The sequence below is a fragment of the Acomys russatus genome, chromosome 26, assembly GCF_903995435.1.
Source record: "Acomys russatus chromosome 26, mAcoRus1.1, whole genome shotgun sequence".
Taxonomy (NCBI): Eukaryota; Metazoa; Chordata; class Mammalia; order Rodentia; family Muridae; genus Acomys; species Acomys russatus.
The window spans coordinates 37,980,765-38,052,853 of NC_067162.1; positions in this window are offsets into that span (position 1 = coordinate 37,980,765).

The window sequence follows — 72,089 nt, forward strand, 5'->3', positions numbered from 1 at the left end:
CAGAAGTGACATCTTCATTCAATAAACTGCTAGGTGTGTTTAAGCTGCATGTATGCAGCTTTTAAATTTGAAGAGTGTTTATCATATGCAGATTGACCTCTGCTCTGTGTAGTATATTTAAACCACTAAAACAAAAAAAAAAAAAGAGAAATATATATTCATATTTTGAACTGACCCCTTTAACAGACAAGATAACCAAGGGTTCAACTAAAACCAAAGAGAGAAATATATATTGATACTTTGAACTGACCCCTTTAATAGGCAAGATAACCAAGTGTTCAAAGTATTATCAATTAATATTGAGTAGATAGTGCCCAAAACCATCAGTATTCTCAAACATCAGAAATACATAACTTCATTTTTTTCGTTTGACATTTTTTCCAGAAGCTATATAAGATGGGTGTCTTCTGCAGTCCATTCGTGTAGAAGAGGGCTTCTGACATAATTCCTGGGATTGCCCAACACTCTCTCCATGAGAGACCCAGTGGGGTTGCCATCGTCCTCCCTGTAGGCTGCGCTTGGGGACATCCTTCTGTCAGAGTGGGAAAGTAGGGGAAGTGGTAGCTTATGAGCTCACTGTTGGAAAAAGCTGGCAGACAGGCCTGTTAACCAAGTTGCTGATGCTGTCTTCTTCCCACACGAGGACCTTAGACCCTGCGGAAGCTTCTCCCTTCAGTGGGAATTGGCAAAGGAGGCCACTGTGGCTACAACCGCTAACCGAGCTGCCGCTTCTCACACACCATTTGTCATGGTCTTCTAGCCCATATATTCAAATGCATTTAGGTTCTGCAGAGAGGTACGCACAGCCTAAGTCTGGGTGGCCAGCAGCTTCTGGCCATCATGGTGGAAATATATGAATAGCCGTGTCTTTACTGAGGGGCAACTTTACTGTCTGCCATGCATCAGACTTTTGACACATTTCTAAACAACAAAAATAATTTTTTTAAACTAGCCTCAGGCCAGAAAGATAGCTCAGTGGGTAGAAGCACTTACTCACAGGCTTGCTGACCTGAGTTCAAACTCCAAATACCATGAGGTGGAGATCTCCAACGAATTGTCCTCAAGCCTCCGTATGCATGCCATGGTGTGCATGTGTCTCTACTCTCACACGCAAAACAAAACAAACTAAATTAAATGAAAGTAGACTCGAGGATGCATGCTTTCTCACTCTGTAAGTAGTCTTTGCTTTGAAAGAAAACACTGACCGGGTGCATCTGTGGTATAAAGTATGCCTTGTCTTTTACTAAAAATGATAGTGTCTGGATTTGAGAAATAAATTATCTTCCAAAATTGAGGTTTGGGTTAAGCCAACATAATCAGATCTTCCATTATTCGTATTTCCCTAGTTTATCATTAACACAGACTCTCTTTCTGGATCATTCTATCCCCATGCATATGTGGTGTGAGTTATCCTTGTAGTGTCAGTGTTTTGTTTGACCCTGCCTGGTTTAACTCTTGTCCTAGATTTTTTTAAAAAATCTTTAATGGAGAGTGATTTTTGAAAGTCTCATTCACACAAGTGACCCTAGACTTCATCGAGTTGTTTCTTCCAGCCTCTTAAAGGGCCCGCAAGTCTGAGCCCCGAGTGCAGGAAAACTGCACACTTCCAGAAACATGGATAAGGCTAAACACAGCTAGCTGTGACCTCTCTCCCTGTCCAAGCACGTTATAGACACGGGAAAATTAGATACCTCCTTTCAAGGACAGCATGCCGGGTTTGTGCTGATAAAATTGAGAGCTCTGAGACAGGAAATGCTAAGGACAGTGACCCTATCTGGTCATGGGTAATAGGGCGATAGGAGCCTCATGCTCTGTCCCTGGTGGTCACTTGGGGTCTTTATGGCTGTCTGTGTTGAGCTGACACAGAAGCAGGGAGGATCTTGGGAAACAACATGTCAGGCAACTATAAGTTAAAGATGTAAATAAGTGTAAGAAGATATAATAGTCTGAACACTAGTAATACAAAGGTTTGTCGTTTATTGGGTACATAAATCTCTTTAATTCACTCAGGTATTATAATGCTTTCTGTTTTAGTATAAAATAAATCTTTGATACCAATGAGCCTTAAAAGGTACATTTGATTTTGGCATATCAAGGAATCAGATGTAACTTGGTATACCATGTCTAAATTATAGCAACCACAAGAAAACTGGAAGACACAAATTCACTAAAGAACAGCATCTGTTGCGAAGTTGGTTTGGGTTTTGAGAAGACATTGCCCAAAGCCATCAATTCTTACTGAGCTGGAGAATGCGCTAGATTTTTCATGGGAGTCATTTGGTGTGTTAATTTTCTTTAGCTTTAATTTCACTTTTTTTCTGCTTACATTTTATGTATGTGACATAATTAGTTTTATTACATGAGTGACGTCCAGCAAATAGTAAGGGTGGTGTCTGTGGCAGTAGCAACAACTCCTTCAAAACTCAAAGGTGCTGTTTTTAAAATAACTATTTTTTTATTCTTCTCCATGTATCCTTATCTGCCTACATGTACATGAAATGCCCAAGAAAGCAAGAAGAAGGCATCTGGTCACCGAGAACTGGAGTTACAGACAGTCATGAGCCACCATGTGTGGGAACCAAACTTGGGTCCTCTGCAAGAATAGCCAGTGTTTTCTTTAATCATTGAGCCATCTCTCCAGCCCCAAATGTTGTCAGTTTTACATTAGGCTCATTACATATCTTTAATGAAAAATTATGTGTTGACACATTTCAATAGCTTTTCATCATCAAATTTAAGTGATAGGGAAATATACCTTAGTAGTACTTTTAAAAAAAACTATCATCATTGTGTATGACATTTTCATTTCAGCAAATTCTATTTTGAGGAAACTATTTAATTTCATAACAATAAAGCAAATAGAAACTTGAGTGGTGCACAGCGTCTTGATAAAAAGCCATGTTCTCCACTCCTGGGTAAAGATGACAGGATAAAAGCTACTTAACCTTTGTAGTAATAGTGTTTGGCCTATTAAATCTTCTTGCACTTATTTTACTTCCTCAACTTGTAATTGCCTGGCCTGTTGTTCCCCAAGATCCCCCCATGCTTCTGTGTCTTAGCTTAACATAAACAGCCATGGGGACCCCAAGGGACCAGCAGGAACAGAGCATGGGGCTTCGCTCTTCCTATTACCCACAATTAGATGTAATCACTGTTCTCAGTTGCCCCTTGTGTGACCTTGTAAATGAGAGACTCAACATTAAAAAACAACAGACTCTAAAGAGACAGAAATGGCACAGTAGATGACGATGACGACGACAACGATGACGATGATGATGATGATGATTTTATTATTATTACTAATTAAAAATTATGGGAGAAAAGATCAGGGACTCACCAAAAAGATGCTAAGCTGAACACAGCTCCTATCGAGCCCCCGGCAGTGGGAGGGGGAGCAGAAATTCATCCTGAAGATATACCAGGCAGTCTGATCAGTCCTGCCCTCAGGACAAACCTACAGCTCTCACAGCCTCAAATCCAATTTCACATCATAGGGATTCACTCTACTGCTGACCCTGTGTTGCCCTATCTGACTCACCCATGAGCTAGAGCAAGTACCCGCCCCACACAGTCTGAGAGCTCTGTGGAGGTCCTGAGAACCTGCCCAGACAACGTACTGCAAAGCTATGTGTGGCCACCAGAGGTCCAGGTTCACAAGAAAGAAAGTTGCAAAGTGAAGTTGGTTTGGGATGACTATAGATAGTGGTCCAACAGTGGCTCAACAGCACGATTCACAGGTCAACAGATGAATAAAGAAAAGATGATGTATAAACATGCTACAACTTGTGTAGGCATAAAGCAAAATGAAATTATGATGGTTGGATAAAAATTTACTCAACTGAAAATTGTTATGCCAAGCTAAATGAGCCGGACTCAGAAAGGCAAACATGAGTGTGTGTGTGTGTGTGTGTGTGTGTGTGTGTGTGTGTGTGTGTGTGTGTGTGTGTGTGTAGGTGATTGTGAGATAAGAGGAGAATATGAGGAGGGAGGCAAGATGAGGGAATGATGGAATACATGTTTCATGAGAGCAGAAGAGGCAACTATTTTGGAGACTAAGCAGGGAACCATCAGGAGGGGACAAAGTAGAGAGGGAAGGCAATGGAAGAGGAACACAGTAGAGGGGGAAGGCAATGGAAGAGGGACATAGTAGAGGGGGAAGTCAATGGAAGAGGGACACAGTAGAGAGGAAATGCAATGGAAGAGGGGACAAAGTAGAGGGGGAAGGCAATGAAAGAGGGACACAGTAGAGGGGGAAGGCAATGGAAGAGGGGACAAAAAATGTATAGTAACATGTATGTCTGCCAAAACTGAAACTGTTGACTTTGTGCAGAATTAAAAACCTAACAAGCCATGGCTTTTAGAACTTTCAATAATTCTTGTAAGAATCACAAAGAGAATTCTTACGATAATTGTGCTCACAAAATCATGAGCCTACCCAAACTCCCTGGCAGATGAATGTAAAAATGACACATAAGATTTAGCCCTGAACTTTCTGCGCTCCTGTCATTGTGTTTTTGAACATTCTAAGTTCCTAGATATAGCTGGATACACTTTATATTCTGTGCTGAAATTATATCAAAAAAGCCTATGATTTGGTGAACTCCATAAATTTGATGAATCAGTCAAAACTATCATGAATAGGAACAACTTGTTGAGAGTTTGCTTACAGATATACTTAACAAACCCAGTGCTCTGTGTGAAGGCAGAAGGCCAGTGGCCAGGAAATATATGTGATTAAATATTTACACACTTCTACGTAAAAAAAAAATAGACTTGAGGAAATGCCTCATTGAACAGGATTTGCTCTGGTATTCTTAAACCTGGTGCTTAGCATTTATAGTCTCATCCTCAGGTATAAAAAGTATGGTTTAGGGCCAGCAAGTTGGCTCAGCAGGCTAAGAACTTGCCACTAAGCCTAATGACCCGAGTGCATCTCTTGGTTCCACATGGTTGAATGAGAGGGCTGAGTTGTCCTTCAACCTCAGCATGCTCAGAAATGGTGCATTTACACACACACACACACACACACACACACACACACCCCACAATCATCGCCATAAGAGTGATAGTAGTGACATTCTCAGAGATGCTGTGTGAAACATGAGACAGGTCTCTGTACAATATTATTGAAGTCACACATCTGTGAACTGAAAATATACAATCTAAAGACCTGCATACCTTGTCACAGGCCAAGAGACATAGCTCATTTCTTGAGATGCTTCATTGAAGTTGTCATAAAGACGGGGAGGGAAACAACACAAAAGTCCTCAAAGATCAAGAAACGACCTAGCTCAGAAGTCTTTGAGTGGTGCACAGAATGGCCAGACCTGTGCTGCCAGAAGCAGGCTTCAAGGATGGCCACCGGAAGGATCCTCTTTCATATTAAGGACAAGAAGAAAACTGTCCATTCCATACAGCTGCACTGGGGCACTGTGGGAGAACAGATGTTTTAGGTTGATTTCTGCAATAAACACCAGCCCCCAAAACAAGTTGGGAGAGGATAAATTGTATTTCGTGTTAAAGACTTTCATTTAAGGAAACCAGAGATCAAGGCAGGAACCTGGGGCAGGACCTAAAGTGGAGACCATGGAAAACCAAAGCTAACTGGCTTGCTCCCAGGCACATGGTCAGCTACCTTTCTAATACTGCCCAGTTTAAACTGCCTAAGGATGGTACCGCCCATAGAGGGCTGGGCCCTCCTACATCAATCAGCCATCAAGAAAATGTCCCACAGATGTGCCTACAGGCCAATCTGATGAAGGCATTTTTTTTCCCAATTGAGATCCCTTTTCCCAGATGTGTCACATTGACAGTCAATATTAGCCATCGTAGTAGACAATTATGCAGAGGCAAAGATCAGAACCAGAACAGTTATAGGAACTGAAAGATATGATTCAATTAGCTAAGTATAACTTGAGGTCATTTATTCAGTTGTATGTTCAACAAGTCTTTTCTGAAAGTGTACAATGTACTAGGAAATTATTTATGCAGAAGTGAGAGAATAATACCCAAGACAATGTTCCTATCCTCCAGATGTGTGTGTATACATACATATACATACACACACATATATATGCATATATTTATACATATAACTATAAAGGTTTAGCACTGTAGTATTGTATGGGCTGGGAGACAGGTGGTCCTGGAATTAAGGCATTTATTAATGCAATGATCTTGTGACAAGTCATTTTGTAGAGTCTTCTGTCACTGGCCTAAAAACACAAGTCTGGGTATTGACATGAGTTTATTTTTATAAATGTGGCTGAAGTTCATAGTCTGTTGACTTTAAATAATGGAAATTATTTAAATTAATTTGGGGTGCCTGGTTTATTTCCTCAGTTGCTAACAGCTGTGTGCTCAGGGTTGTAGCCCCCATGCCCGACATCAACCCACTCATAAAAGCTTTGGCTCAATTTGTCTAGCCTACAAGAAGTAAAGGGTTAAGATGGAGCAGAGACTGAGGGAATGCCAAACCAATGACTGGCCCATCAGAGAGAACAAACTCCTGACACTAATAATGATACTCTGCTATGCTTGCAGACAGGAGCCTAGCATAACTGCCTTCTAAGAGGTTTTATCCAGCAGCTGATGGAAACAGATGCAGAGCCATAGCCAGAAAATAGGCTGAGCTCAATCTGTCTTGCCCAAACTTGTAGTTTTGTGGAAACTCCTACTCGTTTGTCTTGCTTACTCGTGGAGTTTTGTGGAAGAGTGGGAGGAAGGATTGGAGGAGCCAGAGAGGTCAAGGACACCACAAGAAGACATACCAAGTAAACTAAGTTGGTCCCATGGGAGCTTATAGAGACTGAAATACAAACCAAAGAGCATGTATGGATTAGACCTATGTGGTTTGGTACCCTTTGAGGGCTTTCCCTTCTCTGAAAAGAGAGCGGGCAGGAACGGGAGGAGGGGGATTGAAGATGGGACTTGGAGGAGGCTGAGATCAGGCTGCAAAATGGAGAAAGAAAGGAAAAAAGAAAGAAAGAAAAAGAGGAAGAAAAGTAAGCCCTCTGTTTTCTGCTCTGTGAACATAGCATCTTCCAAACTTCTTAATGGCCCATGCCACAGACTTATAACTCATATTCAGTTGCTGACAGTTGCATAAACAAAGGTCACCAAAGTTGTTAGGGTCAGAGTCTGTGTCCTGACAGCCCTAACAACTAGGATCAGCCACCCTCCTCAAAAGACCTGTAAAAGAAACAGATGGCAGTGAAAAGCAGAAGGAAGAGACTTACTCAATGGGGGCGTATCAGGAAGAGTGGCAAATAAATGCAATGACCCAAGTCCATCCTTGATGTCTTAACATGAGGTTTAGGTTTAAATAGAAGGGAAGAGCTAAGTAGGCCTGATCAAGCTGTGGCCCTGCCCATCATCACTGTCATCATGCTGGTCTGTCTTACAAGGGGGCGTGACACATTGTCAAGTTGCTTCTGAGATATAGACTTCTTCTCTAGCCAACATCTGCCTCTCAGCTGTTTCATTCTGCTGGAGATTGCTGACAAAATTTCCAGTTCCTTGGGGTTCGCTGTTTCAGTAGTCTGATAGCCAAACATGGATGGGCAGAAGTGACTGCTGTAATATTTTCAGAATGTTTACAGTTTAGAGGTAGGCCCTGGCAAGTGAGAGTCAGAATTTGAGCTGAGGGTAGCATACATACTGAGTATGGGTGAGTGTATGACTGAAAGTGAAAATTGCCCACTTTGTCTGTTCCCCTACTGATATAGTCCAAAGATATAGGCCAGGATGATCACTGTAATCTCTTTGTTTCCTTCGGCTCAGTCTTTGCATGCCCTTTGGGTTGGTCACTTTTCCTGAGAAAAACTACTTCAAAGAGGAAAGATTTGTTTTGGTTTTTAGTATCAGAGATAGACCTTCAAGTTCTTTGGTGCCCTGTACTTGGCCAACAAATGCATCATGGCAGAGGGACGCTGGTGGCAGAGAGGCTTCTTTGGGAAGGACAGGAAGCAGAAAGCACTTCCTCCTACCAGGCCCACCTCCCACAGCACCCTGCATGCACTGTGCCATCCTTTGGGTTAGTGCCGTGGTGCTATAATAATCTCTGAAAATGCCCATACAGATAAGGGATGTGTCCTTTACTAATTTCTTGGGTACCTCTAGGTTAATAGTGCAAGAAAGAAGGTAGAATGTAAGGAATTGCAGGTGTGTCCTGTTCCAGGCCCTGCCCTCCCTCACAGTCATCACAGAATAATCCTCATGAACCTTTACAAGTATGCACATGATACAAATGTAGACATAAAACTACACTGCATGCAATATACTACTTACACATATAGTCTAGCTGTATACAGAACATTGCCATAACAATATATGCAAAGACAGCAGGCTGTATACAAATTTCATTGTATCCAATGCAAGACCTCGCACATGCTGAGCCAACTCTACAGCTGAGCTACACCCTTAGGTCCCTGAAAATGTATTATTAATTAAACTGCAGATGCACACAATCCTTTTTAATTTTATGCTAAATACCAAAATGAATAAGTTATCTTTGGCTGGCTTGTAGGTTCATGTCATTCATTCAGTAAATATTTATTGAGTGTTTATAGTCCAGATATTAAATGCTAAGAGAAGAAGACAAGATGTGATGAGTTTTAATTTTTACTTCGCACGATTCCTAAATAAATTTACTGGTTTGTTTGTTTCTTTCTGTTTTGTTTTGTTTTGCTTTGTTGGATATGTCTCCTGTAGCCTAGGCTACTCTCCAAATTGCTATAGAGCTGAGGACAATTCAACTTCTGATACTTCTACCTCTTCCTCCCAAATTCTGGGATTACAGGCAATGTGCTACCAGGCTCAGCTTCAAATTGCTTTTTAAATATATTAAAAAAAAATTAAGAGCAATATAATCTCAGTTATTTCAGAAGACTATTACATTTGTTATTTCTAGTATTGAGTTGACAGAAAGAAAAGAAGATATCAAAAGATCAAAAAATAGAAATGACCTCAAGGCACAGGGATCCATTCAAAATACAGTGAGGTCATCCCGAGCCTGTGTCCATCATTACTCAGCCTGCCGTTTCTCTCTAGACCATATGCCGACCTTGTGAGATTCTCCCTGGTTGAATATTGTGATAATCTGAGCACAACCTCATGGTGCTGTGGTCTGAGGACCATGGACAGAGAGTTTATAGCCATAGGCTACTTAAAGATGCTCTCCAGAAAAATTTGCCTTCCTGGCATTTTCCTTATTTGTACCAGAGTTGGGGGTGGGGCGCAGGGGGGTATTTTTGCCTCCATTTCCCATTTGATAGCTCATGTTTTCTAACTAAAGAGAAAATACAAGTTGCATGGTCCTTCCTGCTTTTCGCCCTCCAGCGTCCCTTCCATGTCCTCGATTTCTCCCCCATAAAAATCACAGTCCTAGCTGCCTTGCTCTTTTCCCTAAGTAAAACACATTAGCAATTATTAAGTGGCTTCAGATATCTAAACCCACCATTCTGATATGAAAGAGTTTTATAAATCATATGAGGGGTAACCCCTCAAAGGCATTTTCCTTTGGGGCCATTGCTTCCTCACCTCACATAAAGAAGGATAATGCCTGGTCCAATTTCACATAGCTATTACAAAGAACATCTAAAATGTTATTTTAAGCTACTGGAAAACTATCTTCCAAGAGATGTCAGCTTAGTGCTTATCGATAGTAATTTGAAATACGTGGAATGTCAGGGTGAACTATGGACTCCCGTCCTTCCAGATAAAATATACTACAGGAGTTCACAGTATTTATTCAAATGCCTCTCCTGAGAGGTTAACGGGGCTGTGGCTGCTGCTAGAACATTCAGCCGGCTGGATGCTGAAAGCCCAAGGAGCCTATGGCTAGGCCAGAAGATTAAGGACCCTCAGCTCTTGGTGTCGCTGCCAACACCCAGCTTTCTCATCAATTCCTCCAGCAGCCTCTGGACACGTGGCTTCCCTGTTGCCGTTTTGTAAGCAGGATGAAGTGAGCTATTTTGCCATAAACACTCATACCTGACTGCAAAAAGATAAATGTGTTAACTCTCCAGCATCAGAGAGGAGAAAATCTGGGTAACCGCTAAGAATATACAGGAATTAGGTCACCGGGCACCCTCAGAAATGCAGTCACAGGAAAACTAGCAGCAGCTTCTGCCTGGAACTGTGTGTGTTGATGACATGGCACAGACATCAAAAGGCTAAGGCCAGCTGACAGCAGCACGAGGGTGGCTCGTCGATATGCATTATTTATTGTGAAAGGATAGTTATCGATTCTGTTAATGTTTTATTTGTGTTTCTTTCCCTGTGTGTTTAAGGGTCTTTTCAGAATTAATCACTCCATCCCCCTGGCTCACACTATCCTGGTGGTGCCTCACTCTGTCTTCCGCTGTCACCTGTGCACAGCTGTTCTCAACCTATTCTCTTCCCCAACTGCAATCCAAACCCACAAGAGGGTTCCCCTTAGAAGCAGCCCATCATGGGTAGACCCGGGGCGATGTGCTATGCCAGCTTCTGTAGCATACTGTTAGTGCAGTAACCTTCAATCCAGTCTGATGCTTTTTTTCTAAAAACAAGTGCTTGCAAATGACAGGTCTTTAAATATTTGCAAAATGAAAACAAAACTCTCTATGTCCTGACTCACGCAGGACCAGTAAGGTATTGTATGAAACACCGCTGCCTTTAAGTCTCTAATAGTCATTTAGGTGTGCTAGTATAAGCCTGTCACCTTGGCTACTCTGGGAGCTTAAGCAGGGGGATATTGAGTTTGAGGCCAGTCTGGCTGGGGATAGATAGATAGATAGATAGATAGATAGATAGATAGATAGATAGATATAGATATATCAAGACCCCCATCTCAAAAGAGAAAGGAAGGAAGGAAGGAAGGAAGGAAGGAAGGAAAGAAAAAGGAAAAATATTAAAGAGAAGAAAGGAAGAAAGGACTCAGTATGGGTATGGGTCAGTTAGTAAAGTTCTCGCCTTGCAAGCAGGAAGACTTGGGTTTGTTCTACAGAAAATACCTTAGACCACTCAGGAAGTTGGTGGCCCATATTTGTAAACTCACAGCAGGGAGTCACGTAGATCACTGGGGCTCTAGGAAAACTAGTTGACTTGATAGTGTCCAGACCAGTGGGAGTCCTTGTCTCAAAAATAAAAAAGCAGACAGCTTCTGAGTAATGACAGCAAAGGCCTGTCTTCTGACCTACACACATATATACACATGTGCGTGCATGCTTGTATATTCATGCTTACCCGTGCGCGTGCGCGCGCGCGCACACACACACACACACACACACACACACACACACACACACACACACACACACACACACACGGATGAAGAAAGGAAAACCTGTTTGTTTGTCCCCAGCTTCTGTCTGCATCTCCCCTGTCTTCCCCTCTGAGTTATAGCACACTGCATTCAGCTACTACTGAACCTTTCCATGGGTTACATTCATCTTCAAGGCCCCAGTATTTCCGTGTTGTCCCATAACCAGCCCCACAGGCTCCCTCCCATTCAGACTGGCTCTATCAGTCAGTGCTTACCATCCCGCCAGTGCTGTAAACAACAGTAGAAGACTGAAGTTCGGAAGTGTTAGCTCTGGCTCCATCATAGCAGGGATGGATTGTAGGACAGCTTAGTTCATGGCAGTCAGGAGTGACACACACTGTTCACACCACTGTGGACCAGAAGACAGAAATCAAGCCAGGAACCAGGGGCCTGATGTAACCTCTAAAGGCCCACCCTAGTGACCCTACTTCTTAAAGCTTCCAGGCCTCCCAAAATAGCACTACCAACTGGGAGATAGCACCAAAACATGGAGTGTTGGTGGCATCTCAGATTCATGCTATAACAATGGTCATCTCTGTTGACCTGGAAACATGAGGCCAGCCAGAAGCACCTTCACTAAGTGCAGAATCTTTTTCTCTCATGACTTTCAGGACAATCGTCGATGGCAACCTGACACAGTCAGGGTTATAACACATAGGCATGGCTGTGCCACATAGCCTGCAAATGCTTGCAAGCATCCAATGTCCTGTCTTCTTCTCCATTCTGGAACCCTACCTTGTCCTCTGGGCTCCAGTCTTTTACATGCTCTCTTTAGTCTCTTTCCACCTCCGGCTTGGTCTCACTCTGGGGCCTTCATATACTTGTTACCTTTCTGTGTCAACCATTCTTGTATCTTAAGAGCCTAGTCCATAAGGACATGGTAGTAAACGCCTTTAATCCCTGCACTCGGGAGACAGAGCTAGGCAGAGTCTGTGAGTTCAAGACCAGCTTGGTGTTACTTATGAGGTGAGTCCTAAACCAGCCAGGGCTACACCATAAGACACTATTTCTCAATAAATAAATAAATAAAATCAAAGGGCCCATCCCAACTGTCACTTTTCAGCTATGTCTTCCTGATGCCTCTATCAGGTAAATGACCTGCTAAGTACCTAGCTGGTACTGTGTATTTGTCCTGTCCCTGTGTTAAGCTTGAAAATTCACATTGCTTTAGGTGACATCATCCCACTTGGGCTCTGTGTGGTTAAGGGACAAAATACTTGTGCCTGGCTAATTTCATTTATAAAATGAGAAGTTTGTCATGATTAATTAATTACATGCATAGCTGTGTAAGAAGTCAGCCAGCAGGAAAAGAAATAAAACAATAGATTCATTTTGACCTTAAAACAGTAAAAGGTGACATTATTGGCCCGAGAGGTTGGCACCCCCAAACCATGTGGCTTTTTACTTGAGAGCACATGCAAGGTCTGAGAGTCAGTTTTTCTAAGTGCAGGGCAGGGAAAGGGGAGAGCCTGGCTTCACCAGACCTGGAGACTAGTTTGGTTTTTTGTTGTTGTTGTTTGTTTGTTTTGATTTGTTTTGTTTTGTTTTGTCTTGTTTTGTTTGAGAAACTGCAGAGGGGAAGAAAAGACCAGGTTGCCTGTTTTGGCAACCTCCTGCCTCCAGGCATGTAATATATAGTTTAGCTGGTAGGAGGTTTCTTAAAGCCCTGGGCCTGTTTTATGGCCCTGGATTGGGGTACAGTGCACAGTCTTTAACACTTGACCATGGAGTATTCAGATATTTGATCAAGCTTGAGTCCCACTGCATCTATAAATGTGCTAAGAAGAAGCTATTGACATTTTAACTGATAGTTGGGTAAGCGGGTTGCCCTCCCTAATCTGAGTGGAGCTCTTTCAACTGCTCAGGGTCTTGTCAGCATTTCGGCCTGGCTCACAGGTCAGCTTTAATAGCCACACAAAAAGTGGCTCCCATAACTAACATGTGCTAACCAAACCCATTTGTACTCAGTCAGCTCCTATAGTCCTTGTCGCAAGCATTGGATTGAAAGCCAAAGTCCCATGCCAGCCCACCCTAGGCACGGGCACTCTAGCTGCTCGTGGCCTTGCTCAACCCATCAATCTCCTGCTTCTCACAAATACAGTTCTTGTTAATTGATTCATCTTAATTTGCACTTTGTGGAGTGTGTTATTTAAATACATACAATGACTTGAGATTGAGTGAGAGTAACTGGTCTGCTTGGCATTTCCCAGTTCTTTATGTATGGAGCACTCAAAATCCTCCCTTCTAGCTATTTTAAATATGTGGTTAGTTGTTAGCAACCACACTTACTTTACTATGCTAAAGGACCACTGATGGGTGGTTCATCCCACCCACTAACTATGCTCTAGCTGTGCCCTCACATCCACCTTCCTCAGTCTTCGCTAACTACTGTTCTCTCAATGTTAGATCAGCATTCTTTCATGCTTACCTAAGAATGAAAACACATGCTACTCATCTTTCTGTGCCCAGACTATTTTACAAGGGCCTTCAGATTCTTCCATGTGACTCTAAGCGGCAGGATTCCATTCTTCTTCGGACTAAATATTATTCCACCATGCATGTGTGATATGTTTTCCTTATCCATTCATCCACTGATGGGCACACAGGTGGTGATCGCAGACACAGTCTGATCTTTGCTAAAAAGAAGCGAAGCTCTCTGCCCAGGTTTTGGTAAATGTTTCTCTGGATAGCTCTCTTCCTAGAGTTATTGAAAACATACAAAAGCAGTGAAAGGGGAAGCAACATGAAAGATTTGTCTCCAAGAATAGAAATTGCTCTAAGAAGGCACAAGAGAGGACTGGCTTGCTCCCTATGTTTGGAAGGAGGAATTGTCCCTAGATTTCCCATGCTCTTTAATTCTCAAACTAGGCTCCTCCTAAATCCTGTTCAGCCATCAGGAGCCTGCAGGGCACACCTATCCTTGGGCCTGCACCAGCAAAGTAGCAGTAGGGTGGCCATTCAAGCTCTTGAATACACGTTTTGAAGGGGAACAACCTCAGAGAATTACCTCAGGCCGAGCAGTGGGCAGCTGGTGTCTTCAGCCCAAGAGAAGCCAACGGAAGCTACAATGAAGGAAAGGGCATCAAGGCCTATAACCGCCCTGAAAAAGAGCACAAACAAGTTGTCTTCAGGCGATGCCGAGTTCAAAAGGTAACTGAGTTGTCAGTGCACTCTGTAGCCCACCTGCTCTGAGAGTGCAGAACGTGGATGACCTCTGAAGATGGAATGGTTCTGATACCCTGCAGTTCTGCAATCTTCCTAGGTGGCCTACAGTAGCAATACTAACAGGGGTTCTTAAGCCACTTCTGCCCAGAAGCCATCCCAAGACCCAACAGAAGAAGAAAAAAATTTACCTGTGAGCATCTTCCTGTCAGTGACACTCACAATACCTGGCACAGAGAACAACCAGGAAGTCTCCCACCAGAAACCAGGCATACTCCATTAGCTAAGAGACCTGGAGTCTACCATCCACAGTGGCCTCGACTTTATATGGGGCAGGTGGGCTTTGAATCCTTGTCATTGCTTAACTGTGCCTTTGTACGTCATTTAATCTCTCTGGGTCTCAACTCTGTTTCACCTCTAACTGTGTGCACTGAAGAATTGACTTTGGTGGGTTATTTCCTTGGCTGGTTTAGAAAGCATCATGCCGAGGGCTACATGTGCACCATGGTGGTCTGCTCAAGAAATGCTAGCTAGAATTATTGAACACCAATCAGTCCCTCTCTAGTTCTGCCTTAGTCAGCACTGGATCCAGCTGTTATTTTAGTGCCAGTAAAGCAAACCAGGGCCTGGAAAAATGGTTCAGCAGTTAAGAGCACACACTGTTCTTCCCCCAAACTGGAGTTCGGTTCTCGGTACCCTAGCAAGGCAGGTGCTGAAAGCAATGCCTTTTTGTGGCCTCCATGGGGACCAGCACTCTCATGCATATACACATGAGTGAGTGCACACACACACGCACACACACACCTAAAAATAATCTCTAAAACTGTTCTTACAAAACAGTATAAACTCTCTCCAGAGATCTTGACCCTCTCTTGTGATAGTAACTTAATTTGGAAGTGCTGTGGGGTCTCTGAGAGGAAAAACTGACATTACTGCGAGTAATAACCAGGCCTCTAGGAAGGATCTGTGATCTCAAGTCTATCCTCTATAATCCATAATGCACAGCAGAGCTTAGGGACACAAGGAGACAACATCAACAGAAGCCAGATATGTTGGAAAGCAGCAGGCTTGGGGCTGTGTGGGAGAAAAGTAGCTTCAACTCCACCCAGCAGAAGTGAGGGCAAGGGTTTGTCTTCTAAGGCAGAAGTTATCAATCTGTGGGCTGTGATCGTCCCCAAAGGGGTAACATATCAGACATCCTGCATATCTGATGTTTGCATTACAATTCATAGCAGTAGCAGTGTTCCAAATTTGAAGTATCACTGAAGGAACTTTGGGGAGGTCACCACAACTTGAGGAACTGTATTAAAGGGTTGCATTGTTGGGGACCACTGCTCTAGTACTAAGAAAAGGACAGACAGGGGTGGGGGAAAGATGATTTGGGAAGTGTTCAGCCTTGGTGTAGAAAACTAGTGGGAACTAAAGTCACTGTAGGACCTGTGCTGGCCTGAGGTATGAGTCACTTTTCCTTCTTTCTTTCAGTATCCCAAAGCTGTGGATCTGAAGGGCTCAGGATAAATATATCTAGAATTTGAGCTAAGATGAAGAGGCTTGCCTTGGTCCCTATTGATAAAGTGAAAAGCAGTTCTCCCAAGAGACCAGCTGTGGAAGAGTGGCCAGGGAAGTAGGGAAGGTAGTGGCCTTTAGGACCTAGCGAGAGAAAGAGGATAATCTATGGTTGTAGTTGCCTATACTGTGTGCCAGGTGTTCAACTGGCCTCTGTGCCTGCGTTCATCTGATGTGAACCCTGCCCCATCACCTTGAGGACCACCTCTATAGACAAGAAAACAGACTAGCCAAAGAGCTAAAGTGTAAAAAATGTGACACAGAGGGCAATGGATGAGCTGTACTCCCCCATGGCCCTCAGTTTGATAATATAAAACTATCTGACTTTGGGATGCTACCAGACTTTAAATCACAAAGGAAACCGGCAGAATGTACACCCAGGCATTACACACTCCTGCCTCCATGACTTTCCTGCCACGAAGGGCTACACTTTCTGATTGAAATAAAACCTTTTGTCGGGTATTTTTTTTTCCAACAACAAAACAAGTAACTAACACAGCAACTTTGGGGTCATCACTAGGATTCCATCCCAATGTGTGTAGTCAAGTCTAGAGCCCCAGTGGCTGTTATATTTGAAACACAAATGAATCTCAAATTACCCTCTGTATAGTTAAGCTACTTAGCCCCTGAGTATGAGTATTACTAATGCATGAAAGTCTAAGGATGAATATTAGAAGTGCATCTAGCAAGGAATGGGAGCTTCCTAGCTTAAGTCTGATTCCCATTTCACTGTGTCTCGGGCTCCTCCCTTGGGGAAAGCATTTGATTCCCATTGTGAATGTTTGTGTAGTGTTATTCAAAACTCAAGTCAGCCTGGCCTTTGACAATATGAAGAATAATACGGATGGGCATTTTTTTTACACAGTGTCGGGTCTGAAATAGTAAATCTTCTGTGGGAAGAATGATAATAAAAACAAAAGGCCCTACTTCAGACATAAATGAATAAAAGAATAGATCATGCCCTGCTCTTGATTAAAATCCAGTGCTTGTAGCAGAGATGGAGCTGGCGTGTGGAATCTATGGGGGAAAGTATGGTTTAGTAAATAAATGGCTTTGGGGGACCCAGAGAGACATTGCAGAAAAAAAAAAAAAAAAAAAAAAGGTAAATTGCACCAATACCTCAAGTAATACACCAGGATAAATTCCAAGCACATCAAAGATTTAGGCACCCTGTGAAAGCATTTTAAGATTACAGAATAGACATGCCCCCCTCCTCTGTACTCTCACCTGCTCCACCTTGTCTCCACAGGGTCATATAAACACACAGGAATCACTGCGGCATTGTCATGAGGCAGACGGGTTTTTCTCATGGGGTTGGTGTGTTCAAGTTGTGCTTACTTGTAAAAATTTCAAACCAGCATATGCTAGCTTAACACTGAACATCTATTATGACTCCACTCTGGTCTTTAGCAATGAGAAAAAAAAAAAAGTTAATAGGATTCTAATGGCTAGTACTGTCAAGTTGAAAGGATCTAGAATCTCCTGAGAGACAAGCCTCTGAAACACGTCTGTAAGACATTATCCAGATTTGGTTAATACAGGTGGAAAGGCCCCTCTGATCTGTGGTTGGCACCATCCCATGGCCTGGAGTCCTGGACTGAACAAGGAGGAAAATTACGAGCTGAGCAGCAACATGCGTCTCACTCCACTTCTTGACTTGTGATGCAATGTGACCCGCTGCCTCAAGCTCCTGCCACCAGGAGTTCTAACCGTGATGGGTGATACTTTGGAACTGTGACCCTGATAAACATGCCCTTCTCTAAGACGGCACTAACAAAGTCACCATCTTCAGGTGTTTCTATTTTCCTTTACGCTTGTTTAAGGCTAAAGCCACATTTCACCGTGCATTTTGTCTTTGTCGTTTGTGTTTGTTTGTTTGTTTGTTTGTTTGTTTGTTTTATTCGGTCTCTATTTCCTTCCGGCCCCTGCATCTCTGCAGGCAAGTATGAGCATCAAATGCCATAGCACGTGGAGTTTTAAGGGAAACTCTCCGGAGATGTTTCTCTCTTTCCACAGTGTTTACCCAGGGTATCAAACGCAGGTTGGCAGCCTTGATGGCAGGTACCCTTTACCTACTGAGTCATCTCTCCAGCTCCGCCCCATTTTCTTTATCCTTCCCTCTTCTGCTGGGCATCTCAATGTACCATATACCTGTTGTCTTAGTCAGTGTTCTATTGGTATTAGGAGGTACCAGGACCAAGAGAACTTTAATAAAGGAAAGCATTGAGTTGGGGGCTGGCTTCCAGTCTCAGAGGTTTAGTCCAGTATCATCATGGTGGGGCACATGGCAGCGTGCAGGCAGACATGGTCCTTGAGAAGGAGCTGACAGGCAGAGAGAGAGAGAGAGAGAGAGAGAGAGAGAGAGAGAGAGGAGGGGGGCGGGGGCATGAGCTTTTGAGACCTCAAATCCCACCCAAGTGACGCACTTCCTCCGACAAGGCCACACCTACTCCAAGAAGGTTACACTTCCTGATCCCTGTAATTCTTTCAAACAGTTCCACTCCCTGGTGACTAAGCATTCACATATGTGAGCACACGGGGGCATTCTTAGTTAAAAATAAATCACACATGTATAGATTTTTAATAGATAACTAATATTTATAGATAAATATGTAAAACAGTTACACATATGAAAAATGAAGCAGACTATATACAGCAGGTGCCATGTTTGTTTCCTTACTTTCACAGTGAGTGCTGCTGTTAGTAAAACATGTATAGGTAAATACTTACAAAGCTACCTTTTGTATAGTGCAACATATACCACAATATAATTAAGAAAGAAAAAGTAAATTTTGAGTGATGAAAATGGAGGTTCAGGGAACTCACTCACTATCCAGTTTGCATTATAGTCTTGAGGCTGTGGGCCTTGAAATGGTCTGAGAAGGCAGGGATAAGCATCACTTATCAAAGGGCAACATCCGTGTCCTAACTAGGTGAAAATCAGTTGACTGCAGTGAGGAGGATATTGTCACATGCAGGAGACAGTTAGGAATCAACTCTTCATGCCTGCTGACCTGATGTTTTGCAGGAAGCCAGGCCTCATGGTGCACAGGTCCTGCACCTATTTACAAAGTGCAGTCCCTGTAAGATCGTCCCATTGAAGATGGCTAGTTGGCAGAGAGAAAGTAAGGCTTGTGACTCCCACAGATGATATTTTTCTACTTTTTACATAATTATAGAAGGAAGGAGAGGTGCCTGAAATCTCAGATGAGGATCTGGTGACTTCCCCCAACCTCCTTCTAAAAGGAATTTTAATAGGCCTGATCTTGCAATCCTTTTTCTTAAAGGATCCGTACACTTCTATGTGTCTGTGTGTGTGTGTGTGTGCGCTTGAGTGTATTTATGTGAACCATGCACATGCAGAGCCCATGAAGGCCAGCAGAGGGTGCTAGACCCTATGGATCTGTAGTTGCAGACCTCTCGGCACAGCAGATGTGGGTGCTAGGAATCAAATCCAGGTCCTTGGCAGGAGTAGCAAGAGCTCTTCACTGGGGAGCCATCTCTCCACCATCAACATCTTTTAATCTTGTGAGCAGCTCCTGTGGGTAACCACAGCCGTTATGATCTCAAGAGGGCCATGAAGTTTACTGCACGTATTGTCCTTGGCTGGTAATACATGCAGTAAGCTTCAAACCCCTACCCAGATCTAGCCAATGGACAGGACATTCTCTACAGTTGAGTGGAGAGTGGGATCTGCCTTTCACACAAACTCTGGTGCCCCATATTTGACCATGTCCCCTGCATGGGGAGACCTCGTGGCACTCAGAGGAAGGATAGCAGGCTACCAAGAAGAGACTTGATACCCTATGAGCATATACAGGGGGAGGAGGTCCCCCTCAGTCACAGTCATAGGGAAGGGGAGTAAGGGGAAAATGGGAGGGAGAGAGGAATGGGAAAATACAAAGGATGGGATAACCATTGAGATGTAATATGAATAAATCAATAAAAAATTTTTAAAAAGAGGGCCATGGCCTGGTGGCACCAAGTCCATTTTGGCTTTATTTTTAATAACTTTGTATTCACATAAATATGGTGGTCCCTCCAGGCCTGACAGAGTTCTAACATCCTACATCAACCATGTTGGAACACCAGAAATATTATCATCAGTGCATTTCAAAAATAAAAATGTTTCATTTGAATATGAACAGAGATCCAACACATCCGTTAGCTAAATCAGTGCCACTGTCCTCGATTTTACTTGGTGAGTCTTGTCATGAACTTGGTAGAAGTAATAGATGATTATATCTGTGTCTAGAAAACGAATAATACCAGGCCGGGGCTAATTTCATGATATTATTCCTTATAAGTCTCAGAGCTGTTCACCCCGTCGAGGCTCTGTGGGACTTTCTCTTTTTTACCTTTGATGTGGACCATTTCATTCTGTGCTCCATTTTCCAACCCAGTGTATTTTATAATGATATCCATCATGTCTGTTTGTCAGTTTATGGCAGCTTAAAAAATTGCCTCAAGGCCAGTAATGAGAAGAAATCTTTCCCACTTCCTGTAGATTGTTTTATGTGCTTCACAGTTTTCTGCACCAAATAATAAAAAATAACATTGCTTTCCAAACTGTCCTTTATCTTGCCTCTTTTTTTCTTCTTTTAGTCCTTTATGCCTTATTTCCTCTAGCTTTCACTGTGTTTATGCTACTGTGTTTTTGTTCATAATTAATAAGATATAAAAGTCAAGAACATATTCTCAAGATACAAAGTTTTTCAGAGGCTTTATTTCAACTGCCTTTGATCCAATATAAAAGAAGTTATCTGGCGTTCTTAATAAAATATGGGTGTGTGCATGCATACTGTACATGTGTTCTATCTATCCACCCCTGAAGAGAGACCATTCTTCAAAAACTGTGCTTTGAAATAGAGATGTCAGTCCATATCAGAGAAGAAGGCAATCATTTATTTGAGTTTTCCTGGCAGGCTTGGTGGCACACACCTTTAATTCTCACAGTCAAGAAGCAGAGGCAGATACACGGGTACAGGCAGATATACCACTGTGAACTCAAGCCACCCTGATCTACATACTGAGTTCCAGACTAGCCAGAGCTACAGGGTTAGACCATGTGTCAAAATAAAAGTATAGTGATATAATAATAATAATAATAATAATAATAATAATAATAATAATAATAATAATAGCTTCTTCGTGCACAATTGGGAATTGGGCCCAGGATCTTGTACTTGTTAGTCAGGTCCTCTACCACTGACCACTGAGCTACATTCTAGCCTTCCAAACTTAAATTAAATCAGAAGAAACCATATGGGTTCCTGTTCCTGTGTGTAAACAATATTACCACCTATAAAGTACCAATTAACACTGGGAAGGTCTGGTGTTGTTAGAAATATCTCGATGACAAGGGAAGTTAGCGAGTTTTCAGCATTGACTTGTCTTTTGTGCTGTTTTTCAAAAGGCATATGCACATGTCTGCCTAGACAGCTTCAGGTGGCACTGCTTCATTTTTGTGTCTCTGTTTATAGTCTTTGGAATTCCCCCAAAACATTCTTTTCATTGTCATTCTATTGTGCTAATGCTTTAAATGGTCTCCTTAAGTCAGCAGGAATATAATGTTACCCAAGGACAAATCCCCCCCAAAATATATATATATATTATGTATGTGTATATATATATATATATATATATATATATATATATTCATTCCCAGAGCTTGAAATTGACTGTAGTCGGCAGGTTTCTTGGCTATTCATTCTAGAGTACCCTGCCCTGTATTAGTCACGGAAAAGAGGTCTTTCTTAATTGAAAAGGGGGCTAAGGCAAATTTATTTTCACATGATTTTCACCTTAGTTCATGATGGCTTATAGAAATGAATGAATGAATCAGTCATCAGAGAAGAATGACAAGATAGACCGGTAGAAGGGTGGGTATGTGGATAGATGGGTGGAAATGTTGACGTGCTTTCCTGTGAAGTGTCCAGACCTCAAACTATAGTACGAAGTACCCTGGGACATGGAAAACCCTGCCCTGTTTCTAATATACTTCTTACTGCTCGAGAGGAGCAGTTGGTATCTTCTTTGCCCCATGCACAACACCAACTCATGATAAACTTTCTCTCCTCAAGGCCAAAACTGATTTGCATACATTTTCCCAGGATCAAGGAAGAACCTTTATAGACTTACATTCCTTTGATCTCCAAATGCTCATTAGAGCCTTGCTCTCCATACCTAGAAGAAAGATTTTGCGAAGCTGTTAAGAAGAAAAAAAAAAGTCACATTGTAAGGGGACAATCTTTAACAGTGGCCAAAAAGAAGAAATTTCATATAACTAAAACTTTTCAGTTGCAGATACATAAACATTTAATCTCTAATGGTCTATTCAGACACAAAATACCAAAAAGACCAAGGTAGAAAAATATCAATAAAATCTCTGGTAACTCAGGAGCCGGATTTTCCTAAGATAAAATGAAATATGTGTAACAGGATGAAAGAAGGGTCTAAACAATTAGAAGGAAGTCACCTCTGCCACAAAGGACTCTCCCACAGAAAGCAACAGAGAGCTGAGTCTAAAATCTTGTACACAAAAGTATACTAACATAATTTCTGACATTAATCAAGAGGGAAGAAAGGACCAAAAGAGAAAGGGGAAAGAGGGGAAGGTCGGGAGGAGATGAAGAAAAATGAAGAGGAAAGGAAGAAAGAGCAAAGGCAACACAAAGACAGAAGAAAAGATAAAGACAGAGATAAAGAAGGAGAGAGAGGTGGAGACAGAGATAGCCCTGTTTTATTTCAGGCTGATACAACAGAATAATATATTTAGGTGTCTCAAACAAACACCACTCTTTCATGGTTTCAGAAGCTAAGAAGTCTAAGGTAGGGCAAGGTGACAGCAGATCCCATGTCTGTTAAGAACCTGCTTCCTGGTTCATGCATCACCAACTTTTTATTGTATCTCACACAGAGGAAAGGAAGCTAGCAAGCTGGCTGGCATCCTCTGATAAGAGTATTAAGTATATTCACTAATGGTCCACACGCATGACCCAATGACCTCCCATGTAAACACCATCACATTGGGATTAGGCTTGCAATAGATGGATTTGGAACACCTACACCTCAGGCCATTGCTTGCCATTGTGTTTGTAAAGATAAAAAGTGTGTGTGTGTGTGTGTGTGTGTGTGTGTGTGTGTGTGTGTGTGTGTGTACAACCTTCCTACCTACAGGCTCTTTTCTTGTTGTCAATCAGTTGAAAAACTGAGATGGCTACTAACTCATTCATACGTTATATTTTCCTTTCTCCATTTCCTTCCATCCCTATTAACCAGTGGTTCTCAATCGTCCTACTGCTGCCAACCCTTTGATACAGTTCCTTGCATCATATCGTGGTGACCGCCAACCATAAAATCATTTTCTTGCTATTTCATAACCGTAATTTTCTGTTATGAATCATAATGTAAAGATCTGATATGCAAGATATCTTGTATGTGACACCTGTGAAAAGGTCATACAGCGTCCCCCCCCCCCACGGAGTTGCAAGCCACAGGTTGAGAACCACTGCCATTAGCCATCGACACACAAGAGAATGAAGCAAATATTGCCTTATTCACTGAAAACGTCTTCCTCACCTAAAAGGAAGCTGAGTGTGTAAGGCAATAAAAACTTCACATTAAAAAGTAACTGTTGAACACGGAAGCTTCCTCAGCTGGATTTGGGACTTCCTACATCACACTCATCAGTCACTGTCACCAAGAGACACTCATAAAAACCCAGACTTCCGTCCTGCTCACAGCAGGGGAGCATTCTACCCCTCTACCAGCTATCCTGAGGAGGAACTGGGTAGCTTGAGTCTTTACAAGACTGAATATTCATTTGAATATTTGTCATGTTTGAGGCTGCGATTTACTCTTGACTAAAGGCACTTGCAGTGGTGGCCGGAGCAATCACAGTGGTGTGGAACATGAGGACACCAGCAAGCCAGAGTAGTCATAGAAACAAAGTTGTCTCCTCTTGCCTCTTTGTTCCACCTTGCTCTGTTTACAGTCAAACGGTGCCAGCCTTCATCTTCGTGCTGAGTACTCCTGCAGAGCTGTCTCTAACTGGTCCACACAGGATGGTAGATGCTACTTGCAGAAATGTCCTCATAGTCCAGATGTTGGGGAAACACAGGATTACAAAAAACAAAAGTACTTAATTCAAATTATTTTTCTGAACTTTTCTTTTCACTTCTCAACCTCTTTCAATTAAATCCCCCTCACCCCTTATTTCTCTCTGTCTCTGTCTCTCGGTCCTCCCCCAAGCCCTGTGTGTGTGTATGAATGTGTGCACACACACATACCACAATCCATGTGTGGAAGTCAGAGGACCGCCTCAGAGGCCCACCTTGTTTCAGACAGTGTCTCTTGCTGTCAATTACTGCCTAAGACAGCCTACCTGGCCCATGGGTTTTACAGAAATCTGCCATGTCTGCATGCCATCTCACAGAAAGAGCACTGGGATCACAGATGTAGTATACGACTGGTGTCACATACATTCTGGGGACCTGAATCAGGTCCTAACCCCACAGAAGCAAAGGTTTTACTCTCTGAATCATCTCCCTGGGACTCTTCTGAGCTCTTAGGAGTTTTGTGCCCTGATGCTCTGTGTCTGAGAGTTGTGAGCTTAACTCAACCTTATTTCAACAAAAGAGCCTTTATTTATGCATCATCTGAAGGAATTAGCATATTTGTATAACCCAGTTGTAAAAGTTGTAATAACCCAGTTGTAAAAGTCCAGTTTAAAATGTTAACCCACTAAAAGGTATCTACAATTCAGATGGTCTCTAGGTAAAAGCAACAAGATTCCTTTGGAATAATGCTGCCTGGAAAAACAATGGCTGTCATTGAGAATCTGCTATCTACAGCTGCAGTTTACAATTGACTGGATATTTTTGCCAGGCCTGTTAGATTCGTTACCACGCTGGCTCCTAGTGTGTTGCTATCATAGATAGCATAGGAAGCTCTTTGAAAGTTTTTTCAATCCATTTACTTCAGGTGTCTATTTTATTTCCTCTGTTGTGTGAGGTTCGGGGATCATCCCTGGGGCCTTCCTTGGCTTCTTTGGATCTGTGGGTTGTAGCATGGTTTGTCTGTACATTGTGGCTAATGCCTATTTATTAGTGAGTCCATACCATGGGTGTCTTTCTGGGTCTGGATCTGAATCAGGGTGATCTTTTCTAGTGCACCAAAAAGGCAACCTACTCAGAACTCCCACCAATGGAATGAGGCACAATTGCTATCCGTTTTAGAATCAAAACCAAGTGAACTTCCTGCCCTAATGTTGTGCTGAAGCCATTTTACAGAAAGAAATTGCCTTGGCGGGTTACTTTTACTTTGTTCATGCGTTTCTTTGTAGAACATGATGAATAATCTTTCCAGCATCTCTATACTTCCAGAGAAGTAGCCTTATGTTGGTGGAGAAATGATCTTGGTGCCACACCACTTCATCACCTGCCCTCAGGTCTGATTAGAGGAAAGCTACCTGACTGAAAATCTGAAGAAAGGCACTCGTCTTGAAATAACAATAAATCTTCCATGGAAAGGGTGGAAAGGAGGGGTTTTAACCAGGCAAGAAAAATAATGAGGCTTTCAAGGGACAGGGGTCACCACATGCAAACAGCTTGTAAACCTATCAGGAGGGCATGTAGAAAGAGCTTTAAAAGACAATAGGGCTAAAGCAGAAGGCAAAGTACAAGTGCTGTGCTCAGAATATCTAGAGCTTTCATGGGAAGTGTTGTCCTTCTTCAACTCTGAGCCATCTTAACTGCGGGAATGAGTGACAATGATTTGAGTTTCAAAGGGTGATTTTGACTTTCTTGAGTACACAGAGGTGATTGGACAGCAGGTAGAAGGCCTTTGCTAAGATTCAGGCAGTAAAAAGTCAAGTTCGCTTGAATGAAGTAGCCGTGAGGGCGAAAAGTAGATTTAAAAGAGATGAATGTATTCCAGAGATATTAAAATTAAAACTCAGAACTGCTGTATATTGTAGATTTTTTTTTAAAGTAGATTTGTGGAAAGGAAACTGAGATAAATTTCCCTCCAGACACACTAGAGTAAAAGGATTATTAGCACCATGGCCAAGAGCAGCCATAGCCATGATGGAACCCTGAAGGGAGAGATAGGCCCTTCTTTTCCCTTCAGTTACCAGGAACAAATGGGGGAGTCTTGTGCTTCTTTAGGTTTCCAGAGCAGGAATGGAATTCCATGCCATGTGACCTGGCCCACCTTGTAGGAGTCATCAGGCCCTGAGTGAGACTAGCTAAATTCAAGGCCACCTTGCATCTGAGCCATAGGAAGCAGAGTGCATTCTCATGGTGAGTGGGGATAGGTAGCTTCAGAGGTCACAGCACCTAACTCTGTCAGCTTTCTGGAGAGAAACGCAGGGAGCTCTGGCCTGAGAGGGAGGGAATGGTTACAGATAATGCCCTCAGTTTGTGTAGCTGGGTGGACGAGCACAAGCACGGCAAAGACCCAGCCATTGGGAAGATGAACTTCCCTCAGAGAGCATCAAGATGTCCCTTGAGGCCAGTTGGCTTATTTTCCCCACAAGATGAGTTGGATGTTGGATTCATAGATCAGATGTACACATCAAAGCCTACATTTCTGTAGATTTGAATCCTTTCAAGCTCTGTGCTTGAAAGATGTAGGGATTGATTGCTGGGAACTTGGCTTTTCCTACTGAAGAAATGGCGGGTACCAGTCTCAAGACCACTGTGTGTTCTTACTGTAACGTTCTTGAGATAGCCTGTACTTCTCCCATGTGCAGCATCACTTGGTCATCCTCCTGATGGCGTTGTCCCACTGTATGATCAGTTCTGCCGACCCTGTCCCATTTCTCCCCTGGGAATAGTATATAAGGTGCTGTGTTTGTTTGTTTGTTTGTTTGTTTTGTTTTGTTTTGTTTTTTTAAAGCTTGCTTGGCATAAGCCATAGCTTAGCCAAGACCTCCTGAGCCCACCTGTACTATCCCTTTTATGTTTGATCCCCTGGACCTTTCACTCAGGCCTTGTCACTTGTCCAGGCCAAGGAGTATTTAGAGCTATCTTCAATACGGTAGCGTATAGAGGAGATACTGGGAGAAGGACAAGAAGCAAGCAGGAGGAAACACAGCAGGAGATACTGCTGAGGGGCCAGGTAAAACAGTACCAGAAATGCAGTCATGCAGTCTCAGAAGGAACTCAGGGGAGCGGCGGGCTGAGCAGGTGCCTGGGACCGAGCTGGGTAGGGAGAGGATGGTGAGAGAGTCAAAGTGGTGACTACAGATTTCCCTCACAGAGAACAGATTAGCGAGGACAAAGGACTGGCAAGAGAGAGAGATGCTGGGGCAGAATATTTCTGGATTTGTTTTTTTTGTTTTGTTTTTTTTTTTTTCACTTGAACAACCTTGACCCATGCAGATACCAGCGGGAAAGGCTCATGCTGGTGGCAAATGACAACTGCTCCAGCCAGGACCTTGTTAACAATGAGACACAATGTCTCTGCAAATGGGCTTGATGGGGTCCCGGCACAGGTAGATGGGACTGGTGCCAGATAAGGAGGTGGGTGACATCTTGAGCCAAACTAGAAAGAAAGAAGACAGGACACAAGCAAATTAAAGTAAGTTTCGATACTCAGAGCTCAAACCGTGTGAGTTCCTGTCTGATTTTCTTTGTGAAGGGAAGCAGAGGGCAGGTTGACATCATGAATACTTATTTAACTAGATTGGACTAGATTGCATTGGACTGCAAGAGGGAAATTGAACCAAACAAAATGAAAAGAATAAATGAGCCACTAAAAGTGGAGAAGAACACAAGGAAAAAAAATGAATTGAGCCCAGAAAGTTACAAGAAGAGAGTGATCAAATCTGAATTGTTTTTCCTATACCTGCTCAGAGTTTCTTGGCATCGCATTTAATGTAGAGAAGTCTGCAGGCTGGTGACTTAGACCAACAAGACCAAAATCTTAGATCATCTTCTCCAACAGATGCAACTTTTACTAAAAAACAAAATCAGCATTTCTTCAGGTAGCCAGTTTTGAGAGACGTCCGATGAATTGTTCTCTGGGGCCTGTTTAGGAATTTGGAGAAAATATAAGGCAATTCAAAAAGCAATAAGCTATTTTTCTCAGCAGCCCGGCCATCTCAAGATGCAGCCTGCTCGAGCTTTCAACTGTCTCCTGCATCTTTGATTTTCATCAGGAAGAAATAACATCCCAGCGCTTCCCCTGAAGTAAATACGTTGCTAGCAGTGTTTGCACTGAAAGAAGAAAAAGAATAGAAAGATGTACTTTCTTTGTGTACTTTCTCACAGGTGATTAATTCACACAACTGAAGCAGCTTGGGCGTATCTTAGAGTGTAACACTTGAAGACACACAACGGACTGCAAGTCTTAGGAAGAAGTACAGTCAACAAAATGTACCCAATACTTAAAATCCACGCATAATTAAAAGGAATTAAATTTGTATTTCATGTTTAATTTAATATTTTGTTGTACAACTATTATTCATTGGATTTCGAAGCAATAGTACTCTCCATTTCCAATTAAATATTGATTGGTAATTTTATATTATTTGCTATATAGAGTGAGTTCAGAGAAGTTAAAAATAATTACCATTTATTTCATATTTCTATGTAACTTGAAATGTGTTTAAGGTACATTGGAAATTGTATTTTTCTTTTTGAACTTAATTATTCACATATGTAAATATGTTAGTCTGTGTGTATATGTGTGAACTTCATGTGTACATGAAACTACAAAGATCAGAAGAAAGTGCCAGGTACTAGAGTATCAGGCAATTGTGAGCCAACTAAGGTAGATGCTGGGCACCTAACCCTAGTTTGTAAAAGGAGCAAATGCTCTTAACTGCTGAGTCACCTCTCCAGGTTGGTTAAGTTGTCTTGGATCTTAAAAGGAGAGACTTTAGGCAAGCATCTTAGGGAAAAACTGAAAGAAAATTGGGCATCTTTTCTGTTAAAAGTAAGATTTTAAAAATTTAAATAAAATGCTCAAATTACATACATCAAACATTATTGTATAAATATAATAGGTAAATATATATATTTATATACATATATAATAACTATTTAAAAAGCAGAATAAAGGTTGTGTGTTGGACACATAAAAAGACTAATTCTTTCCAATAGCCCATTTTTAAAAGGGTAGTTTCAGACATTGAGATATAAAAACCAAGAACAGACAAAAGAATGAGAGCCAGCTAGAAAATAGTCAGACCTTCATGGACTTGGCTGGACTAAGAAAACTGAGCTTACTGGTGTCTAAAGAGTAATAGTAAACTGTACAGTTCAACAGGCTAAAACATAAATACTTGGATTTTTTTTTTTTTTTTTTTTTTTTTGCCATGAAGAAATGCTAACCATTTGAGGATCTGGATGTATTTAACCATTTGTGATTGCTACATTGTCTGCATGTGTTAAAATACATTACTGTCCTATCAGTGTGCACAATTAGAAATTGTCTTGATATCAATTTTAAAATAGTATTGCTAAAATGTATCAACCACCTCCTTTATTTTGATCTCTTTGTGCAGAATATCCATGGCTTTCTTAGGTGACACTCTCTGTCTTCTTTAATGCTGACCCTCTGACCCTTGAGGTCAAAAGAAGTCAAAATCTTTGTTTGTTTTGTGGTGTTCAAGCTGCCAGGGACTTGACGCTTGTTTCTGAGAAGGACATTGTGCACAGGTTGGTAGCTGAGCAACATGAAAAATGCCACTGAGGTTGGTTAAGTTGGCCTGGATCTTAAAAGGAGAGACTTTAAGCAAGCATCTTAGAGAAAATTGGGCAAAATGATTGTAACTTGCTTAGTATTTGAGGAGATAAAGTAAGGAATGATTTAAATATTTTGGCTAAAAATTTTTGAGGAGACAAATCATATCAGCACTAGAGAAAACAAATAGGCATGTAGTTTGCACCCGTAATTTGCACCCAGAGTCCCCAAATTGCCAGTTTATGACCGCGAAAGAGTATAGCAAGAAAGGGGCTGCGGCATCAAACTGCACTGAAGAAGAAAAGAATTGATCAGGACCCCCTCCCACCCCATCACACATTCACAGAAAGACACGTGGGACTTGTGGGTAGATCAAACAAGAGCATTTAAAAACAAATAGTTACTGTCTTATAACAGCCAAGGAAAACAACAAAGGTAGGAAACAGAAGTGGTATGAAAGATGCAACATATACATTTGGACACTCCACTTAAACCAATGAAAACCTCAATTAAAAATAGACTAGGAACTTAACTGAAGGTATCTTTCAGTAATTGGGATGTTTTAGTAAGGAACTGTTAATACAAAATAAGCTTAATAATAAATAGTGTCAGAGATGAACTAACTCTTGGTATATAAACACAGGGACAAGAGTTTAAGTCAGGCCAGACTGGCAGCTTGAAAATGTGTAATATGAGAATATAGACACCAACAAAGACATGTTGCTATTGCAAAATCACAGAATGTGGAGAGATGAAAAGAGAAAATAACCTATAAACCCCCAAAGGAAAAAAATCAACAGAAGCAAAACTGGATGAGGTGGGAGAGACAGCTCAGTGGTTAAGAGGGAGTCCTGCCCTCACGGAGAACTGAGTGCAATTCCCAGCAGTCAGGCAGCTCACAGGCACCTGTAACTCTGGGTCCAGGGCATCTGGTGCCCTCTCCTGGCCCTGGTGAGCACCTGCACTCATGTGTATGTACACACACACACACACACACACACACACACACACACACACACACACACACACACTTAAAATTAAAAACTGGTCATGAAAAAAATGCTCAAGAAACTAAATATCTTCAGATTTGCTAAGAACAAATATATGCACACCAAAATAATATATCCGAAATTATGATGAAAAACAAATTTCAACTTAGCTTGCTACCTGGATTACTCAGTCAATTTTAAAGGCAGACAAACAGACTCTTCAGTGTATATAACTCAAGGATTTTTTTTGTTTCCAGGTGCCCTTTTCGGGTGTAATAAAGTTCACTCTAGAGTTTGACGATAAGTAACTTGCCCACAATTTTCCTGCTTTGGGTGCTGCAAGCCTTTGGAACGTCTCTCTCCTAGACACATCAAGGGAGTGGGTCTCTCTCCTCTGTATTCACAGAAAGAGTTCAGGGGCAGCAAATGGACCTTCCAGTTAGCTCCTACTCATCCCAGCAAAGTTCTCTCAAACAGAAAAAAAAAAAGCAAAGTATTGAGAATGTGAAACTCAGAACAGCCAGTAGAAAATTCTAGACATGAAAGAATCAGGAAAATAGGATCTTTATTAAGAAAAAAAATTCATTGATAAAAATAGACCAGAAACGATGGAGATGATGGGATGTGTTCATGGTTTTTCTATCGCTGTAAGAAAATATCTGACAAAAGCAACTCAAGGGAAAAAAGGTTATTTTATTGCCGTTTGGGAACTCACAGTCCATCCAGGTGACATGTGGTGGCAGCAGGTGCTTGAGGCAGCTGCCTCACTGGGTCTCTAGTCAGGAGGCAGAGAGCAATGGCCACTGGTGCTCAGCTAGTTTTCTCTTTTTATTCAACCCAGGCCTCTCCACACGGAGGGAGAGAGGTCTTCCCACCTCAGTTAACCCAAGGTAGAAAGCCCCAGAGGTTTGTTTCCATGGTGATTCTAAACGCCATCAAGTTGATGATCAAAACTAGCCATAACAACAAGATCACTGAGGTACCTGTTAGAGGGCAGTTGATAGGATATGGAATATACTTAAAAATATACAAAAATAATGAAATGTGCAAATAACCTGAGTGGGGGCTTTCAGAGGTAGAAATGGAATACCTGAAAGAAGTGTTGCACTTTGTAGATTTTGCAACAAATTAGATGTTTCAGGATGGGGGAGGGGGGCGGTGTTGCTGGGAACCTGCGACCACAGCATCAGAAATCACCCAAAGTCTTAAAATGTCTTTAATATTCCTCCTCCGTGCTCTTGGGCGCCTACAGAGCCTGAATGAAGCATGTATATTCTGGAAGAGAGAATGCACACAGAGACCACAAAGGGATGCAGGATGAGGATGAGAGATTTTATAAAAGACATGAGCCTGCTTGTCCCAACACATCCCTCAGTCTTCCAGAAGAATTGTAGCCTTGGTTGCCAGGTGACTGCAACTACACCAACAAACTGCCTAGCTGAGATCGGTCACATGCAACTGTAAGCTAGCACAAAATAACTAGTAAACCAACATTCTAGTGGAGAGGTGGGCATTGGGGCAATGTCTTAGTAGGTAAAGGTACATGTTGTAAGAGCATAAGGTCCTGGGTTCGAATCCCCAGCACCCAGGCAATACCCTGCTGTGACTGCATATGTCTGTAACACCAGTACTCCTACTGCAAAGACAGACAGAGGCTAGCAGGTTGGTGGACAGCCAATCTAGCCAAAACGGTGAGCTCCAGAGAGATGCAGCCTCAGCAATAATAAGGTATAAAGTTATGAAAGAAGACACACATGTGGCCACACAACACATTCACACAAATTAATTAATTAAGAGTAGAAAAACAGAATTGACAGAACTTCTCCCACACTGGTTGATGACTGAGGAGTCCATTGAATAAACCCAAAACCTAGGGACAGACAGAGTAGATACATGTCCCTAACCCACATGTCCAAAGTGACATATGGATTGCTTACTTTTTGAATAAAGAATGGGAAACAGGCAGACAACACTACTGTCATTCACTTACATTTTGATTGAAATTGTCTTCTCAGGACCTATCCACCATAGTTAGTGTCTGTTTCCATGGAAAGTACGTTCCACATTAAAGCAATCCATTAATGACTCTTTCCTGAGAAAGTGTGCATTTGTAAGAGCACAAAGGCCATTCATTCATCAGCCAACTTGCAAAATTTCACTTCTCCATTTAACCAGTTTTTCATGAACCGGAGTAAAACAAGAGCAGTGAAGGTGGCCCATAACTATTCTATATATCTCTCCCCCTTACTACCTCCACACTGCTCACGTCCTACTATATTTTTATTGCTTTTCTCACTCATGGCTTAGCCTCCCTCTCTAAGTAATAAGCATGGCAATAGCCAAAGACCAAAACTCACACATCTCTGGATGCTTCTAGAACAGCCTAGCCTACAGCAGCCGGCCTCAGGCTAATAGCTTTGTCTTCGCTTAATATCATCAATTTCTATCATATCAAATATCAGGCTGCTCAGCCATATCTCACAAGCCTAAGACAGCTCTCTTCAGGATGAACCCAATAAGCTTGATCACACTTTGTATTTTATAATTTATTGTTTGAGAATTTCATGCACATACACAATTCATTTTAATCATATCCATCCTCTAACTTTTCCTCAAAATTTCTTCATAGAGCTGTTCTATGACACCAACCCCAAATGTCATGTCCCCCTTTCATAACCCACTGAGCCAAGTCAGTGGGTTATGGGTATAGGGTCATCCAGAGTTACATAAGCTACCTACTAGGGTCCACATCCTTGAAGACAACTGATTCATCCTCCTCCCACAGGCGACACCTGTCAATAGCTCCTCAGTAAGAGGTGGGGCTTTGTGAGTCCCTCCTCAAGTTATGTTGCTATGGTGACCACCTGCTTTTGTATATTTGTACAGGCAATTATCATGGCTGTGAATTCTTGAGTATAATGGCTCTGACATGTCCAGAAGACACTGTTTTGTACCAGCCCTCCCCAAACCTCTGGCTCTTAGAGTCTTTCCACAATTTGGAATTCTTGAGCTCCAATCTGGCTTCTTCCCTGAAGCAGGATGCTTACAGTGACATTGGAATCCCACTGCAAAAACAGTAAAACAGATGCTTCATGGTCCTGTGTGCCACTGTACCTAAAAACCTTAGCAAAAAGTTAATGGCACATTGGGAATCCCAAAGATAAGCCAGTGTGGTGAGGGTTAAGAAGAAAGGGATGGGTAAGACTTATCACTATCTTTTAGGGAAGACTATAGGGTCTCTGGAATTAAAAATAAGTAATCTTGGGGAATGTAGATACAGTTCAAACCAAGCCAATTGGAATGTCAGAGGAGGAAGAACCTTGTATGAAACCTGATGAGGCCAACACACTATCGGTGGGGTCACTGCTGGACTCAGCGCTCCCCTTCCAAGGCTCCATAGAGCTCAGCTCATCTGGCCTCATATGGTTGGCTTTAGGCTCATTAAGCCCTGCTTGTCAGCGATTTGCTCGTGGCTTCACTGGCTCTGTTTTATGCACATTGTACTTTGTCTCCTGGATGCTGGGAACTCCTCTTGTTTCAGATAAGGCAAGGGAGAATGATCTAGCAAGGACATTAGAGGATGAAGGTGCCAAGAGCTAAAGGGGATCAAGAGCCTGACAGTCACTTCTTTTGTAAGAACATCTGATGACATTTGAAGGGACCTATAGGTTTACAGTCTCTTGACACTTTGAGAGAAGACTGTGTTTTTTAAAAAAAAACTATATTTAAAATCTAAATTTATGTTTTAAAGTGGGAACCTTTCAGTAAGTCAAAAGTTAAGAGCTCTGTGAACTTATAAAACTAAGGCTGGCTCAGGGCTGGTGGCCAATAACTAACACAAGACAAAAACGTTCCTCGTAAACTCTGTTCTGGACCCAAAGCAGTGACGTGTGCAGTGTGTGGGCTCTGGGTTTGCAACTGACAGGTTACGGTTCTTCATTCTCTGAATGCAGTTTTTGGATTTTATAAAACACCATGAGATGGTCAAATGAGAAAACCACAGTATAATTCCTCAGGTCTGAGTTGGGAACATTTGTGGAGATTTACGGTATTGATAAGAATAACTTAACTGTCAAGTGGTTATTATTAAAAATAAAACTAATCATAAAAGTGTTACATGGCATAGTTTTGTCTCAGGAAATTCTACCAGGATCATTCAGAAACAGTTCAGCATGAGAGATCTTGGTACCCAGAGAGCACAAAAGAAGAATTACCTCCTTCAAAACCCAGTCCATTACTCCTCGCTCGCTCTTTACCAGCCTCCTGGTTCAGTATCCTGTCCACTCATGAATTTACTGGGAAGGAATGTCAAATGGATTAGATTTGTCCACAAGTCACTTGTAAAACAAAGGGGGATCCTGCTGCTACCCGAAGCAGGGCTGAGCTAATCACAAATCATCCAGGATATACAAAATCAATGTGGCAACGACAGTGCATAGTTCTACTGCAGCAGCTAAGAAAGAGATGGGTTCCCTCTGAGGAAAGGAGGGACATCCCTGGGCTCTCACTCTGAACCTTGTCTACATCCACAGACATTCGTGTGTGAGCTAAAGAACTTAGAAATATGTGTTGTTGAATTAGCTTGTGAATAGTGGAGGGGATGGGAGAAGAGAATATTCATAGAAAACACTAGTGATATCCTCAACCATTGAAGTATCCAAGGTCGGGGTGGGGACTGCTGGCTTTGAGGTACGGAGTAAGAAAATGGAGAATGCACCAAGGGAAGGGTTAGAGTTCGGCCCCAGGAAAGCTATTCATTCAGAAGCTTGTAGACTGACAAAATTTTTATTAAAAAGGTATCTTTCCTATCAAAACAATCAACACAGAGCCATGAGGACAATGTAAAATTTGTCTTCATGAAGTAAATCACCATTTAATCTTACCCAGATGATTCCTGAAACATGCCATGTTCTAATGTATTTTACAAACACATTAATTATTAATGTCAAATACAAATATTCCAGGGCTGGAGCAATGGCTCGGGGGTTAAGAACATGTGATGCTCTTCCAGAACAGAGACCTTCCGTTCCCAGCACCCACATTAGGTGTCTCACAAATGCCTGTAACTCCATTCCCAGGTCATCCAACTGCCCTCTTCTGGCCCCCATGAGTACCCATAAACATGCGACATACAGATGTACACAAACTCACAAATAAAAATATTTCTTAAAGACAAACATCCCACCAAAATATAAAAGTGTGCTCAGTAGCTCCACCCCCCACCCCAAATCCTCAATGAGCAGGAGATTCTTATATAAAAGATAACACAAGGGAAAAGTTATTTTTACAATCATTTATACCAATGGTCAGATCCCAGAATAGAATAACGAGAGGAAAATGGCGCTCCTGTGAGTTACCAATAAATACATCATCCAACCACTTCAATGACAAATTCAGACTAAGTACATTAAGCAATGTGAAAGAGCTCAAAGAAACGACTGGCAACATCTCGACGTCCCCGCTGCTCACATTCATCAGAGGCCCTTGGAGACCTGTTTCCCCCTTAGTAGGTTAAAGCATCATCGGCAGGTGTATTTCATAAGTACAGTGACGGCATTAAGACGCACAGAAAACACAGCCGATCATATTAGTTATGTCACCGTGGAGCTGTGATATATTCCAAGGGCAGACGCTCCTGCTAATCTTTTGAAACAAAGGGACAGACTCATCCATCCAACTAATCAATATGAATCCCCTGCTCCAAAAAAGAAGCATAAATCAGCAACTGCTCCGTGGTCAGGGTTTTTTTTCCATCCACCACTCGAGGAGCTAAGGGAGGAGAAAAAGTAGGACATGTGTCAACGGGAAAGTGACTTGGGCTTTTCTATCGACAGACATTGCCAGTGGGCCGCAAATTCTCCTTGGCAGCTGTGCTCAGATCAATGTTGCTGAAGGTAAGGCGGTCGGGGAGTGTGTGTGGGTTTGCCTGAGCGCAATCTGCCGTTCTACAGAAGGGCTGATTTCTGTAAAGGTACATGGAAGAAAAAGAAAATTGTGACAAATTTGTGTCTGCCTGTCTGGCAACATGCACATTCTCTTAGACAAATGATTAGGCTTAAATCATGTCCTTGGTGTCGAAAACTAGAAAATATGATCTTTTGGACGTGTTTTGTGAATGCATTGATTATAAGTGTCAAAATCAAATATTTCATCAAAATATACACCTGCACTTGTAGCTTCCCCCATGGCTCCCATTCCCATCCTCCCCTTCAGTGACCAAGGGAGCCTTATAGAAGAGATATAGAAGAGAAATGTTATTTATACCAATGGTTAGGTCACAAAACAGAATAATAGGAGGAAAGTGGCACTCATGGGAGTTGCTACTACATCATCTTCCACTTTAATGACAAATTCAGACTAAATATAGTTATATTGTTTTCTTTCTGATGAGCACAGATAGATGTCAGGGCTTGGCATATAGCTGCCAGCAAAGTTGTTGACAAGTGTGGAGACCTGAGTTGGATCCCAAAGACATGTCTAAACAAACAAACAAACAAACAGAAAAACCATATGGGGGAGGGGCGGTATACCTGCAATGCCAGCTTTGGGGATCCAGAGACAGGGCAATTCCTGGGGCTCCCTGGCCAGCTATCCTATCCTGCTTGGTGATTTCGAGGTCACAGAGCAGCACATACCATCGTGGTTTTAAGGTGTCAACTTGATCTTGAGCCCTCCGCTCCCCCCCAGATCCCCCCACCCTCCCTGGTCTTTCTTCTCTGTGTCCACATGCTTATGCATCGTGCCTTAGGATTGTGTTCATGCTTGCAATAGACCCTTACCATCTTGCAAGGGAAGACTGATTGTCCCGGCTGCTAAGGATGCTATGACCCTTTAGATATGACCTCATTGTCTCATCCACTGTCGATTCTCCTTTGGGGGAGGTGGGGAGCCTACGTCTACTAGTTGAAAGATGTCAAAGTTCAAAGACTTGACCCTCTAGGTCCAGCCCACCTCAGTCATGGCTGGCCATTTCAGACCCATAGCTCTCTGTCTGTCCACACAGCCTGTCTAGCCTACAGCCCATCTCCTCATCATCTCCTCCTCCCACTGCATTTTGACTCTGAACACTCCTGACTAGATATCTTACTATATTCTTTTCTGTGATTACTGAATTCTCAGGCAGGTCTTCTTCGTAAAGAACTCAACCAGAGACCACTCCTACACGCCTGTCCGGGGAGTCTGCAGCTACTGTAATGCTGCTGAATGCCAGCCTGTGACTCTTTTGTAGGCCAGACCTTCCATAGCATATATTAATTCTGTGGTGTTGACAATCCAACCACGTCTAAAACAATTGTTATCAACAAACTTCCTGAAAACTCACTCTTTCTCAAAATCTGGCTGGCTTTGGCTCCTCGTTGTATCCGATGCATAGAAATGAGAGAGTCGGGAGCTAGAAAGATGCCTAGTCACCAAAGTGCCAGCTTCACAGACATGGGGGCCTTGGTGTGAGCCCCAGAACCCACATGGAAAGCCTATCATGGTAGCACCCATTTGTACTCCCAGCCCCGAGGAAGACAGAGGCAGGTAGATTTGTCGGACTCACCATCCATTCAGCCTAGGCTACTTGGCAGCTTCAGTGCCAAGTGACAAACCCTGTATTTAACAGGAATAATGAAAACTGCTCCAGAGGAGTGACTCCCAAAATCGATCTCTGCCCTCCACATGCATGCGGACACATACACATGTATCCCCACACCCATGCATACCCCCACACATGCATACCCTCACATGCATATACACATGTATACACACATGCATACACACATGCATACACACATGCATACACACATGCATGCATATATGCACACATGCATACACATGCACATGTATCCCCACACCCATGCATATCCTCACACATGAATACACACATATGCACATGCATACATGCACACATGCATACACACACATGCATGATTACACACAGGAAAAAACAGTGATGCGGTTTCTTAATTTGAAGACAGAATACAAAAGTACAAAGTTATTTACAGTCAGTGTTTTGTTCCTTTGTGGTACTTCTTACTATGATACTTTGCCTGGCAGACGTGAAAGTACAGTTTCAGAAACGAAGTAAATTGTTACACAGGTTTGCCTGCACTGCCAACACTGGGCAAAGATATCACGTCTTGAAGTATGCTAGCTCCATGAACATGTACAGCCATTGTCTCAGGGTTTTTCTTGCTGCAGTGAAACACCATGACCAAAAAGCAAGTTGAGAGGAAAGGGTTTATTTAGCTTACATTTCCGCATCATAGTCCATCACTGGAGGAAGTCAGGACAGGAACTCGAAAACAGCAGGAATCTGGAGGCAGGAGCTGATGCAGAGGCCATGGGGGGTGGGTGCTCACTGGCTTGCTCCCCATGGCTTATTCAGCCTGCCTTCTTACAGAACCCGGGACCACCAGGCCAGGATGACACCACCCACAATGGGCTGGGCCCTCCCCCCATTGATCACTAATTGAGAAACCTACAGTGGAATTTCATTTAAGCATTTCCTCAACTGAGGCTCCTTCCTCTCTCATGACTCCAGCTTGTGTCAAGCTGACATTCAAAAACAGCCAGTACAACTATATATTAATTCAGATATTTATTAGTAACTTTGGGTTCTTAGCTGAGCCTTGAAAGATGACTAGTAGCCCAGCTGAGAATGGGGGCAAGCAATCCAAGAGCATGGTCATTAGAGACTAGAGCCAGGGGCGGAGAATGCCATGGGGTAGGAAGGTGGCAGGGAGGGTGTCTGTGGCTAAAGGTAATATACAGATAGAGAATTCGAAGGTGCGAGGTGGGGGATGGAGGCTCTGAGAGTCAAGCCCACCACAGCCTTTCTGTAATGAGGTTATTTTAATTAAGTACATTTTACTATTGGGCTGTGTTAGATTAATCACTTAAACGTATACATTAACATGCAGGTCCCTGATTATGTTGTTACTATTTTAAGGGGACTGGGAGTGCTTATGACCTTAAATTAACATCTCCGTGGTACTAGAATTTTCAACATTAGGAAAAAGAACATTGACATAAATGCACACTTGATACAATGTACCTATTCTTTCAGAATGTACCTTGGGTCCCTGGGCCCACCCAATCAACTTGATAAGTACTACACAGCATCTTGAAATAAAACGAAATAGAAAAACATCAAAACGTGTTACATAATATAAATATTGATATCATCTTATGAACTTTCATTTCCTGTCTTCTTTATGTTATACACACATCTCTAGGCATGTGCAAATGTAACATAAGGCAGAAGGACATTGACTATGGAAAAACAATGTTCTAATTCCTGTATATTAACCAGCATTACTGTCCACAGAGAAAACTTATCTATGAACATTCAAAGTCCCGGAGTCAGCATTGTCCTGAAAGATTGTGTTCAGGATTAGGGAAAATATATATCAATGTAGAACTGCGTACTTACTTGGGAAATTGTAATGATTCATTACTTAAGAAGAAATTGCCTTTTATGGTTCAAACTTTTTAGTGCATAAAGACAGTATCGAAACCTTCTTTCTCTTAAACAGCTAACACATTGCACACCAAACAACGGCCTGATTCTGTCATGTTCCTAATTCAGTCTCTAGAGTGGTTAGTGAATTGTTCTTCTGGTAGCTTCTGGTCTGCCTAAGACATTCTAACTACATGCATTAAAATCTTATAACTCTGAAAAATTTAAAGGAAGCAGTAAAAATTAACGAGTGTCCAAAAATCACTTTTAATAGGTAGAAAAAACAGACAAAATACACAGTGGTGATTCGGGGGAAGGGACCCTCCAAGGAGCAGTCCAAAGGAACCGATATTTCTGTGTTGTCTGGTAGCATCTAATTCGGACCATCTGGAAAGAAATTAGGTTGTGGGGAGATGTCTAAAACCAAGGCACCAAGGAGTAGACAATGGAAAGAGGATTATAACAATCAATGCCCTGTCTGCATATCAGCCTTAAGGACAGACTCCTCCTGTCATTTTCCCACACTTTGATGTTCCTCTTCTCCATGGCCAACTCTAATCTCTTACAATAGCGACACCAATGAGATGAGAAGACAATGTGCTGAGTTCCATCCACCCATTGCTGGCAAAGCCCTCCAGCTTCTTGCTTTTCCTTGCTCCTTCTGCTGGTCTTCTCCCTTCTACTGTGGGCTCTCAGTCTTCACCCTCTTTGAAATAATCAGGAGAAAGAAAACAAACAAAACAAAACAAACCTGGCATTGTGGAGCCCAGTGCCTACTGAAACATCAACAAAGCAGCTCCTGCACCTGAGGCTCGGGGAACATTGTGAAAGACGGGAGCTGGGACTCAGGAGCAGAGGAATGAGTCTCTGTGTGAGATTGTGTCTCCTGGACATCCATGAAGTGATGTCCTAGTGAGCAAGGCTGCCCAAACGAAAACTGAGCAAGTGCAGCACCTACACCAAGAGGCATGCCGATGCAGATGGTGCCAAAGTCCAGGAGGCCTCAACCCTCAACCTTCCACAAAGAGCAGGAGAAACAGTGTGTCTCTCTGGGAAGAGCACAGCAACAAATGGTTACCCAGTACTGCACGATCAGCCCTGAAAACGCGTGCGTACAATAGCATCACGCAGACTGAGCAGCTTGTATTTATATGTTTAGGAATACACACACACACACACACACACACACACACGTGCACGCACACACAGACACACATGCAAGCACACACACAGACACACATGTGTGCACACACACAGACACGCATGCGTGCACACACATGCACGCACACAAACAAAGAACAAAGGAAAAGAGACAGTGAATTTGAGAAAGACCAAGGGAGGGTACATAGGAGGAGTTAGAGGAAGGAAAGAAAAAGGGAGAGATGATACATTGATCTCAAAAATGGTTAAATTAAAAAAAATTCAGGTGAAAGAAAGCCTGCATTTCTTCCTTCAGAACTACAAAGGACAGAGCAAAACACACAGGTGTCATCAGTGTGGACTTAGGAAAAGCTTCCTGGGGCTTCTTTCCAAATACTGAGAAAACCAGCTTGTGGATAGGTGGCTTATACGTCCACATTTCAAAACAAATGATGTTTCGACTTTCGGGAAACGTATTTTCTTGGTTTAGAGACAGAAGTTAAAACATATCAAGGCTCATCAGAGAAAGACAGAACTGGATTAGGACCACCCAGATACGTTTTAAAAGTACAACCTTAATTGTTTTTTTTTTTTAATTTAGGAAAAAAAGTTAAATTAAATTTAAAAGATAAAATAAAAGGTCAAGTCTAAAATTAAGAACATTTTACAAAATACAGATTCCTTTGTTGTGAAAAGGGGGACCCTGCACACTAGCAAATAAGCTAAGTATAAACAGAAGTTAAAGAACTATTTGTCTTAAACGTTCATAAGATTTGCTTTGAAAAAAAAATGCAACAGGAAAACGTGTCTTTTCTTTTTCTTTAATGGCTACTAGATCTATTTTTTGTTAAACTAAAAGAAATCCATGTGCAAGTTTTTCGTGGCAGTGGCAGGACAACGTACGCAGGTCTCAGGCCTGACCTCATGTGGCGTTCTTCAATATAAATTGAATCATTTGGGTGATAGATCAATTCACCAGGGAAGAATTCAATGATCCCTGCCCTTAAATTTATTCTCCAGGATCTCATGGGGAGCACATTACATGTAGGGGCAACTCTAATTATAAGAAATAATTACAGGTGAACATGAGGCAGGTCCCCACCTCCGGTGATAAATTACGCTGAGAGAGACAAGGACTCCTTATGTGAGACACTGCTGCCTTCATTGCTGGGACGCAGTGGGGAACACCATGTACTAAAATAAATAAGTAAACAAACTCAAGGGAAAGCGTATTTGACAAATGCCCATCAGCCAGAGCTGGTTAGTACAATAGCCGATTTTTGTGGAATGTTCCTCAGCCAGGATCAGCAGATTCCATCCCTATAGGCTGACTTCTCTGCCTCTGACAACAGAAAGTTATGGGGCTTCAGACACTTTCCCTGAATGTTATGTTATGTGAAGGCAGAATCCAGATCTGAGAGGGTCCCAGAAAAACCTGTCATCTGTAATTCTACAAGACTGATAAATGCTTAATTGTCAGTCATTTCTAATTCTATTGGCCTTTAAAGGCAGCTTGGCATCACTAGGGTGGGGGCGGAGGACTTAAAAGCATAATAGCCCCTCCTTCAAGGGGTATACATGCTAAGATGTCTAATGGAAATCTGAGGTGAGGAGAGTTCTGTGCATGTTTTATTCTCACAAATGCATACATAATTATAGCAAAGTTTAGCATATATTAGACACAGCAAAAACAATGTGAGAGTAATAAAATGCAGTTTTAACAACAGTCTATGTAATATTGAGTATGTGTATGTGTGTGTATAAATGTCTCTACCTATCTATATTTATCTACCTATGTACATCTTACTGTACTAGAGCCGTATTTTCAGGGACACTGTGAAATAGACCTGAAGTAACTTGAACGTGCAAGCAACAAGATACCCTAATAGTTGATCTGGTAGCCAAGATATCCAGAAAGTGACATAGGTGTGGGTCCCATATACACTGTCATTATGCTGAACAGAGACATGATTTGTGTCCTGGTCAACTCAGGACAGATTAGTATGAGACTCCATCATGTTATCAATAGTGCCATCACGCAGTTTATAGCCCGTGACTTCTTACCGCTGTACTTTTCCGTTCAATCTATATGAGCCACAGCTGACCGTCCATGATTGAATCTGTAGAAACTGAAGCAATGGATCAGGATGACTGCTGTTCTGGCGCTCTACTCTCAAGGCTTGTAATATAACTGATCCAGTCATCAGACAGAGGATCCTATGTAATGTGTGTTTTTTGAGTCGATGTTTCACTAGTGTAGCCCAGACTGGCCTTCAATCTGAGATGCACACCTTCTGAGCACTGTGGTCACACATGGTCACTACAACACCCACCTTGGTGTCCGGAATTTTAAAAAGCCACCCAGTCATTCTAAAGAACAGCTGATGTTTGAGCAGCTCAACCTTCCTTTAGATTTCACTGACTCAGGAGTATGGGCCTCTGTGACTTTTCCATGCCTCTGTTCCTTTGCGACTGTTTCTAAAAAGACTGGTGATTTACAGTGACTAACGGTTTGCTTTCTTTCACTCTGGCCATGTCCTCCCAAGACCATCCTATTTAGTTCAGTGGAAGGCTCCTGTGGAAGTAGCTCTTTCAGGAAGTCACGATCTTCCAAGTACCACAGTCTTCGAGATTCCCGTCACTGTGACAAACCGTCTCCAGACCCTGGAACTAAACCTCACACAGATGCCTTTGACTGCGTCCATGAAGCAGGCTCACACCCGAATCTCCTGCAGACTCAGCCCGCTCTTACTGCCTTTCAGTCCTATTTAAACCCATAACCTGTGTTTTGCTGTAAATCTTCTCTCCGTTTTGACCAATTCCCACTTGTGTCTTATTTCTCAACCTCTTGTTCGCCTGTACTCTTCTGCCTATTTCATGGCTACACGTATCCATTTATTCTCCAATGTTGGAGGATTCTGTTTCTTGGAGTTTTTCCTACAGAAGTACATGACATTGCACAATATTGTGCATTTAAGGATGCTTATGACACTAGCAAATAACGAGAATATGCCTCAGTGTGTCTCAATAAGGCAATAGCTGACAAGTCTCCAACTTAGGCAACATTAGTGATGCTAAATATAAGGGATATCTCTATTCTGCAACACGGAAATCTCTGCGACACTTAAAGCAAACTTCAGAAAGCCATGTATCACCTTATCACCCACTGTAATAAAAAGAATAGCTATATGGAAACATAGACACATACCTGCATGTGTAAGGAGATGGATAGGTATTTGCACAGATAAGCATATAGGCACACACACAGGTACACAGAAGAGCAAATGCGGAGCACCTGTGAACTACTAATGTTGATTATAGTTGGAAAACCTAAAGAATCAAGAGAAGGGTGAGAAGAAAAATGCTTTTTCATCATGTCCTTTTTTTTTTCAGTTTTACATGCAATGAATATTTTTTTTAGAATTTTTAAATTAATGAGAAAATTACACACAGGATACAGTAATTAGGTCATTGGCAAATTTGCAATGATTTCCTTTGCAACAGTTAATTCAAGAGCCATCCCAAACTTTCTTGTTGTATCACCTTAATTTTGTATCGAATCTTTGTGAATTTCACATCATACACCCCACTCTTACTCATCTCCCTGCCCCTCAATATCTACCATCTGTCTTTGCAACGCCCTCCCCCCACAAAGAAAACAAACGAACAAAAATCTAGCCATGAAAGTTACAGTGTGTCATTGTTTGTCACAAAAGTGGATCTTCTGCCCAAACAGTTTTACTTGCAAATGTTCACTGCAATGAGACATTGATCTGGTCTAAGGCCCCTGGCTTCAGTTATACTTTCAATACTGGGTCCTAACCTGAACTCCTCTCAGATATCCCATTGTTGCCCGGCGTCACGGAGATCCTTCAGCTTTGGTTCTTCCGGACCAGCCCTATCACGTGCTCCAGCACTTCATAGATGGGGCAGATGTTAGGGTGGGCAAACTCAAAGCCCTGGATCTGGCCCTGGGTGGTAGCTGAATTGTTCTGTTCTGCCCACCAGCTCTCCTGTGCCCATACCACCAGGGCTATCTTTCCAGCTTTGCCCAGGCAAGGGGCAGGACCATCTCTCCCACTGTTACATCATCAGGGCCAGCTTTCCATCACTGCCCCAGTGAGAGACAGGACCAGGTCTCCCAAGTGCTGTAGCTGGTGAGGGGTGGGTCTCCTGTTCTCCCACCCTGGAGACCAGCTGATGCATGCTTCTATCATCAAGGCCAGCTCTCTGTGCTGCCCAGGCGAGGTATCAGGCCAGCTCTGCTCATCCCTCAGACATCAACCTGTCCCCACGTGGCAGCCCAGATCAAGGATGTCTGCATGGTCTATGGTGATCACATGAGCCATTGACATAGACCCATGATGCTGCAGGCTCATGGATCCAGACATGGCTCTCAGTGGCAGCACAGGCTGGGACCACAGAGGCACCAAGGCCTCAGGGAGCAGTTCATGGTATTCACATCAGGCTGTTCATTACCTCTTCGTGTCTCTAGTTCTGTCTCTTTTCATAGAGTACAAACGGTTCTTTCAGCTTCTCTGTTTCTCCCATTTCTCCACCATATGTTTCCTTAGCATAATGGTGCCTACCTGTGCTGTGTTAACAATGACATCTCCTTTTGAAAGGTAGGATGATTAACTATATCCAACCCAAAGATTCCAAAGGAAATAAATCCCTGGCCAAAGTTACACACATCACACACACATACACACACACACACACACACAGAGAGAGAGAGAGACAGACAGACAGACAGACAGACAAACAGACACACACACACACACACACACACACACACACACACACACACACACACACACCCCAAAAAACAAAAACCTATAATTAAACAGAGTTGTCTGGTCTCATGACTGAGCAACCACCACCACCAACTAGAGAGATTGGCAAATAGGCCTCTGGTAAGAAGTAAACACAGCTCTAGGAGTCACAGTGACTCATGCAGTGGTCAGTTTTCTCAAAGGAAAAAGTCATGGGAAGCCCACCAGCATTTGCATTTGTTACTGGGTCTATTGATGGACAGTGTAATCCACTATGTCCCAAGGAACAAGAACAGTAACGACCTTCACACCTCCAGTCTCCCCTCCCCTCACAGTATACAAGCCACTCAGCTTCACTTTCTCCTTTCTCTTTACCACCTACCACCTACTTGCTCACTTCTACCTGGCGGACCAGCAATGAGCAAGGGTTAGGCTCAGCCCACAGTGTCTCTGTGCTTCCACTATGCCTGCCCCTCATCGCCTTCTTATAATGAATCTGTTGGTACACACCCAGAGTGAGACCAGGTTTCAGAAGACCCAGAATCTTCACAATTTGAAAAATCTCTCGTTATGAAAAAGAACAGAAACTTACTCATATAAAATTGGAATTGGATAAGAAGTCAAAAAGAAACATAACTGCATTCGAGTCAAGGGCTGATGACAAAAGATGGTTACAAATCAGTGCCATTCCAAATTTCACGCCTCTGAATGAATGTCTCAGCCTCTTCCTGAGGCTCCACCTTCCAGGCAAAAGTCTGTCCCACAGTCTTCCTAAAATGTTACTCTAAGATTTTTAAAAGATGACAACAAGTACGGGGAAAGGAGAACATTCACTCCCTGTTGACAGAAATGCGATTTTGTGCAGCCACTATGAAAGCCAGTGTAAGGCTTCTCAAATAGATCTGCCAGTTGACCCACTCCTGGGTATATTCCCAAAGGGCTCCACCCGCTACAGAGATACCTGCTTATCCGTGTCACTACTACTCTCTTCACAATAGCCAGGAATTGGAAACAACCTAGATGCCCATCAACGGAGTGATGGATAATGAGAGTGTGTCATGTGTACACAATGGACTATTATTCAGCAGCACGGGAAAATGAAATTACAAACCCTGTGGGTAAATGAGTAGAGGCAGAAATGATTATCCTGAGAGATGTAAGGCAAACCCAGAAATACGAATGCTGTGCGTTCCATCTCATATGTGGGTACTGCCTGTGCGTCTTTAGATCTGTTTGTTTAACTTCGAGACCCCGTAGAAGTCAGGATGAGAGTAAGAGACCATGTAAAGGAGGGATTTCAATGGACAGGGCTTGAAACTCATATTGTCATTTCTTCGGGAAAAATGACTGATCTTACAAGACTCAGCGCTGCTTTCTTTATAGCGTGGAGCACACCTCTTGGGTTGGAATTTCTTGAGGTAGCTCTGACTTATAAGACATTTTACACTGGGGTTCCGCTGTTACATACAAAGTCACACACACTGTGTAGTCAAGCTTGGGGTCATAATTGCACCCAAGGGTCCTGTCTAGGGACCGTATGGATCTTGTTGAGCTCTCATCTGCCCCCGTGGAAAAAAAACTCAATCGATCTTTAGGGTTTAAATTGGGCTGAGTAATTACAAAGTGATATTATTGAGATTTACCCTTGTTAGAAACCTTAGGAAATGCTCAACGAGACCTTGACTAAAGGTTGTGTCAGAGAGCCACTAGGCTGCTCTGTCTCCTAGTGTTAAAAGATGTCTCTCTTTCCTAAAACCATGATGGTAATAAATATACAACACGACTGGCTGTGGTTTAATGAAACCAATTCTTTCACAGTAGAACCAGAAACAAGTGGAGACTTGCTTAAATGCTTGGATACATTAAGAATGCTGAGACGAATTTGGAAATAGGTGTCATATGGCACAAGACAAAATTCATCTATTGCTTTATGGGAAGTGATCAGTTGTATCACTATAAAGTTTTTACAGTTTACAGAATACAAAACAGGTCATGCCCAAGCAAAGAGCAAGTGACCTGGAAGGGTATACAGACAGCTGTCTATCTGCACTTTTCATTCTGAAGTCTTTTACAGTTTTTACCAACCTCTCTTCTGTGTTCATAATAATATCAGAGACCGTTCTCAATCACACTTTAGGCAGGTTGTACTAGGACTGATCCAACAGCTTATCACTTTCCATTGCCTCTTCCTCTTCCATGAAAATGCCAATCCACAAACTTGATTTTGTCTAGAATATTTATCCTTGCTTTTTTTCTTTTTTAATTAATTAATTTATTTATTTATTTATTTTGTTTTTTCAAGACAGGGTTTCTCTGTGTAGCCTCAGCTATCCTGGCCTCGCCTTGTAGACCAGGCTGGCCTCCCAAGTGCTGGGATTATAGGCATGTGCCACCACGCCCAACTTTTTTTTTTAATCTTTGCTTTAATTATTAGCATTTTGCTTATAGAATCATGTTTGAGTCAAGTGACCCCATAATTTTTTTTCCTTCAAGTGCAATATTAATGGACTGTAGAGGTTCTTTCAAAGTGTGTCTTGATAAACAAGTTATTTGGTGCAGAGAGCAATGATTTGGGCCATCATAGTTTAGTGTCACTGGGCTAAGCAATTAGGACAGTATACCAGCTCTGCTCTACTTGCTGTGCACCAAAGAGATGGCATGGTGGGTAAAAGGCCATTGCCAGGCAGGCTGGGTGATCCCTGGGATCTACATGGTGACAGAAGAGAATGGATCCTGCAGATCCCCTCTGACATCCACATGCACTCCTGCACATGTGTACATGTACACAGTAAATAAATGTTAAATTTTCCTTAAAAAAAAAATATATATATATATCACTTAAGACTATGTCATCTCCACCATGCTGTCCAGAAGAAGTCCAATTCCTACCAATCCCACTGTTTATAAAAAATGTTTACAGTCTTCTCTTTGTAAACACACTGATCCCGAGACCCAAGTAAGACATGTTCAGACTGTTTCTACAAATGTATTGACATAAAGTCAGACTCAAAATTTGAAGGAACAAAATTAAAAAAAAAAAAAAAGTATGTGACATTACAATGGAAAATAGGAAACCTTTTCAAATGTCCAAATGAAGTGATACCATTTTGGAAAAAAAAAGTTGATTCATTAATTGCATGTGTTGTCATGCAGTTCTTTTTAAAATACCACTTTGAAAACAGTGCTTCTAAGAGGGAAAAATATATGACCCATTAAAATGAAACAGAACATAAAAGATTTATACTTTCTTAAAAATATATAATCATTGAAACGAGTCCTGAACAGTAATGATGCATATTGAAAAGAATTGGATTACAGGACACATTTTCTATTTTTGACATTTCCTTTGTGCTGTTACATCAGTGACATTTTTCAAAAAGAAAGGAAGAAAAAATGAAATGGCGCTCTATACCATCTCTTCAGTAGCCTGTGGTTTGGGTACTTGTAATTGAGTAAAGTAAAGGTTCTCTTCAGGCTTTGTTCCACACACAGACGTCTGATGTCCTTCTGATGTGATTTTTTCATTACAGCTATTTTTCAAAGTGCTTGAATTGGGATTAGTTACTTAATAAGAGTAACTTGTTCTTTCCATCTCTAACACAGCTTGTATTTAGCCTGGAAGGTGCAATCCGTTGCTGCGCCGAGCCCTTTGAAGGCTGAGCCACCTTGACCTTGACATTCCCCTAAGGGGATCACCTAGATGTTGATGATAATAGCACTAAAATTAAGAGGTTGGGACTCTAGGTGAGAGAAGTATGGGAGAATGGAGAAATAGCAGGATCCAAAGGGTCCTAGAAACCTATATGAAGGACATTATGATGTGCGGATCTGGGCCCAGGGGTTCTGCTCAAACTATGGCACCAGCCAAGGACAAGATAGGCAGTAAACTTCAAACCCCTACCCAGATCTAGTCAATGGACAGGACATTCTCCACCATTGAGTGGAGAGTGGAGACTGACTTTCACACGAACTCTGGTGTCCCATATTTGACTACATCGGGGAGGCCCGGTGGCACTCAGAGGAAGGATAGCAGGCTACCAAGAAGAGACTTGATACCCTATGAGCACATAGAGGGAGAGGAGGTCCCCCTCAGTCACAGTCATAGGGGAGGGAAATAAGGTGAAAGCGGGAGGGAGAGAGGAATGGGAGGAAACAAGGGATGGGATAACAAGTGAGATGTAATATGAATAAGTTAATTAAAAAGTATAATTTTAAAAAAGAGGCTTTGATGGCTAATCTTCGTTGTCAACCTCACTGCAACTGGAGTCAACTAAAACCCAAGCTACTGCATACTCCTTTGAGAGACTTTCTTGATCATATTATTTCAAGTGGGAAGACCTGACTGGGTGGCACTTACCAGAGGCAGCCCGAATAAACAGACATAGGGGGAACTTTGGCAAGCTCACCCATCCTTCTGTTGAGATACTTGTACCATGGTGTAAGAACCTACTTCATCGGGATTTCAATGTAGGCTGAAGATCAAGAAGCTCTGGGAGTCCCTCAGGAATCCAGCACCGGATTGGGACTGCTGAGACATCCCACACAGTGAACAAAAGAACCACTAGCTTGCCCATCTCTCTGGTGTGAGACAGCCACTGTTGGGCTACTTGGACCTTGTTGCATAATGAATATAACAAATCCCTTTAAATATATATTGAGTGTGTGTGTGTGTGTGTGTGTGTGTGTGTGTGTGTGTGTGTGTGTGTGTGTTTCAACCAGATTTGGTCATCTGAGAACGCTGACTAATACAGGGATCTTAAATCCTCCCTCCCTCCAAATAAGACCTGAGTAGCTGGATAAGGCTTCACTCTGAATGGCTGTGGGTGTGAGTTTATTAGGTAAACATCAATCACGCCCACTTGGCTTATTTCATGGACACTGGAAGCAAACTCTCGGACAATTGTGTGTTCTCATTAAAGTCAGTTTCTTAGAAAACATCACACTGGTGGCATCATGTTTGTTGCAAAAGTAACACTCTCCAAAAAATTTTTGGTGGTTTTTAAAAATACTTACGAACCCTTCGCCCACCTTCTTTCAAACTTCCAATAAAAACCTAAACCATGCTTTTCGACATACACGCCAAGGTGCCTGTAATCTATACTCCTTGTGTCTTCCTATGCTACAGACACTACGAGTGTATTAGATACATAAACTGCTATTTGAGCCCAGAGACTTGTGCGTCATGAGGTATTGGATTTGCCCCCTCAGAGGCAGATAGAAATTCTCATTGGATCAGATGACGAGATACAAATGATGCCATACACCACAAGGGTGTGGACATACTCGCTACTCACTTAATGAAGCGCTCCGTGAAGAACTGCGCAGACGCCTGAGCAAATCCAGCAGTTCTCTTGGTCATCAGACAGAAGGATTTTTCTGGTGGGGGAAGTTGGTATTGGTTAAAAGCAGTGGTACCTGAGATACTCTTCGCATCACTTGAACACCATGGGTGCAAAAGGAAGGCTCCCATCACTTTGTGAGGCATGGGGGCCAGAGGAGGATACAGAGTGAGGTCTTGGATTAGAAGGGGTCAGAAACAGAGTCAAACTTTTTTTTTTTTTAAGATTGTTTACATTTACTGGAAGGCGGAATCAGAAAACTACTTTCAAGAGTCAGCTCTCTGGCAGCACCATCTGAGTTCAAACTCATGTCATCAGGCTTGACAGTGAGCACTCTTACCCCCTGAGCTGTCTCGCCAGTGAGCCAAACTATAATAAATCAAAAATAAATGATGGTGAGGTGTGGTGATACAAGCCTGTAATTAATCCCAACACTTAGGATGCAGAGTCAGGTGGAACTCTGTGAGTTCAAAGCCAGCCTGATCAACACGTCATATACCAAGATAGGAAGAGTTAGATAGTAAGAAAAAAATGAAGAAATTAAAAAATAGGTAGAAATATGAAGCAAGTACATTTTTCCAAACTGGAACTGGTAGTCTGGCTTAGAAATGGATGAATAACCCAATAGTTACAACTTTAGAGAAAGGGTAAATTTGAGCAGGGAAGATAAGCAAGCTCTGCGAGAAGAGGCTCAGGAGACACAGGAAAACCAGAGACAACACGGGAGACAAGCATCCTAGGCCACGGAAGCTGCATCTCCAAAAGCAGAAAAGAAAGAGAACAGGCATGCTGGAAATGGTTCCAAACCCATGAGTACACCATTAAAAGGATTCAGAGAATGGGAATAGAGGCACCTACCTCCAGTAGATCAGAAACACCCTGGAGGACAAAATCCTAAAAAGAAAGTGGTGACAGGAAAAGATTTTAAACAAGCACACTGGCTATTCGCCATAGAAGGACCACTCAGTAACCAGCTGAAGAAAGACTGAGGTGGCGACAAACTGGAAACACAGGAAACTTAAGAGAGGATTTTGCTTTGGCATCTTTGCGTGGGATGGAAACAAAAGAGGCAAGTGTAATGTATCCATCTTATCTTTGTTGCTGTGCTTAGTGGAAAAGAGACCATGATCACAATTGCGTGCAACAATGTCACAAGAGAGTAAGTAGGCTGTCTCTCCATCCCCTAAAACCCCACGTTCCCTCACTAGAGGCATTAACAATGGGGAGCATCCCATCTTTGTAGAAACCCAAATTGCTTCGCTGTGAGCATAGCAACGGGCTTGCCACCTAATCTTTCAAAAGGATTTACCTATCAAGAAGTCTATTTCCCAGCTCCCAAACCCACAGAGCCTGAACTGCTCCTGAAAGTAAATTAAGGAGCCGAAGGATAGATGAGCGTAGCCCATGGCTCTCGGGCCCGGTCCGGTCAGATTGTGCAAGCTGAGTGATTTATTGTCTGCTCTTCTTAATGGCCACCTGACCCTTCCTGGAGATTTTCGTTCCTTCCATCAGGTCCTTCACTCCAGAAGGTCCAACCGGCTCTGGAAGTTCCCTTATCTTGGAGACATACAGCAGCAATGCGGCCTGATTGGGCCGGAGCTAAGACTTCAGGAGAGGCACTTAGAGGGGAAAGTCTGTCCCCCTCTTTCATTTGAGGACAAGGATAGTTTGCAGGAGACAGAGGCCTCACAGGTGCTTTCATCTATCTCCTGAAGGGAGATCATTCTGACTCCCCCTATATTATCTATAGTATTCTCTGCTATAGACTATCTTTCAGGGTTGGTTGCCATTTTAGAATCCTTTAAAGTTAGGAGACGCCTAAATTGTAATTTTTGGTGGCAGGGGGTGGGGGGGAGGCGGCAGTTTCGAGACAGGGTTTCTCTGTGTAGCCTTGGCTGTGCTGGACTCGCTTTGTAGAGCAGGCTGCCTCGAACTCACAGCGATCCACCTGCCTCTGCCTCTGAGCATCACCACCGCCCAGCCTTAAATTGTAAATTTACAATTACAATTACATGACCAGTGTGATGGCTTATACCTATAATCTCAAAACATAGGAGAATAAGGCCGGGCGATTTCTATGAATTAGAAGCCAACAAGAGCTAGATAGTGAGTTCCACAGCGGCCTCGGCTAGAGAAGGAGTAAAGAAACAAAAAGAATACAAAGCAAAGAAAAAGCAAAAAGAAGTAAAAAAAGAAGGATTATTAAACCAACCACTCCACAGCCATTTATGGACAACCTTTGTTCATATCAGCCAAGTGGTACTTCATCTTACATGCTGTAATTTTTCTTAAGACGTATGGAAATTTTCCCCCACCGTAGTAAATTTTCTTCAGACTCAAATCAAAAGAGGTAACTCATTAAAGTGGGCTCCCTGTGTCTCTGTCCCCAAGCAGGGAGCCAGCTGTTTTAGCAGGTGCGGGGATGGAGTGTGCCTTCATACAGCAGGTGTTTAATCTTCTTCTTCTAACTCCTGTATCCTCCAGCTGCGCTTCCAGCCACACAAACTTCTGAGAGACCACTCTGTGGAAAGCAAAGATTAAGCAAGAATGATTTACACCTGTGAGAAAGAGGGTTTCCTTTCAAATCCTCTCTAAATTTTGGAAAGATGTATATGCTAGGGAGGGCAGTCAGCTCTAAGGTAGGGCTAATCCAAGAAGGTAACTGAAGAATTGTCTGTGCCTATTTGTTTAGTGTCAGGATGACGCCAACTTCTTCCCCCATCAAAATTGGGTAGCTACCACACACACACACACACACACACACACACACACACACACACACACACACTCATGCACACACACACAAGCATGCATTTTCTAAATTTGAAAAAAGGAGGTTTATACGCAAAGCCTGCAATATCTCCCGGATTCATATTGGAATTTGTACCTTATTTCACTGTGATCTGTTTCTATTTATGTGTATGCCTGTCTGCGTGAGTAGCTGCCTCGCATATGCAGGTTCTTGCAGAGGCCAGAGGGAGGTGCCAGATTATCCTGGAACTAGAGCTTTAGGGGTGTGGGGGAGGGCTGGGAACTGAAGATGGAGTCTGGAAACTTAAGTGTAGGTTCTTGGGACTGCATGTGGATGCTGGGAACTAAACACACCCTCTGAAGAGCAGTAAGTGCTCTTAACCAGTGGATGACCTTTACAGCCTCTCAACTTTACACTAGTATACCTCATAATTTAAAGTTTCTTTTATTATTTTTATAACTCTTTGGATGCCTGGATTTATGAATGTGAGTATGTACAAGTGACTACAAGGAATCGCAGAGGCCAGAAGAGTATCTTATTCTCAGGAGCTGGAGTTACAGATGGCTGAGGGCTGAACTAAGGTCCTCTGCAAGAGCAGCAAGTGCTTTTAACCACTGAGCCATCTCTGCAGCCCTTCAACCTTATTCTAAATTGTTTTTTGATGGAAAAAAATGATGGACAATGTAGCATACTTATCACTGCTTTAACTGATGTCAAGTATTGTCCCAATATACTTGGGACAATGAATAACTCTTGAAGGGTGAATCACCAGAGGGCTTTCAAGTTGCTTGTCCAGACTAGAACACAACACCAAATGTTCTAACCAAGTCATTTCCTGAGCTGGGGAGATGGCTCAGGTGTTAAAGGCTAGGCTCACAAACAAAAATATAAGTTATTTTCTTATGCTTATAAAGTGAGTGGATGTGTTGTCTTGTATCGGTATGCACTACCATGTTGGTATCTTTTTCAAAATGACATTGGTATTACTAAACATAAGGTAAAAAACGAATGTATCTTCCAGTAAGAAAAATAAATATGAAAGAGGAATTTTGCTAACATATTTAGTGTAACAACATGAGGAATGATATTTTTCCTCTAAAAAAAAAAAAGCTATTAGTCTCAAAAAGGGACACATCTTTACTAGTAACAAATAGTATACCCTAATATAGTATTTTACTCTTTTATAATTTAAGCTTTATTGAGAAATGTAATTGATAGTAAACTTTTCTACTAATATAAAACTGTTTCTAAATTTTGCCTTATTTTCCATCTTGGCTTAAGTCTAAGGATTTAGTGTGATTTTAGAAAAAAATAAGAGGCCAAAGGAATACAATTGAAAGGTTCATTCAAGTAATGGAAATTCATTTTAGGCTTTAAAAAAAATAATTTAGGTATAACACCTGGAATATCACATCTTATCCATTGACCAGGTAAATTGAAAAGGGTGACAGGTCCCCCTAGCCAGATAAAAGATTGTGTAATTATCCAAAGATGAAACCCTGAGCCCATGTCTATCTATTAACTTCAGACCTTCACACATTTTTCTCTATTCGTGGCTTAATATGAAAAGTGAACGGTCGAAATCTAAAGGGCATTTTGTGATGACTATCAGAGTGTTGATTCATATGGTAGTCCATGGTTATCATAATATCTGTGCTTTTTAGGTTGGCTTCTGTTAATCCATTTTATCATTGAGATCTAGAGTGTCGCCTGGAACTCATATATTATAGACTTGGTCACAAGCTGGTGGTATTGTCCAGGGGGTGGTTGGATTATGGGATTGATAACCTCATTAATAGATTAATCGATTCATAGGAGAATGATCCATTAAGATAGAGATCTACCTGCTACTATTAATTCACTAAAGGGACATACTATCAGACTGCCTTCTCTGCGCTTACCCTTATACCCGTAGGCCAGTGCACCACTCATCACTTATTGAGAAGCTTCCTTAAGTGTCTTGTTTTGTTTTGAGACAGGGTTTCTCTGTATTATCTTGGCTGTCCTGGAACTTCCTCTGTACATCAGGCCAGCCTTGAACTCCTTAAGATCCACCTGTTGATGTTATTTTTAGAAAACAATATTTGTTTCTCTTTGCTTATTTCTTAACCCAGCTGTCATACAAATAATCGAGACTCTTTTATAATACAAGGCTTCACAACACAATCTGTGCATTTTAAGTTTGCCCCTAACCCTCTATGCTATTTTTGTCTTACTCCCAGCAAACATCTCAGTGATGCTCGCACTTTGTAGCTTTGCTCAACTCCAGATCTTTCCTCCTGATCTTCCTTGGACCTCTCCCTGCTTGAATCCCTTGCTTCCTCTCCTAACTCCTCCTCCCCTGGATGGCAGGAAGTCCAGCCATACTCTGCATCCTGTTCATTGGTTGGCTATAAGCTGCTTTATTGACATATCAGAGGGACAATTGGGGAACAGAGTTTACACATTTAGACAGGAATTCAGAATTTAAACTACACAATCACCTTATGCCTACATCTGCCTTCCTCTGCCTCTGCCTCTGCCTCTGCCTCCTGCGTGTTCACCACCACCACCACCCAGCCAGAGAAGCTTCTTTAGGCAGCAAATGATGGTTAAAACAAAGACTCACAACTGGTAAAACTATTGAAAACATGTGATTGTAGAACCGTGGTTCTCAACCTTCCTAATGCTGCAACCCTTTAACACAGTTCCTCATGTTGTGGTGACCCCCAGCCATAAAATTATTTCCGTTGCTACTTCATGAGGGTCATTTTGCTAGCATTATGGATCATAATGTAAATATCTGTGTTTTCCCATAGTCTTAGGTGACCCTTGTGAAAAGGTCATGCTACCCCCAAAGGGGGTCAGAACCTACAGGCTGAGAACCACTGCTGTAGAATGTTCAGCCCTAAATGGGACTTCTAGATCATGGCTCATGATGAATTAGTATCCAAGAATGTAGAAGCGCAAGCAAAATCCAGTATGCATTTTGTGTGTAGGTCCATTTTTGTTAGCTTAGATGGTTCACTTACCTGCCTTTGATCAAGTTTTCATGCCTCCTGAAACGTAAGGGCAGCACATCTTCAAACACTTGGACACTTCTGTTTTATAAAACATCAAGGTTTTTTTTTTAGCTCATTTATACCTACACTAATGAACATTCTATGAAAATCATATTTTACATTTATGAGCGTCTCATTCAGTCTATGCAACAAGACTGTAAGGTAGACATTATTACTAGGGAGAAGATGACACTCAGGAAAGTTATTTAATAGCTACAAGGGTTTAGGTGGCATCAAGATGCAAAACGGTAATACCCAACACGCATTTTTACAGTCAGGACAAGGAATGATGGCCTGCCTTCGTGATTATGCCACCATCACAGCAGTCTCAGAACAGGCATGGAGGGATGCTCTCTCTTTGCTTCTGTGTGTATCGGAGGACCAGCGTGATAAGCCACTTAGAAGATGTTCACAAGCAGGACCCAGCACCGACCATGGTAGTCCCCCGCCTGTGCATGCTGTGTTTAACCTGGCCACCTTACAATCACTGAGATGAAGGCTGAGCGAAAGCCCCATTCTACAGAATAAATGGTGGAGAGGAAATTATCCAAGGGATAATGAGTGGTCTGAGAAGACAGTGACAGCACTACATTAACTAATAAACATAACCCCCTTACACACACACACACACACACACACACACACACACACATATAATTCATGCACATAACAAACACACAGCCACATGCACATACATACACAGATATACACAGTGGTACTTACATATGCATGCACGTGCACACAAACCTACACACACACACACACACACACACACACACACATACACACAAACAATGTACAATGTCATCTCCTTTTCCTGTGCCTCTTGTGGGAAACTGGGTCCAAGTCCAAACACGTGAGCCTTGCTGTGCATTTGCTTGGCCAATAGAATACAGTGTGAGCATTGCTTTCCAGCATTCCGCCTGTAAACTGTCCTTTCTTGGGCTCACTCTTGGAAATCAGCAGCGGTACTCCAAGAAAGTGGATGCGTAATCTCTGGCAGGGAAGAAACAAAGTCCACAGCCTTTGTGTCCACCTGAGCTTGGAGTCACCAAATAGGACCAAGCTGCCCGTCATGTGAGTGAGGCAAATACATCCTCACATGACCAGTCCTGTCCACTACCACCCCCACCACCCCGGCTACCAATGTATACAGCAGATATAATCACGTATGAAGTTCAGTGCAGCCTGCAATGCGACTATTGCGTTTTAAGCCATCCATCAAGGAGAAAGAACGTACTAATTACTTTTCTTGTTGCTCTGTCAAGAGCAACTTGAGGAAGGGTTTGTTTGGGATCACAGTTTCAGCATTCAGGTTATCATCATGGAGGAGGACAGCCATGGCAGCAGGAGCATAAGGCAGCTGGTGGCACTGCATTTGCAGCCAGGGAACAGAGAGAGACCAAAGCTGGTGCACATCTCGCTCTCTCCTTTTTATTCTGTCCAAGAGTGTGGATGGTGCCAGTCACAATTAAGGTGAGTCCTCCCATCTCATGTAACCTAATACAGAAACTAATCACAGAGATGCCCACAGGTTCATCTCCTATGCGAGTCTAGATCTTCTCGGCTGGCATCAGCCATCATAAGGACACCCTGCTATGTGAATTACGTATGACCGGAACGCCCAGACACACAAACCTTGGCTTCTGTCTTGCAGAGTGAACATACACAACCTTGCCATACCCTTCTAAGTGTCCAACACTATACCAAGCACACTATAGCTGTGCGATAAATACTTATGAACTAATTAAATAACATTTTGCCAGTAGAGAAATAGTACAAAGGACTTAAGTATCTTTCAGAAGTGAGTCTTGGGCTGAACTGTAAATAAAAGATTTTCATGTTGAAGTTTAATGCATTATCTACCAGAAGCCCCAGAAAGGAGTCTCTTTACAGGAAGCAAAATCCAATTCTTCTTTTTCTCTTGGAATCAGGTGATGATTAGAATTGAATACTTTCTTAGTTTTAAAAAATAAACGTGTTACAGACTGGCGAGCTGGCTCAGTGGTTATGAGCACTTACTGCTCTTCCAGAAGACCCATACTCGAGTCCCAAAACACATGTCAGGAAGCCCCAACTGCCTGTAACTCCAGCTCCAGGGGATCTGACACCCTCTTCTGACCTCCACAAGCACTGCACTCACACACAGAAACTCGCATACAGACTCATAAACACACAATGAAAAACAAAATACTTTTAAATAAATAAACAAGCTTAAAAATGCTTGCAAGAAATCAAAAGAACTCCGAGATTCCATCTTACATCCATCAGAATGGCTAAGATCAAAAATTCAAGTGACACCACATGCTGGCAAGGATGTGGAGAAAGAGGAACACTCCTTCATTGCTGGTGGGAATGCAAACTAGTACAGCCACTTTGGAAATCAATCTGGCGCTTTCTCAGAAAACTGAGAATAGAGTTTCCTCAAGACCCAGCTATTCCACTCTTTGTAATATACCCAGAAGATGCTCCAGCACACAACTAGGACATATGTTCAACAATGTTCATAGCAGCCTTATTCATAATAGCCAGAACATGGAAACAGCCTAAGTGTCCCTCAGTAGAAGAATGGATACAGAAACTCTGGTATATTTACAATATGGAATACTACTCAGCTACTAAAATCAAGGAATTCCTGATATTTGTGGACAAATGGATTGAACTAGAAATGATCATAATGAGTGAGTTCACCCAGAAGCAGAAAGAGTCAAATGGTATATACTCACTTATATATGGACACTAGCCCAAGGGGCATGTCCCATGAAAGTTTTCACTTACCAGGAAAGTGGGACAGAGAGGAGGACATCCTACTGGGACTCTAGGTAAGAGAATCATGGGAGAATGGGGAAATAGAAGGATCCAGAAAGTCCTAGAAACCTACAAGAAGAACATTTTGATGGGCGGATCTGGGCCCAGGGGTCCTGCTCAAACTGTGGCACCAGCCATGGACAATACATGCAGTAAACTTCGAACCCCTACCCATATCTAGCCAATGGACAGGACATTCTCCACAGTTGAGTGGAGAGTGAGGACTGAGTTTCACACGAACTCTGGTGTCCCATATTTGACCACATCCCCTGCATGGGGAGGCCTGGTGGCACTGAGAGGAAGGACAGCAGGCTACCAAGAAGAGGCTTGATACCCTATGAGCATATACAGGGGGAAGAGGTCCCCTCAGTCACAGTCATAGGGGAGGGGAGTAGGGGAAAGTGGGAGGGAAGGAGGAATGGAAGGATACAAGGGAGGGGATAACCATTGAGATGTAATATGAATAAATTAATAAAATATATAAAAATGCTTGCAAGGATGTCTGATTAAATGTTGAGAGAAGGTGGCTTTAAAGAGTGGCTCCTGGAATAAAAGAAGCAAAGCGATTTCTCCCTTCTCTGCCACTCATTCCCTACAGTGACCATGCATTACCCTCAGGAGTTTAAATGACACTAATATACATCTAATAAGACCAAATTCACCAAAATGTAGCAGCCAATGTCTTTTTCGTAAAATTACGAAACTCTTAAGTCGACATTTATTACCCAAATCATGTACTGATAGCAAAAGCACGTATTTTTTCTGTAGTTCCTGAAGATCATAGCCTTCAAGTTCTTGTCCTTCAAGAATCTCCAATTTCGTATAATAGAAAAATTCATTGTGAATTATCTAGATGTGTCATTCCAAATGTACCATAATGTCTCGAGTCTCAGATTCGCACAGCAAGGAGGACTGTACATCTGGATACCCACTCCCACGAGCACATGGAAACCTTTCAGGGAAAGTATGGTTATAGGACACTGATGGAAAGACTATCAGCTATTCCCTGATTAGCCTTTACCCTCAAATCTTCTGTCTTGTCGCTGCTGCAGAGCCAAGTAGGAGTTGGCAACAGGAGTTTGCTAGCTAAGTGGGAAGATGGTTAAGGGAGCTTATGCATCTGCCTCCGAGGCTTGAGCACTGCCTGGGGACACTAAATCTTTGACACATTCAGCGCTTTTCTACTTACATAAAAGCTAGGAAATTAGTTAACATGGTGCTTTAGCTTCTTTTCAGTTATAACTGAAAATTTTCTCTGGGTACAAAATTTCAGGGTAGTGACACTTTCCTTCCTGGTTTTCGACTTCTATCAGTGGATTTAATACTTGGCAGGCCAAATTGTAAGGTATCAAAGACCAAGCATTTTACCCTTTCACTTATGCATCCAACTAATATCTAGAAAAGCAGGTATCTCTTGATATATTCTAATGAGCACTGAAAAAAATGAGGAAGCAGAAGACAAATAAAACTTAGTTCTTGCTCCCAGCCAACTATCCAGACTTGTCTCCTGCAGGATGGGTTTGCTGCTTACCAACGCATACGCTCTATCCTTCCTTTTTATTAATAAGCATAAATTCTGGAGCTGGGAACATAGTTCAGTTGACAGAGAACTTTCTGAGCACACATAAGGCTCTGGGTTCAAGCCGCAGTACCATATAAAAGCTTATGTGGTGGCACATGTGTATATTCCTGGCACTGGGGAGGTAAAGGTGGAAGGATCAGAAGTTTGATGCCATCGTTGACTATTCAGAAAGTTCAAGGCCAGCTTGGGGTACATAAGAATTTTTCAAAAGACAAAACAGAACTTAAATTTTTATTCGATGTAGCAAAGAGCCATTCTACAGAGAGTGACCTATGCTTTGTCCAAGCTTCTTACAAAGGTTTTATTTCCTTTGTTCCATATGGATGGTTCCAGGCTAGCCGGTAGCTAGTTGTGAGATCACCTTCTGTGAAGGAGATGGAAGGAAAAGGAGTTGAGAGGAAGAATAGTCTTTTCTGCTTCTAACTTTGTCCAAACTGCTGTAGTCAGAATGTACCTAAGTGCATGGTTTTGTAGCCATCTTGTGGCCATAAAACAGCAAGCATTCAGATGGCAAGCACTGCAGATATGAGGCAGTGGCTGAGGGGCTGACGACCAGTCTGTCTTCCCAGCTTGTCAGCCCCTCTGCTCTGGATCCCTCTGACTCTATTCAGTCTGTTCGATCCTAGAAGCACTTATGAACTGTCCTATTGGTCGACCTCTAAGCAATTTAGGGAAAGTTTCAGATATACAATGAGTAATATTTATATTTAAGTATTCTGTTATTAAATATTGAAATTGTTGGATAGACCTAACTTGTGTGCTTTTCTGTCTGCATAGAAAAGAAAATGTCTGAGGCCTCTCTCTCTCTCTCTCTCTCTCTCTCTTTGTGTGTGTGTGTGTGTGTGTGTGTGTGTGTCTGTCTGTCTGTCTGCTGGTTGGCTTCCCACAGTGTGGACTGAGACATCAGTATAGACTTTTTTAAAAAGCCTTGCTTGGAAATTATTAGTCTTTTTGGATTTGAAGGATTATATTTTTCATCAAGTTTAGGGGATTTGGAGGCTGAAGAGATGGATCAGCTTTAAGAACAGCATTGCTGCTCTTGCGCAGGACCAGGGTTTTGTTCCCAATAGTCATGTAGGGTGGCTCTTAGGCATCTGTGACATCAGTTCAGGGAGATCGAATGCCCTTTTCTTGCCTCTGTGGACACCTGAATGTATGTGTGCATAGACACACAAACATAGAATTAAATTAATTTTTAAAAAAACTGTAAATTGGAGGCATTTTCAGCCATTTGTTCTTTAATGTCTTCTTTGCTCTTTTTTCTCCTCTCAAGCCTTTGGACTTCTATCTTTATCTTCATCCTATTCTCCTTTTGTTTCCCAGACTTCATAGCCTCTGCTGACCTAGTTTCATAGTCTCTGGTTCCTCTGCTTGCTCAGATTAAGTCTGGTATTAATGGTTTTTTGTTTTGGTTTGGTTTGGTTTGGTTTGGTTATTTGTTACTGTACTTTCCAACTCTACAATTTGTATTTGATTCCAATCTATACTGTTTACCTTTTTATTTGTTATGTTTAGTAAAAATTCCAATTTAGTAACTCAAATGGCTTGCTCTAGCTCCAAGACATGGTTATGATGAGACACAGTACATTTTTCTCTGGTTGCCCAGCACCTGCTTTCCACGGGAATGGAAGGCTTTCCTTCCTCCCATGGCCTACTCTCCTCTCCTCCCCCATGACCTTCTCTCCTCTCCTCCCCCATGGCCTGCTCTCCTCTCCTCCCCCATGGCCTGCTTTCCTCTCCTCTCCCATGGCCTGCTCTCCTCTCCTCCCCCATGGCCTGCTGTCCTCTCCTCCCTGATGGCCTGCTGTCCTCTCCTCCCCCATGGCCTGCTGTGGTCTCCTCCCCCATGGCCTGCTCTCCTCTCCTCCCCCATGGCCTGCTCTCCTCTCCTCCCCCATGGCCTGCTCTCCTCTCCTCTCCCATGGCCTGCTCTCCTCTCCTCCCCCATGGCCTACTCTCCTCTCCTCTCCCATGGCCTGCTCTCCTCTCCTCCCCCATGGCCTGCTCTCCTCTCCTCCCCTATGGCCTGCTTGCCTCTCCTCTCCCATTGCCGGCTCTCCTCTCCTCTCCCATGGCCTGCTCTCCTCTCCTCCCCCATGGCCTGCTCTCCTCTCCTCCCCCATGGCCTGCTCTCCTCTCCTCCCCCATGGCCTGCTCTCCTCTCCTCCTCCATGGCCTGCTCTCCTCTCCTCTCCCATGGCCTGCTCTCCTCTCCTCCCCCATGGCCTGCTTGCCTCTCCTCTCCCATTGCTGGCTCTTCCTTCACATGTCTCACAGTTTGTTTTGTTGAAAACCAGACAATGCAAGACAATGTGTCGGTTCTGGAACTTATTGCCCCTCTTCCCTGGATTTGCTGGCATTTCTGCATATTTAATGACTCTCCTCATTAATTCCATGTGATCTGTGTTCTTTGTCATGTACGTCACTGAATATGTCACAAGGCTCAGTTACCTTGGTGCTCAACTAATGACTGGACAGAGATTTCCTAAAGTACCTTCAACCAATATGTTCTGATATTTATTGTGGCAAAGCCAGAACTCATCAAAATGTATAGTTGTGATATAATTTTCTGAACTAGAATCATCTTATGATACTATAAAATATTCAGTTCATCTTTCCCATCATGCAATAGGAACAATTGACTTGAAAGATCAAGGTAGGGACAACAAAACAGGTGATATTTTAGTTGATTGCCAATGGCCAACAGTTTAGCCAATTATAGCTACTTATTGTCTAAAAACCCAAAGGTAATAATTGGAAGATGTTTCAGATTACTAAACAAGTGGAGTTTATTTAATATAAATTGAGATTTGACACACAGTGTCAGAAGCCTTTGTACAAGTCTACATGAAAAAATTTTTGTTATGTTCTCCCTCAGGAAGATTTACTTTTCCTTATTTTCTTGTAGATTTATTATTTTTATTTATTTATAGGTGTGTGTGTATGACTATGTGTGCATGCATATGCATGTGTGTGAATGTTCATCAGTGTGTACATGCAGGAGTGTGTGTGTGTGTGTGTGTGTGTGTGTGTGTGTGTGTGTGTGTTGCATGGATGCCCACAGAGAACTGAAGAAGGTGTTGGTTACAAGCCTTTGTGCTTGGAACCCAAATCAAAGCTTCTGGGAAATCAGCAAACATTCTTGACCACTGAGCATCCCTATTTAATTTAAGAATATATTTTCTTAAAACTCACAATTTGAAAACTTTGAACATAATAACACAAACTAAAATGTGAAAACTGCATTCAATTTTATGAACTATATATTTACCAAAAGAAAAAGACTAGAAGGAAAAATGTTTCACTTATGTGGTCAATGAAAACATGGCGGCTTTCTCTCACATACTCCTCTGCGTGTTCACAATTAACTCCTGCTGAAATTTCTTCATGTAGCAATGTGCATCACTTTAAAATAATCTTTCATAACTTCATGCCTGAACACTTGGAAGAGGGCCTGGCCCAAACAAGTCACCAATCATAATCATCATCATCATTATCATCATCATCATCAGCATCATCATCAGCATCAGCATCCAGCATCCAGCATCCATTACTCTACCTCAAGTACCATTTCATAATGCATCATCTTTTTCAAAATACCTGGTATATCTGTTACCCTTTTCTGGAAGTCCCCTGATTCATCTAGGGCCAGTGTATACCCAACAATAACTCTGTGCACACACATCTCTCCAGTCATATTCAAATGCTCCCACCCTCAGTCATGTTTTCACCTCTATCATTTTCTAGAACAAAACCATAGCAAACTCTTTAGGCAATACACAAAAACCAGTGTACCCTCTACATGGATCATGTGGTATATGACACATGATCATGACTCTAAGCACTGTCAACTGTGCCAACTCAGACATTATGAATTATATTTGCGTGTGTGTGTGTGTGTGTGTGTGTGTGTGTGTATGTGTGTGTGTGTGTAGCTAAATCAGTGGCTGGTAGAAAGCATTGAATCCCCTGAAGTTGGAATTAAAGGCAATTGTGAGGTACAGAACATGGATCCTAGGAATTAAACTCGGGTCCTCTGCAAGGCCAGCAAGTAAGTGCTCTTAGCCACTTAGTCATCTCTCCAGCCCCAAGACGCACTTTTGATGGGTACACTGACACAATGCTTGAAAATACTCTGAGGCCAGCACACAAAAGAAAACATGCAGAAATCTTTCCTATGGACAAAATGTTGACATTTGCCAAGTACAGATGCTGGTTATTATGGCTTATTTTAAAATATAATTTTTTGAGTGGAATTCCCCATAATAGAAATTTCTAGATAGGAATTATGGAGATTTTCAGACCCTTTCATGCCCTTTCTGTAGCATCACTCTATAAGCTATGCTAATTTCTCTCTACCAAACTGTTCAAATGATCACATATTTTGCATATATATCCTCTTATTTTCACTGTAAACTTTTCAGTTGACTCACAAATCCAACAGATTATATCACAGAATGTGTTTCCCTTTGTGTCAACACACCATGCAATGATTAACTGACTCATAAATGAGTTTAGAAAATAAGGGGCCTGACTTGTGACATCATTTTTCACTGTTTAAAGCAAACAGAGCCCATCTTCCTCGCTACTTCTCATCACTTACGTCGTGTGACCTCAGTGTGGGTCACAAAATGGTAATGTTAGTGCAGTTAGGATGATTAATTGTCTTATTTTATTTATAAATCATTTTAATTGAACAGGCAATCTCAAGGAGGTTGAGCCTACATTTAGGGTTTTTTTTTTTTTTTTTTTTTTTTTTTTTTTTTTTTTTTTTTTTTTTTCCTCCTTCCAAAGGAAATAAAGTGAAAGATCATGTTAACCATGGTAAAATATCATGCTGGTTTGGGCAAATATATTTTCATGGTTAAAAAAAAACATAAATAATTTAAAACGTCTGACCTATTCCTCCAATTAGCCCTCTTTGGTCGTGGTAAATGGAAGCTAATAAGAAAGCTCGATTCTCTGCTTAGTAACTAGAAAATTTTAGCTTGCATAGTCTTAATGGGGGCTCCCCAAGCCTTTTCATTTAGTGATCCACAGCTTAAATCTGCTAAGAAACAGATCCAGAGGCACACGGTAAATGTACCCACACCATGCCTTCCAATGGCATTTCCACCATGCCTCTGAATCATCAGAATCTCTATTTATTTTGCACTGAGCGGGGAGGGGCTTTTACCTTGGACTGTGAGTGCAGGAATTTCACCCTCCCAAGCGTCAGCTTCTTCACTTATTAGAGGGAGAAAGTGACAGTATACATTCCCACAGACCTGCGATTAGTAAATGAAATAATGCACAGGAAGTCTTCACAGTTGCCTCATGCTACAGTTTGAATAGGGGATGCTCCTGTTACCTCAGACACAGAACACTTGCTCCTCATCTGGAAGGTTCTGCAGACTTTAGGAGGTAGAGTCTACTTGGAGGAAGTAAGTCAGCGGAGGAGCTCCTTTAAATGTCCTGGACTACTTCCTGTTTGCTATGATGTGAACACCCTTCTCTCCCACGTGCTCACACAGCCATGATGTTCTGCTTTATATGAGTGGAGAGTCACAGAGCCAAGTGACCATGGGCTGAGCCCTCTGAAACCATAAGGTAAACAAACAAGCAAATAAATAAGTAAATAAATCTTTCCTTCCTTAAGCTGTCCATATCTTTTGTAAAAGTAGTGAAAATATCTGAATTAATAAAACAGCCCATTTTTAGTCTCAAATTTAAGAATCATGAACTATTATCACTGAAGGATTTTAAAACAATTATGTAAATGTGTCACGATTCTGTTGGTGACATTTTTGCCCTTACTGCCTCTTTCTAACCTGCCACTATGCTATGCTTTCTCATTATCTCCCTCCAACCAGGACCTGGGAACCAATAATTCCAGCAATAAACAGCAGTTCCAAATTAAGAACAAAAAAACCAATAAAAATAAATATAGAACTATGTATAATACATATGCTTATTTTGAATAAAAAGTCACAAAAATCAGACCTGAATCTTTAAAGGGGAGACAGAGAAAGCTAATAGATGGGTATGATCAATATATATTTTATAGCTATATGAAACTTTCAATGAACAAAAATATTAAAAATACAAATATTCATATTTTTAAGATGAATATTGAGATGAGTAATGGGATAGTTGCATTACACTGGGAATGCAATTAATGTCATGGGACTGTACCCTTGATAATTTTAATAAATGTAGTTTTTAGTTCAAAAGGAAGAAGAAAAGTCACTGAATCAAGTTATAAAAATATGAACATTAGGAACGAGAGAAATGATGCTCATTTAAGAACACTTGTTTCTCTCCTAGAGAGCTCAGGTTCAGTTCCCAGCATGCACGAGGTAGCTCAGAAGCACCCCTACCTCTAATTACATGGGATGTGAAGACTTCTTCTGACCTCTAAGGGTACCATGTTGCGTGTACTTCACATACACACCAGCACTCAAAACACTTATACATATAAAATTTGAAAAAAAAATATACATATATATATACTGACACCATCACACACTACACATATAACATTTTTCATGCATTAGAGACCCCTAACACATTACCAGGAATTTTTTTTTAACTTTTATGAACTTTTAATACTCTACTTTCCAATGTGGCCATTTCTTTTCTAGTTTACCTAGAAAGAACAGAAGGGCTACCATATTTCCCTCGAGCCTGGCTAATGGTTTGATTTCTTTGCATTTGGATACGGGTGCTCAGTCATCAGACACGCTGGTTGGCATGTAGACGTGCCTCCTGTGTGCCGCACAGTCGTGTAAGCGTGCCTTACAAAAGTGTGTCTTGGTAAACTCCGGCTCACACTGTTTCCATAAAAATGCAAAGTGTATTTATAATTTCGTATGCCACATTCCAGCTCTGCAAATAAGTGAGAGATCAACATTGCCTGGGGTTGCACAGCTGGCAAATTGCTGAGCTGGGATTCCACGGCTCACAGCTGGCATTCATCAGTGCTTACCGTCCTCCTGCCCTACACACTGTGCCTTCTGCCCCATCTCTGCACCTCGGATGTCCTGTTCAGCTGAGAAGGGAGGAGGGGAGAGAAAGACAGACGAGATGGACTTTAACTAACATTTGCTGTGTGTTGCTCTTTTATGACTCAAGAGCTTTTCCCATCTCACTTATTTCTTGAAGAAGCTCAAAAGGTTTCTGTTCCTCTAATTTGCAAGTAGGGAAACTGAGGCTGAGAGAGAGGTGCAGGATCCTGACACTAAGAAAATCAACTCGGAGGTCAGAAGCGCCTGCTCTTTCCGCTGTGCACCTAAGACTTCACAAAATCAAAGAGCAACATGTAAGGAATGGGAGGGTAGGTCTCAAGCTGATTCCATTTCATTTATTTCACACTTTTGTTCATTGCTTATTTTTTTTTAACTCAGTTGTAAATGGATGAAAAAAAGCTGTTAGTGCTGGGGCTCCCACACACTCCTTGCTGATGGCTGACCTCGCACAAACCTAGGTTGATAAAGGGCCCTTGGCAAGTGCACATTATTGAGGAGGAGGAAGAAAGTGTTGCAGACACTGGCACACAGGAAGGGCTCAGGGGAACAGTCGTTTCATTCCGTACAGTGCCTCCCTTCTTTGTATCTGTGCCATGTGAGAAAAGCACTCACAACCCTCAAAATAGGTAAACGCTTTTCAATTCCTTTCTGTGGCTGTGATAATACACTCTGATCAAAATCAACTTGGGAGAGGAAAGGGTTTATTTGTCTTCCTCTTCCACGTCATAGTCCATTCTTGAGAAGATATCCAGGTGGAGACTCTAGCAAGAACTTGATGCAGAAATCATGGTGCAAAGTTGCTTGCTGGCTCTCTCACTCATCCTTAGCTAGGTTACAGTTGAGGAGTACCTAAACAGGGAATGGTTCTGCTCACAGTGGGCTGGGCCTTTCTGTAAAGGATAACAATGATGACAACCCCCTCACAGACATGCCCACATTCCAACCTGATGGAGAAAATTCCTCCTCCCCTGAGACTTTTGGTCAGGTGGTTCTCAGCTGTGCCACATTGACAGCTAATGCTAACTTGGACACCCTCTGAATGAACAAATCCAAATATTTCCTAGTGATTTCTATTTTGTGTAGTTTTTTTTTTTCTGGAGGTGAACTTGGATACAATTTATTATGATGGTGCAGAGGAATGCTTAATAACTTTTATTTATTTAGTTTCATTGGGGTAAAATATCAATAACAACAAATTTAACATTTTAGTCTTTTTAGGAAATGTTTCGGTGTTACTAAATACATTCAAATTTTTCCAATGCCATGCCTGTCCATCTCTATAACTCTATTCTTTATATAGTAAATAGTGACTCCCTTTCCTTCCTCCCCTTAGTCTCTGGTAAGCATCTTTCCCTTTCCTGTTACTGTACTTGTGACTTTTTTTAGGAACTTCATAAAAATAGACTCTTACAAGAGTTGTCGTTTTTTGTCTGCTTTGTTGAAAGAACAGAATGTCTTCAAAGCTCATTTATATTTCAGTACGTGTTAGATCGTTACTCTCTTTGAGGGGTGAGTAATATTCCACTGTGTGCATCTACCACATTTATTTTGAACCCATCATCTGTCAATAGCTGTTTGAATTATTTCTCCCTTTTTGCCTGTGGTGAAGAAAGATACTCCAAACATTGGTATTCAGGTGTCTGTGCTATTATTTTTATGGTGAAGAATTTGCCAAGGCAAAACCATTTGGAACTTAGCACAGGTGGTTCAGGCATGCACTCCTGACATCCAGGCCTGCGAAAGGAAGAGAACTCTGAGATTCTATATGGCCATTGCTTATGGAGGGAGGCCCCCATGGAGCTATCTATGGCCAACAATGCTCATGGTTTTCCCATCACTGTTGTCATGGTTTTGGCAGCAGGAGGGCATTAACGGAAGCTCCTGAAACCTCCCATTTAAGGTCATGGTGAATCTATATCAGGGGCCAAATGAAATTACCTACAAATGCAAGGAGGTTACACCTGCCATTGTGGGTCTCCAGTTATCCAGTGAGAGTAGGAGAGCCTTTTTATACTGGCATCAGTTAGAAATGGCACCAGGGTTACCACACTATGAATCTGAGGTTGTCTAGAATTTGGAGCTGATAAGGTATCTTTAAAAACAGCTAGAACTGAGTGAGCTCCAAGAATGAATGCCCCTTCAACTACATGTGCACTCATTGCTAAACTACTCAAAGGACTTGGGATAATTAGCAGCCACACTCCAACCAAAATCTACAAGTAGCACTGCAATAATTATTCACTCACGTGTCTGTGCTGTTTTCAAAGCACTCGAAGGACCCTGCTGCATAATAACACGTGGAGATCTCAGTTGGAGACTGTCTTTGAGTGTCTTAAATGCAGCAAGTTTCCGGGTTTGCTAATCACACACTCTCCCATGTGAGGCTCTGCTGCAACCAGTTACAAACTCCAGGCACAAAACAGGGCTCTTTCATCAGCAGAGTCACAGCCTGTGAAAGAGGAGGCTGAAGTAGAATTTCTTATGTCTTCTTTACTGGGGCCCATTTCTATCAGCAACATCTCATGGTCTCCTTTTTAACCCTGGGAGAATAAATGGGCCATAACTGAACAAGTTCTCTTTAAAAGGAGTTAAATACAGACACACACACACATTCACACACGCACACACACACACACACAAGTACTCGTGGTTAACAAAATAAAGTAGTGTGGTATATATTAATTTTAAAATTACTTTTTATATAAAATGTCACCAATAGCCTCCTATACCAATATATTTGTTATCCAAATCTATTCTCTCTTTTTGGTTCAAAAAATAAATCCAAGTCTATTTTCTAGTTTCTGTTTAAAATTTTTTTAATATATAGGCAAACCCAACTCTCTTTCAGAGGTAGGTTACAAGACAAGATCCCTAGCTCTCCCTTCCAGAAACAGTGTCATCAACTATTTGGTGGTAGATATTCAGATTTGATTTACTTTTGCTTTTACTTTTTATTTTTTTATTTTTTAGTAAGGTATTGGTCACAAAACGAGACTGCAGCTGTTTTATCATAGATAGATAAATAGATAGATAGATAGATAGATAGATAGATAGATAGATAGATAGATATGGTGTACAACTTAATGTTTTATTTGCATATTGAGAAATGCATAGTAAAGCTCATTAGCATATTCATCTCCCCCACAGTTATGTTTTGTGTGTGTTGAGAACATCTCTGAGATCTCATGTCACTGTCTTTCAGTAACATAGATGCAGACTGTCACATAGAAATTCCTTAGTTGCTCCCAAGGAAGCTGAACTCGTCCTGTAGAGCAATGAGGATCTGTGTCCTGGGCTCAGGTGGAAGGACAAGGGGTCTAGAAAACATTAGACCATTCTGCCCACTTTGTCCACTGGCCCTATGAGTGAGCACCATTGAGAAAAAGAAATGAAAGCAGGAAACACAGAGACTTCTTGAGCAAAATCAATGTGCTGTCACATGCCCTCTTCCTGTGGGATTTCTCTAGGAATGTCTGTCCATAC